This window comes from Oryza glaberrima, chromosome 3, assembly GCF_000147395.1.
Source record: "Oryza glaberrima chromosome 3, OglaRS2, whole genome shotgun sequence".
Taxonomy (NCBI): Eukaryota; Viridiplantae; Streptophyta; class Magnoliopsida; order Poales; family Poaceae; genus Oryza; species Oryza glaberrima.
In genome coordinates this window covers 13,161,371-13,230,537 of record NC_068328.1, presented here as the reverse complement: position 1 = coordinate 13,230,537, position 69,167 = coordinate 13,161,371, and the positions used below count along the sequence as shown (strand labels likewise).

At 42.5% G+C, this 69,167-nt stretch overlaps 7 protein-coding genes across 8 annotated transcripts in view; 4 read left to right on the top strand and 3 right to left on the bottom strand.

Annotated features, from left to right (window-relative positions):
- LOC127765282 (uncharacterized) overlaps positions 1–194 on the top strand; it is a 3,533-nt gene extending 3,339 nt beyond the window's left edge. The window contains exon 5 of the mRNA XM_052290147.1: positions 1–194. This exon is cut by the window's left edge and continues 299 nt beyond it. The gene's annotated coding sequence lies outside the window, so the exon portion shown is untranslated.
- Positions 195–10,169: 9,975 nt separating this feature from the next.
- On the bottom strand, positions 10,170–16,716 carry LOC127765281 (putative MO25-like protein At4g17270). The gene is made up of 11 exons (XM_052290145.1): positions 16,530–16,716; positions 15,714–15,878; positions 15,517–15,635; positions 15,144–15,218; positions 12,096–12,189; positions 11,936–11,995; positions 11,616–11,681; positions 11,443–11,541; positions 11,061–11,105; positions 10,731–10,833; positions 10,170–10,567 (listed from the first exon to the last, which is right to left on the bottom strand). The coding sequence occupies exons 1-11, from the start codon at positions 16,638–16,640 to the stop codon at positions 10,494–10,496; spliced, it is 1,011 nt and encodes a 336-aa protein (XP_052146105.1). The 5' UTR covers positions 16,641–16,716; the 3' UTR covers positions 10,170–10,493.
- Positions 16,717–20,034: 3,318 nt separating this feature from the next.
- LOC127765280 (probable galacturonosyltransferase-like 4) lies at positions 20,035–21,639 on the bottom strand. The gene has a single exon (XM_052290144.1). It carries the CDS (start codon positions 21,273–21,275, stop codon positions 20,232–20,234), a length of 1,044 nt encoding a protein of 347 aa, XP_052146104.1. The 5' UTR covers positions 21,276–21,639; the 3' UTR covers positions 20,035–20,231.
- A 10,287-nt stretch (positions 21,640–31,926) lies between these two features.
- Positions 31,927–39,238, top strand: LOC127767552 (branched-chain-amino-acid aminotransferase-like protein 1). Of its 2 annotated transcripts, XM_052292925.1 has the most exons (19): positions 31,927–32,113; positions 32,304–32,402; positions 32,862–32,933; positions 33,010–33,102; positions 33,220–33,357; positions 33,654–33,712; positions 33,823–33,925; positions 34,891–35,079; positions 35,178–35,278; positions 35,358–35,412; positions 35,671–35,757; positions 35,878–35,929; positions 36,297–36,382; positions 36,502–36,555; positions 36,659–36,742; positions 36,872–36,943; positions 37,651–37,731; positions 38,510–38,545; positions 38,871–39,238. In XM_052292925.1, exons 1-19 carry the CDS (start codon positions 32,012–32,014, stop codon positions 38,997–38,999), a joined length of 1,692 nt encoding a protein of 563 aa, XP_052148885.1. In that variant the 5' UTR covers positions 31,927–32,011; the 3' UTR covers positions 39,000–39,238. The 2 variants fall into 2 exon arrangements, with proteins under 2 accessions (XP_052148885.1, XP_052148886.1); XM_052292926.1 differs by lacking the exon at positions 31,927–32,113 and having other exon boundaries at positions 32,857–32,933.
- Positions 39,239–45,451: 6,213 nt separating this feature from the next.
- Positions 45,452–53,200, top strand: LOC127767403 (uncharacterized). The gene is made up of 14 exons (XM_052292735.1): positions 45,452–45,815; positions 46,478–46,559; positions 46,968–47,071; positions 47,279–47,405; positions 47,806–47,900; positions 48,202–48,325; positions 48,966–49,046; positions 49,836–49,934; positions 50,024–50,179; positions 50,252–50,306; positions 50,389–50,456; positions 50,706–50,750; positions 51,747–51,914; positions 52,355–53,200. The coding sequence occupies exons 1-14, from the start codon at positions 45,778–45,780 to the stop codon at positions 52,838–52,840; spliced, it is 1,728 nt and encodes a 575-aa protein (XP_052148695.1). The 5' UTR covers positions 45,452–45,777; the 3' UTR covers positions 52,841–53,200.
- Positions 53,201–56,887: 3,687 nt separating this feature from the next.
- LOC127769052 (adenylate isopentenyltransferase 3, chloroplastic-like) lies at positions 56,888–57,874 on the top strand. The gene has a single exon (XM_052294753.1). The coding sequence runs from the start codon at positions 56,888–56,890 to the stop codon at positions 57,872–57,874; it is 987 nt and encodes a 328-aa protein (XP_052150713.1).
- Positions 57,875–63,090: 5,216 nt separating this feature from the next.
- LOC127768948 (UDP-glycosyltransferase 73C12-like) lies at positions 63,091–64,670 on the bottom strand. Its single transcript, XM_052294618.1, has one exon. The coding sequence runs from the start codon at positions 64,668–64,670 to the stop codon at positions 63,165–63,167; it is 1,506 nt and encodes a 501-aa protein (XP_052150578.1). The 3' UTR covers positions 63,091–63,164.
- Between the last annotated feature and the right edge of the window lie 4,497 nt (positions 64,671–69,167).

Here is a 69,167-nt window from a genome sequence, read left to right as displayed (position 1 = left end):
AGCTCATAGAGCGATCCTGGCCATCGATAGATACATCTTGGGGAAAGTTCCCGCGGCTGTTAGGTTGGATGTTCACCGGCCTTGTACCCGGTGCCATACTGTTTGAACGTTAGTCAAGTTACTACTTACTGTTACCTTCGTTTTTTAATATACGACACTATTGACTTTTTGATAATCGTTTGACTATTTGTCTTATTCAAAATGTTTTTGCAAATATAAAAATTTTTTAAGTTATGCATAAAAAAAATTTGGCGATAAATCAAATCACAATAAAATAAATGATAATTACATAAATTTTTTAAATAAAATAAATAGACCAATGTATTTAAAAAAGTCAACGACATCATATATTAAAAAAATAGAGGGGTACTTAGTTTTAAAAGAAAGGGAATGGTATAAGTAGGTTTGTCTTGAAAAATACTATCATGCTATTATAAATTTATTATTATATTTTATTCCTATTTCAATAAAAAAAGCAATGGTCAAATATTCCAAAATTTTGGCTAAATCTTATTTTAAAACGTCAAATATAGACCAAATGGATTGTGTAGCGTTTGTCATTGCATGTTCCGTTTTTAAGACCAAGTGCTTTGCTTAAGAGAGCTAACAATGTCAAGATCAGACGCACATGCGCGAGCGAGTGTGTGGATGCATTTTATCTATCCAATTAATAAACCAAAATTGCAGTAGATAGTTCTTGATACTTGATATTTTCCGGAGATTGAGAAAATGTCTACTACTGACAGTTTCAGCGATTTGCTAATTGCTACGGGCTTATTTGCAATGGCCAGCCAATAAAAGGCAAGAAAACATAAAACTTTTAGGTATTTCTAAACGCGAATATTAGGGAATGACCTAATATCAAATAAATAGGAGTGAGACTTCGATACAGGTCAGCTAGCCCACCACCTTGTTAAGCTGACCGGAATACCCTTGGATGTTTCTCCTATTAGGTATTTCTAGTGCTTGAGTGTACACGCATTTTGTAACATCCCGATTTTTCATTCCATTTAAAAAACCTATTTTAATATAAAACTTATTTTTAAATTTTGGTTCTTATTTGGATTTTTTTTCCTAAGCCATTAAAGGTCTCAATATCTCATTCCAAGTCCACATATAAAATCCTAGAAATATTAAAGTCCACAGTCCCTTTTACAGTCAATTTACAAAAATTCAAATTCAAATTCCAATTCCCAAAAAAAAAGTAGGAAAGTTCTATTCCCTTTGGGCCACCCATCTTCTCAGTTCTCATTCCTTCTCTCTCCCTAGCCCATTTCCCCTCTCCAGCCCGGCCCAGCACAGCCCGACTATTCCCTTCTTCCTCCTCTCTCCTGTAGCTTCACGCGCACACCACCCACTCGATGAAATGCCGAGCCGGGCAGGTGCCGCATCAAGCCGCGGCGCACCCAGGGCACAGCGCCGTGTGCCGCGCCGCGTCGTGCCGCTCCCGGACGCGCCCTTCTTCCTTGCCCCAGAAGCCGATGTCGACATCCGGCCCCACGTCGACGCCGTCCGCAACGCCGGTGCTCCTCGTCCACACCGCCGCGCCTTCGCTCCCCACCTCCGCAGTCGCGAGTCCACGCCGCCCGCGTGAGCCGCGCTCACGCCGCCGCGCCGCCACTGTGCCCCGGTTCCTTCTCCTCGAAGCTGTCTGCCTCCCAAACGCCGATGCACTCGGTGCACAACCTCGCGCCCTCACGTTCCAGCCCCCGCAGCTGAGTCCACACCGCGCCCACGCCCCCGCATCGCCACTGTGCCGCCTTCATTCTTCCTTCTCCTCGAAGCCACTGCGACAAAATCCACCTTTAACGCCGCCAAGCTCAGCCCCCTCCACCTTTCGCCCCCTAGCCGCCGCCGCCACCATCGCCTTCCCGCCGCAACCAGTCGGCAGCGCACGGGCGTGCGACGCCGCGCCGCTCGGACCCACGCCACGGCTGCTCGTCGCGACCACCTCCACCGTCGTCAACGCGAGCGCCGCCTCCGCAATCACCCACCGCCTTCCCTTGGCCGAAAGGTCATCGAAGCGACCGTCGACCCCGGAAGCCGCCACCTCACTCCGTCCCCGCCCGGCCGGGTCGCCACCGCGCCGTCGCCGTCGTCGTGCCGTGGCCGCCACCGCCAACCGCCGGCCCGCACCGACTCCATCCGGTGCCCGTCGCTCTGCGCTCCCTCCACCTCGCCGCCTTCCTCCACCGCCGCGACAGCCGCCGTCGCCGCGCCGACCACCGCCGCGCCGTGCGATTCCCCCTCTGTCTCGGCGTCGGTAGGGGAGAAGGAGAAAGGGGGGAATGGAGAGCAAGAGAGGAGAAAACGAGACGAGGAAGGAAAGATAAGAGGAGGTGAGGCACTGTCTTGTGGGACCCATGGACTCCACTTCTCCCTTATTAATCCCGCACAGTAATCCCCACCTTAATCCTTCTCTTTGTCTCAATGACACGTGGGCCCCCTGTACTTGATCCCTTCTTACTCCATGGGTTGATTGCATGGGGGCCCCACCCGGTCCATCCGTCCGCACACTCGGTCCATGTGCGCCGGGCCACTGACCTCCGGGCCCCACGCCGCCGGCCCATGGATGGTGGACCATCTCCACCACTCCTTTGCGCCGCGCCCTCCGTGGACATGGTCTACCGTGGGCCGACCCCTCCCGGTGCCACTGACAGTGGGCCCCACGAGGGGTTTATTCCAAAATATTCCTTTTTCCCATAAAGAAACTCTTTTTTCCTTTGTCCATAAAATCATATAATCTTCCAAAAATCATATCTCCTAAACCGTCACTCCGATTGACTCCGTTCAACTTCCATATTTTTTCCTAAAATGAGATTTATTGGATGGCAGTATTAAATCTTACTGTTTGAGCTATTTTATTAGCCCTTGTGTTGATTTTCTCTTTTTCACATATAGTTGCCAATCCCGCTGTCGATTCGGAAGCTGTTCTCGACGAGGAAGAACCACCATAGGACCAAGGCAAGCCACCTTTGACTATACTGTTTCCTATATGTGCAAAATTATGTTGTTTGTAAATGTGCATGCTTAAGTTACACGTGAAACTGTTTGGCCTCGGTTTGTGAATGCATCTGATGGACCTACCGATTAGTCGCACTTATACTCTGTAGGATATTGAATACCATGTCCTTGACAGCTCCACATATTACGCGCCGATGTCTTACCCTATAGGTCTGAACGTCGAGGTAGTTGGGCTTAGCCCTGCCACTATTGTATTGTCGTGTGGGAAACCTGGATTTCCAATCAACTATTCAAAACCTGATGTTTAGTGTCGGTGTGTTTGCGAAGTAAAACTAGTTTGCGAACCCTGATGTTATGTAGGCTAAGCCTATGTGGCTGGTTATGTATTGTCGTTAAGGACCGATTCCTTTGGGAATTCCATCCAAGCATCTTACATTGCGACCACACGGGTATTATGGGATATCCATGGAGAAGTACTTAGTTAGTCCATGATTATCTTGTATGACAATAGTAGTGGGACACTGGGGATGAGGAGACGAAGTTGTGTGTGTTTGATGAGATCTTTGGCCATGTGTGGCCCGCCTCTATTGTGGCGATATGGTACCAATAGGTGTAGGATCCCTAGTGTACCCTAAGTAGACGAGGGCTGAGACTGCCTGATGCTTGTCGTGCGACTCGACCAACTATGTGGCATGGGATTTTTTATGGACTAGCTTTGGAAAGGCCTTGCAATGAACTTCCGGTGCCGACGGGTGACCGGTGTCAGTTTCGTGTCGTGTGGGTAAAGCGTACGACCTCTGCAGAGTTTAAACTGTTCGATCAGCCGTGCCCACGGTTAAGAGCAAATGTGAGGTGATTCTCTTAGCGTAGTGTTGTTTGTAAATGCTTTGTGAAATTGGTTTGTGGGATGGGAACTGTTCTAGAGCTAGCCTGTATGGCAGACGACAAACCTGAGTGGTTTGGAACAGGTATGTGTGATCTGGGATGTCGATTGGCATCATAGTTTGTGTAGGAGCTGGACTGTTTGGTTGAGAGGTGATTTGAGCTAAGATGGCTCGTGGTGCTTTGAGCTGAGATGGCTCGTGGTGTTTTGAGCTGAGACGGCTCGGGGAGAAGTACAGTGGAGATAAGTGCAAGAGTTGAAGAAAATTTTATGAGAACTAAGGTGTTGGTAGAAGTATACATATTCACTAATTACTTGTGACACGTTGTTGCAAAGCAACTTGTGGAATGGATTGAAGCGTGAGCCTCTTTCCGATAACTAAAACTTGACACACTAGAGTTTTGCAAAAGAAACCTTTAGAGAAATGGCTGGTTTTCGCAAATGAAAACTTCTTCCTCCTTTGGTAGCCGCACATGTCATCTTCCCTATGGCTTGCTGAGTACAAAAGTACTCACCCTTGCTCTATATATAATTATAATAGGCTTTGAAGACGAAGGAGGAGGATATGATCCAACCGCCGAGGAGTATCTTTAGGAGCACGCCAACTATGAAGACTTTTAGGGTTTCGGGCCTAGTTCCCAAACCGTGCCTGTGGAATAAGTTAATCACTTAGGTGTCTAGCCTAGCGCTTAGTCGTTAAGTCACCTTCCGTTGTTCGCTTCCGCTCTGTTTTTGTCACTTTTGTTATTGTCTTTGGTGTCGTATTGATGTCCATTTGGGGTCTATCCACGATGGCAACTTACGTAAGGGCCATCCTAGTAATGTAATATTATTAGATTGCTTTGGATCACCGATGTTCTGTGTGTACCAGCTTGTGTATCTTGGGACTGGTACATGTTACACAGGTACAGTATCGTGGCCTCCGGACCCACGAGGTTTGGGGACGCCACACATTCGAAATGGAGATTTCATGGATAATATATACGATGATAGCTATAACTATTTGGAGGATAATATATATGTAGTTTATGCCTTCACATCACACGCATTAATTTGTTTTCTCTGCAGTCCCCAGGGTATCCCATCCTCAGAGTGAGCATTGTCGGAAATTTCAGTTCCTGATGGTGTCAACCTATATGGCTAAAACTTTTTAGTTCATGTCATATCGGATGTTTGGACGCTAATTTGGAGTATTAAACATATACTAATAAAAAAACTAATTTCATAAATGAGAGCTAATCTGCGAGACGAATTTTTTAAGCCTAATTAATCTATAATTATGAAAAGTTTACCGTAGCATCACATTGTCAAATCATGACGTAATTAGACTCAAAAGATTCGTCTCGCAAATTAGTCCAAGGTTATGGAATAGGTTTTGTATTTAGTGTATGTTTAAAACTCCAAATTAATGTCCAAACATCCGATGTGACAGGGGGTTGGAATAAGTCCCTGTTTCCCTAACAGGCCATCCAAAAGAAAAAATGGAACTGACAAAGCAGCTGAAGGTGCCATTTTTGTAGGTTGTAATAATAAAAAAAACATAAATTAGCTATAACGCATGATTCCAGTCAGTTCAAAGCTTCAAATTCATATTCCATTCAAAGCTCTAACTCATTTTTTTTTCCCTACAAAGCAGCACAGTACAGTTAAAATTTTTGACATATCCTATTGAGCTGATGTCGAGGACTTTGCTTAAACTCCCTTTACGTCTAGCCATTGTCATCCAATTTTTGTATGTAAAAATATAGAATACCGTCTGCCTCCTCTCTCCCCAAAAACAAGATGTATTATCTATCCACCCATTTAAACCGGTACATGTAATTTTTACCTAATAAACAAAATTCAAGCATCCAATATTTGGCCATAGATTGGCATGAATATATAAATGATTATATTTCTATATCCATTCAATCATCGCCTCCACACATTAAAGAAAGCCCGGCACAAGAAATTCAAGAAACTTGTAGACTGAAACGAATGGAATAACAGTACGCATGCATGCCCATTCAAAAGAAATGCAGAGAGGTTGAAACAATATGGAATTAAACCTGCAGTTTACATGACAAAAGTACAAAGACAGCTTTGACCTCACGGTACTGAATGTCTGAATCTCTTCTTCATCTGCACCACATCTTTCATAGTACTGAGATACTTGTGAGGAAAAATAGCATATACTCCCTCCGTTCCAAAATAAGTGCAGTTTTAGCACTATTCATGTTCAATGTTTGACCGTTCGTCTGATTTGAAAAAAGATTATGATTAGTATTTTTATTGTTATTAGATAATAAAACATGAATAGTACTTTATATGCGACTAATTTTTTTAATATTTTTCATAAATTTTTTAAATAAGATAGATGGTCAAAACGCTAAACACGGATATTTATGGTTGCACTTATTTTAGGACGGAGGTAGTATTCAGGATAGTACAAAAGCAAACTGATACAGAACCTAACAGTTGCCATTATTCCTGGGAGTTTTAGAGGTTACAATTTATTTAATAATCGCTGGTTTTCCAAAGTCAGAAGAATCTATTAGCTCTGTCTCTATTTGGCTTGCCTTGGTGACGTTTGGCAGCCTGGCTTTACATTCTTTTGGCATAACTCACGTACATACTCCTAAGTGGAATCCTGGAGAAGAAAGTAAGAATATTGGTGAATAGATGCCGTGGCATAGAACTGCATATTCAAATAGCTGAAGTTAAGATGCCAATCAACAAATGTTACTTCACAGAAAGAAACATGAAATTAGGATTATATCAACCTGTCACTCTATTAGGACCAGCATTCTACAATGGCTGCAGCGACACCGATATGAACTCAAATAGTTATCAAAAGAAGAACTGCAGAGCAAACAAGTTCCTTGGCTGCATACATCCCTTTTTGGATGTAGAGGCCGGGTTTTTATCTATTTTCTAAGAAAATAGCAAACAAGTTCCATGTGTGTTCTTTTTTAGGCTTCCCACTGTAATCCTATCCAAACCAGAACAAGAGTTAGCAGTGTACAATGTAGGAATTTTTTTATGAAAACAGTTCCACTACGGGATTGAGTAACAACTAACAACTACATTGTTAGCTGCATATATGGAGTAACAACCTATGGTCAAATACAAACTTCATTCCTTCAAAACAGCTACCATCTGAGAATTGCTCCAGAATCCAGATATTTCTGAGTGCTGGCCACTGCCACCATATAACCAATGCAAGCACAACAAGAATTTGATGACCAGTTGATCCTAATGAATGCACACTACCTAAACATGCTCAACTCTATATTTTCCTCAAAAGCATCAAACAACAAATAAAAAGTGTTGCAAACTTGCAATACCAAATACATTCTGGAAACCTTCACCTTCAGAGAGAACAAAAGCTGATGCCGACTCACATTGTATACCTCCAGCGGCATGCCTGAACATATGATCAGTAGTATGGTCACATCTCAGATGACACAGTCTAATTAATATACTCCCTCCGTTTTGAAATATTTGACACCGTTAACTTTTTAGCACATGTTTAACCGTTCGTCTTATTCAAAAACTTTTGTGAAATATGTAAAGTTATATGCCTACATAAAAATATATTTAACAATAAATCAAATGATAGGAAAAGAATTAATAATTACTTAAAATTTTTGAATAAGACGAATGGTCAAACATGTGCTAAAAAGTCAACGGCGTCAAACATTTCGAAACGGAGGGAGTATACAATAGCTAGCTAGTAATCTTTTAGATCCAGTCATGCATACATCTGAATCGATTTCCACGGAGCTTCTCAGCATGCTCATCTATCTACAACGGCGGGTCACTGTATATTACCTGATTTCTGGATCTAATGTAGTGTCAACTAGGCAATCCGCGTTCCGTAAAACATTTTGGGCATCGATAGAAGATCACCATTTCATTCTTCTCGACAGGTGCCTTAGAAATTACTAGAATCCAAAGCAGGAAACCAATTAACCAAAGCAGGTGATGCTAAAGGAAAAACCAGCTCATTAATTCTGAACTCAATTTTATCCACAGAACTATTCCCCACATGTAAAATGTAAAATAATGTAGTAGGGGTAATTGCTAAGCAACGGATTTGAACAAATTAATAAAGTGTGTCCAACTCCTCGAAACAGTATGCTAGTAAGTTGTATCAACAACGGTGAGATGATTTGGCGACTTTGACGAGCCGAACGAACGGAGCAAGGTGAAAACGCACGCACCTCGTCTCGTCGACGGGGTCCTCGCAGGCGAGGGCCGCGTGGCGCCGGAGGCCGGATCCGGTGGTGACGGAGCAGGAGCAGTACTGGGGGAGGCTACGAAGCGCGGGGCGCCACGCCACGCCACGCCACCGGAGGGGAAGACGACGACGCGCACAGGAGGGGGAGGCGGAGGCGGGGGAAACAAATGCCGCTCCGCTTCTGCCCTAGGCCAGTAGGCCCCTCTCCCCGTCTCCCGCCGCCGCCGCCGCCGTCTCATCCATGGATTTTGCCGCAAAGATCTGGCACCCTCTCCTCTCTGGGCGCCGCCGGCGAAGGCGGAGGACCCAAACCATGGCCGATGGGCGGATGTCGCTGCGGGTTCCCCTGGATTCGACGAGGGAACGTTGAGGCGGCCGGCGCGGGGTGCAGTGCAGGCCGCCGGGATTCGAGGGCTGAAGCGGTTGCCGTTGGGGTGTCGGCTTGGGCGCGTAGCGGCGGCGGTGGTTGTCGTCTCGTCGTCGGGGACGCGAATGCGGCGCGCGTGGTACACGGGCAACAGGGTAGGCGTAGGCGGGCGCGCGCCAATGCCTCGCGCGTCGCGTCGCGTGGCGTGGGAAGGCAACTTTTTCTCTACACATACACATTGGATGGTCGAGATGTGATGGGGGCCTTCCTCTTCTTCCTCCTCGACTCCATCGTCTTCCTCTTCCTCTTCCATGCGCACACGCGCACAGCTAAGAAGGAAACCGATGCCCATGCGCGCGCTGTCCAGCTTACACTTCCCCCAACCATTCCCGCTCCTCCCATCAACGATGCCTCGCCGCTCGCATCAGCGAATCATACTTGTGCCACAAGCAATGCGCACACTACTCTGCTCAACCGGCCGGTCGGACGGCGAGCTCCACCACCGCCTCGCCTTCGTTAGTCATTTCCAAAATCGTGCTCGACAAGCAAGATATCGGCGTTAAATACCCCTCCCCTCCACCGCCTCTCCAAATTTCGAACCCCCCCACTCCCTCTCGCAAACCAAGCCCGTACGCTCCCCACCGCCGCCGAGCGGAGAGAGAGAGACCAATCGAGGAGTGCTCCCGCGATCGCCATGGTTAGGGTTATCCGATCGCTGGGCGACTTCAAGGCTCTTCTTCGCACGCACGGCGACAGAATCGGCCTCACCGTCAGCATCAGGTGCTTGTGGCGCATCCGCCATGCCAGGAGGATGCGCACTCTCCTCCGGCAGCAGATGAAGATCGACGGGATGCACTGGGAGGTGGAGGGCATAGAGCACCTCAACGCTATGGTTCGTGTCCACCGCGTGATCGCCACCGCCGCCCCTCTCCTGGACCAGATCATCTCCCCCTCACGACACGCCTCCTCGACGCCGGGACGAAGCTGCGCCGCCTGCACCTCGGCAGCGCCGCCATAGAGGAGATCGTGCATCTGCTTGGGGAGTTGCTGGAGGATGTCGCCACGGCGATCACCACGGAGCGGCACCCGCGCCCTACGATGATCGATTATCTTCGCCGAGCCAAGTTGCTGGTAGACCAGGTGTGGGATCTGAGGATTCCGGCCAGGGAATTCTCACGGCTTTGAGTAAGCCAGTCTACTCCTACCCTTCTCCTCGTCCTCGTCCTCCTCCTCCTCCTCCTCAATCTCGGTCTGTCTGGTGCTACTGCGTGATTGCTACCCCTCCTCCCTTCTCCTCCTCGTCCTCCTCCTACTCAATCTCAGTCTCTCTGGTGCCCTCCTCGTCCTCGTCCTCCTCCTCCTCCTCAATCTCAGTCTCTCTGGTGCTACTGCGTGATTGCTACCCCCTCCTTAGACTTCTCCGGTGGCCGCGGCGATTGACTACGGTTGAATATATTGATTTGTGAATTCTGAATTCTGAATGAGCCTACGGTTGAATATATTGATTTGTGAATTCTGAATGAGACTACGATTGAATCTTCAATTCTGAATGAGACTATACGGTTGAATATATTGATTTCTGAATTCTGAATGAGACTACGATTGAATCTTCCCATTATCATGTTTTTGCTACCTTTCGGATTCTTCCTTGGGGGTAACTTGGTAGTTGCATGAATTCAGATTTTGTCAATCACTCCAACCATGCATGTCATCTCAGGGTTTTGGAAGCTGAATTTAATTGTTTTTGTGACGGAATTTGAATTTGAATCATACGTAAATCATACGTATTCTCAGAAACTGTAACCCATTAGTATCAACAGTGCTCTACAATCTAGATTGTGAATATGCAGTACACAACACATAACAGAGAAAAAAACATATCAACATTAGTACTGTCCCTAAAGAACAAAATTCGTTGCACTCATTTTGTATTGTGCATCTATTTGCAACTATTTCATTTCAAACTCCAAAAAGACGCAATTCATATATGCACACCCTGTCATGTATTTTCAGTAAAGGCAGTTTCCCTAAACCAGCTATTCCATTAATTCAAGTGTCTATGCTGATGAGCAGGCCAGCTTCTGAATCCCCTGAATGATTAGATTCCTCTCCTCATCAAGTTCATCTTCGCCTATGAAATGAAGTGAAATCAGTTCTATCAAACACATCCAAAAAACATTTCCTTACATAACTGGTATGACCTTATGGTGCTTTAGCGAAAACAATTTCGGTCCTTTTGAATTTGAACCGAAGTGGAGATAATAGCATATCAAACAATCAAGCGCCGCGGCTACCTTTACTTGTAGGAAGATTTTGGAGTAGCTTCAGCAGTTCTCTGCGATTTTCGATCAAAGCCTCGATGATACTGCGAGGCTTGTTCGGATTGGCAACAAAAACCTGTGGTATCACAAAGAAAAAAGAACCCATCAATTTTTCAATTTTTCAGCATCATCTTAACTGAACTACTACATTCTGATCAATGTAACAGAAATTTTTGAATATTCAAACTAAACAGGCCTTGTTGTGCGTGTTTATGTGTCGTTTTGTTTGAGTGCACATCAATTTATCCTATGTGTACTTCATATTATGTACCTACAGAATATGCACACAATCAAATATAATACCTTAAAAACATGGAAGGCGCATATTCTGATATTTTTGCTTGAATCCTACAAAGGCTGCAGGTTAGTAGTGACATGGAAGACCCCCAAAAAAAATCAATGGAAATTTTGACTATTATGCAGAAAGTTAACTTATAAATAAATGCGAAGATTTGTTCACTTGATGGTTTCAGAAGATCTGCAACAATTTATTTAAAATAAACATATCTTTTTTATGTACTTCTATGTATGGAAGGAGGACAACCGCTGGTGCTCTTCAGATAAGGGGTAGAAACTTGTGTTCAAGAGTAGCAAAATGCTCAAACAAAAGGATGTAACTGGCTTACTACCATAGTCTGTTGTTAAATAGTTTATGAATGAATAGTAAGAAGATTATAAAGAATACCTTCAGTAGAGTAATCATAATATTTAAGAAACGAACTTCCGTAATATAACGCTTCATTATTCGAGCGTTTGGAGCCTCCAACAGAAATTCCGAAAGGAACTGAGACAAGATAGATCACTTTAAATTTCATATAAATTGAATGATGATCAAAGAACGGCTGAACGTAGTCTAACCTTCACTGATTGTCTTCTTGTTACATAATTAGGTGATGTTAAGAGCCTTGTGTAGAGTTCAAAGAACTGTACAAGATTATACAATCAGAAAGACACAGAACAAATGGAATATCTCAACTTCTCAAGTATGTTAGTAATACGATTCAGGTTTTCGCAAAGTTGGAAAACAGATTTTGTAGGTCATTTGGCAAACAACAGTTGGCATGCAATGCAATCGTTTTGATCCACTGGAATATCAATAATATATATATTAAAAAACTCACAAGAAAATTTTGTTGTTTTATTTTTCTGTCATGAAAATAGAGTATATTTCAGACCACCTGCTCGTAGTGGGAACTCAAGAACTCAGCAACAACTGTTTCATGTTTGGTAAGCAGATCCTGCAACCATCTTGTCAAGAACAACCATCAATCTTGATTCTTCGACCTCCAATATAATTCTTTAGTTTCTGTACTTGTAAATCTGAAACTTTGGATTTACCTTGAAGGTGTTCAGAGCATCAGAAGCAATATCGAAGTTTGGCAGCTCCACATACTCAAAAAACAGTTCGAAGCTACTGGAATCCAATATGTATCTGAAAGTGGGCGACAAAGTCAAATTCATGCAAATTAATAAAATGATTATTATGATTATTAATTCTTTCTAATCCAGGTAATTCTTATTAATTATTTCTACTTCAGGTAATTCTGTACTGTTAATCTGTTATACTACATACTCTGTGCGCGTGGTAAGGATGTGCCCATTTTTTTATATATAATAATTAACAACCTATTAATTAAATATCTAGTAAATGATAGAGGGAAATTTTAATTGTAGGATGGACGCTAAGCGCTATAGCGTCCAGGAATGGACGCTCTTCGTAACAATGTCCAGACCTGGACGTTGTATTGAACGACGTCCAGCATCCCGTCAGCCTCGTTCAACATTCGGTTATTATCATTTGAAGAAAATCAAAAAGGGGAAAATAAATCGAAAATAAATCGAGAAGAGAATCCGTCTCGTCTCGACCCTCTCAGCGGCGGCACGGCGCCTCCTGTCCGCTGCCGCTGCCCTCCTCCTCCAATCCAGTGGCGGAACCTGCTCTCATCGCCTCCGCCGTCCGCTTCCACCCCAGATAGCTGTTGCGCGTCGCCGCAGGCGGCGCACCGCTGTCATTTGCCTCCTTGCGCCGGAGGCCGCCGCCACCAGTGACCGCTCGACAGCGATGTCCTCTATGCGGACCCTAGTCAGGTTTTTTGTGTGGTCGATTGTTTCAGCAATAAGATTGTTTCATCCTGATAGATTTACTATTGTTGTTTGTGGTGCCATGGTTCTGTTGAGATCTGAAAAGGCATAAAATCCTTTCCAAGTGCACCTTAATCTCACTTATTGAAGTTAATCCTGACATCCTGTTCATACTACTCTTTGCCAAGATGCAGGTGACATCATGCATTTTTCCTGCCTTCTGATATTCGTTTGTTGATGGACTGATCTCCAATATGCTGGTCACTAATTTCTGCAGAGCACAGAAATAAGCTCTATCATACTGAATTTTGATATCAGGATTATTACATGAAACACATCCCATTTCTAGCTGCAGAGGAACATGAGGGATTCAGACCTAAGGTGTTCTCGAAGGTTCATTAATTCATGCCTTTTGTATTGAGTATATATATTAACCTGACCATCACATTACTAAAATGTTTGATTGGATCTGGTTCCTAGTGTCTTTCAAAGTCCTTATATATGTGCTAGTCCTACAACAGCAGTCCATACAGTCGATACTACTTCCATGCATAAATGGAACTGATGATATATTCAGTTTTATAATTATACTCGACTCTTATGCTATATACTTCCTTTTCATATGTACAACATGGAAGATGAATCTAATAGTAATGTTACTAACTTTTGTGAAATGTCTAGCACAGGAAAGCGTTTATGAAAATACAAACTACCAGAGGTGCATGACTACTAATTATCTCAGTGATTTGTTATATGGATGCCTCATGGTCAGCACGCAAAGTATAAAGATTTCAGAATACGAGAAATGTTTTTAGTCTACTCTATTTCTTCAACTTCTTTTTGCACTCAGTTTTTTGCATTTAAACGTCAAGTTCTCCAAAATTATCAATACAATGAAGTATTTGACTATTGGGTATACTCAGGAAAAGATTGCAGTATAGAGCATGGAGATAGGAGTGCCCACACAGAAGATAGCGGAGGCCAAGCTAGTGACTCAACAAAACAAATAGTAACTCTGTGAGAATCAGCTAGCTGCCTTACTTCATCTTGGTAAAACTAACATTTTCGTTTGATTTACGTTTTCGGGAAGTTCAACACAAGTAGTTGAGTGCCAAGAAAAGTTTCAAGAAGCACAGTGCAACTAGCTTATATATTTAAGTGAGCTTTTTTAGATTGTGGATGTTTCTTCGTATGTATAAGAACTTATCTAGTGTCCGGATATATACTTGGTTTGAATCGTTTTGTTTGCCTGGTTGATGCAAGAACGCATTGTATCTATCCAGATTGTTTGTCCTGTCTTTGTAATTGACACAGTTGGCTGGATTATTGAAATATATGAGTATAATTTATCTAGAACCATATTACGTTGATACGATGTGCAGCGCTATTAAAATGAATCGACATACCTATATATAACTACAAATTGATTGATCCAACAACAAGCTATATATCTGTTTTAGAGGCAGCCGGACCAGATAAAGAAAAAGCTAACGCATGCGTGGGCACTTCAAAGGCAGTGATAGCATATAATTAAGTAATTAAACATGCTCAATCGCCAACAAAGTGATCGAGCTAACGTTGCTTAGGACAACACGAAGGCTCGCTAGCAGAAGATGTCAACAAGCGCTTGCAGTGGCCGGTGTGGTAAGGCACATTGGGTCGCACCAGACTGTGGACGCTGTTAGGAAGTGCGTCCCGAGCTGGACGTGTATTCTAACAGCGTCCACACCTGGACGCTGATGACAATAGCGTCCTTAGTACTTTGGTAAATCCCACAGATAATTACTACTTATTTAATTTGTGAAGGATTAGTTCTTATAAATAAAAAAATCGGAAGGATGTGAGCGTGCAAAGCTGCTTTGAAACGTTAAGTGGTGACAGACTTATAATTCTGGTGAAGAAACATTAGCCTACCAATATAATAATACTATTGAAGAAACAAAGACATGTCTAGTAACATAAATATTATATAACAAATTAACAATGCATAAGGTGCAACAGTGGTTTTTTAGTAACAGGCACAAACATAGGAAATCACTTTCATGATGTTAGAATTCTGTTTTTCATGATTACTGCCATTAAATAATAAGCCATTTTTATGTTTCATTGTCATTTAAAACCAGAGAGTTCGTAGCAAACGAAAAAAAAAATCAACAGTTCAAGCACTTGTTCATTTAATATCATACCTTAGACATTTATATAGGATTAACCACATATCATGTAAAATAAAGGCAGGCACGATAATGTTAGTAAAATTGCAAGACAGAATAATGTCCCAACTGAATGGAAACTTTAAACCCTTACTTTGTAAGTGTTGGGTATTTTATGCATTCTCTCAACATGTTCCCGCAATTCAGTGCAACGTCCAAGTTCTTGTAGCTGTCACAAGAGTTGATCAATTATAATTATCCTTCAAAAGATACACTGTAGGCAGAAAATGACCAAGAAACCACAAGCTAGGCTCCAAAGTGCAGGACACTTTGAATGTACGCTATGGCTAAAGCAATAACCAACAATTACAAAAGTTTATAAAGGAGAAAATGTGACAACTGACTGACTAAAGGCCGTGAGTAGTCAATATCCTGTAAATATCTGAACGATCATGTTATTACTACAGAATTGTACTAGAAGTTCGAAAGATTATCTGTGATATTAAGTCAAGAAATTGATGTGTTACCAGCCAACTAGGAAATCTAAAAGCTCCAGATGGTTCTCAATGTACTTCACACAGCAGTAGCTCTCATCAACCTTCTGCCTGAGCAAAATGCACCAGCAGTGAACCAGATCTTTTCGTACCTGCAATTCAGAGCTAACGATTTCAACAGGCTGGTTAAATGGAGAATGCAAACAGATTTTAAGTGATAAAACACTTACTCCCCAACCAAGCGAAGGCAGATTCTGAACAAAGAGGGAAAGGACATCCTCCTTGCAAATCTCAAGGGTTATTTGCAAGACTTGTTCTTGATTTGTTTCTGCTTCTCCATCACCAGACAGCATTTGCCTCAATGACAAGAGGTTTTTCTCAACCTCTTCTAGAGCCTAATGTTAAAAAAGTGAATCAGGATGCATTCGGAATTTCAAACTATGTACAGCAGTACAAGAAATCTTCACAATAGAGTGAACAAACATGATGAACAATATCATGACATGACTGAGCACAGCAAACCTTACAATCATCCTGATCTAAAATTCACTGGTTTCTGGACCATTGAACAATCTACCGAAATAATACACAATTACACATTCTGCCACAACCACAAGACTTAAAAAAAAAGCACAAAAAAGGAACTCGTACTATTATCACCAGGTTTGCTGAAACCTTTGGTTCGAGAATTACAATGAATAACGCTGCATCTCCCCACTTAAACATATACTGACATGCCCAGAGATAATCTCGCCAACAATAGGCCGCAATTAGCAATCTCACCGCTAAAAGGCTCAGGTGCCCCTCAATTACGAAGAAATGATCCTCACGCCGAGGCAAGAAAAGTCTTTACCATCCGACCAACGGGCAGCAAGATCGCCGGTTTTGGTCTACCTCCAGCTGCATGCGTGATGAAGGGGGCTAATCCGGGATCGGGCACGCACGGATCCCCTGCCTTGATCGTCGGACGCGGCGGCGAGCGGCGGGCCAAGAAGAGAAGAGGAAAAACAGAGGATAAGAGAGGAGAGGAGAAGGGGGATTTTTACCCTGGCGCCGTTCTTGGTGTGGAGGGCCTGGAAGGAGTCCTTGATGGAGCGGACCACCTCCTCCGGCGTCGACGGCCGCAGCCGCGACGCCATGCGGAAGAAGAAGGACATCGCCCTCGCCCTCGCCGCCCGGGGGGGGGGGGGGGCGACGGAACGGAACGGAACGGAACGGAATTACGGTGTTGCTATGCTATCGCGGGTCAGAGAGGCGGCTGCGATGGCCCTTTCTTATTGGCAAGGCAACCCCCGCCCGGGGCCGTTTTGCCTTTAACCCCCTCTTATTTAACTTTTTTGCTTCTTTTTTTCCCTTTTTATTTTTATTTTTGGTTTCTCTTCTCTTCCTTTCGATGATGTTTTTTACCCATTGTTTTGTTTATTCAAATGCTTATCCGAATCGCTTATTAGCAAATAAAATATCATTCGTGAGGAAAACTTTTATATATGTATTCTTAACGACTCAAATGAAAATGATGTCAAATAAACTACAATGAAAAAAAATCAAATTCAAACTTTAAGTTCTAAAGTTTAAATTTTGACTTATAAATATAAGCATAAGTCATGCTCCAGCATAACATAGGTGCATATGCTTAATGATGTCTTGGTTCAATGAGAATTACTACACAACTTCATGTGTACAAATAGTCAAAGAAAATTGTGAACATCAGCATCCAAACCGGATTTACAGAAGAAGAAAAAAAAGCAACAGCAGTAGGAGTGCACATATCATGGTTTCGACAAATATGACCATATATTCAACCTTCGTCTAAACCACAATACATGGTTGAATATATGGTCCTATTCATCGAAACCACAATATATAGTTGAATATATGGTCCTATAATAGCCGAAAGAGGGCCAACGGGCAATAGGTTCATGCCATATTGCCTTTACGGTAAAGCTCTTCTATATTGATGCATCTGATATGCGGTGGCGGAGCTAGAAATTATTGAAGCCTAAGAGTAAGCTATAGCTTAATTGATAGGTTGTTGATTTTCTCATAAATTTACTTGTGATCTAAATGGATCTAAACTTAATTTTGGAGATAAGACTATGGCTTAAGCCATAGTAGCTACTCTAGACTTGTCTTTGCCCCCGTTGACATGCAAAAGAACATGTGATCTCCAACTTTTGTTTTTCTTGTTTTCCTTGCATTTTTTTTATCTTAGCTTCTCCGAGAATTGATAGGTTGAGTAACCTAGTCATGTAGTTATGTTTGTTTGCATGGCTAGTTTCTGCTCACTCCTAGACCACCATAAGTTATTGAGTAAATTTCACAAAATTACAGATATGTTGACCAAATTATCATAAAACTAAATATTTAAATCGGCGTATCATAAAACTATAGATTTAGCAACAAAATTATCGTAAAATTATAGATTTAAAAAGTTTCAGAAAACTATAGATTTGATAACAAAATTATCATAAAACTACAGGTTTAGCGCTAATTTAATTACCAAACTACAATATTTGTAGCTTCAACATAGCAATAGTGCTAAAGATTTAAAATACAAAATCTGTTGTTTTGTGATGATTCTCATTCTATTCTTAAATCTATAGTTTCTTGATAAATTTAACACTAAATTTGTAGTGTGTAATACTATGTCTTAATAAATCTATAGTTTTACAATAGCCTGTTCAAAGTGTGTGTAGTTTTGTTAAATTCACTCCAAATATTTGTGTTGCTTCATTTTTTTTATGGCTTATCAGCTGTAGATTAAACAATCATATCAACGTGACCATATTCTAAAGGCAAATTTTGCTATAGGACATCGTGGCTTCGCGGTTTCAGCCGTAGGATACTGCACGAAGTGACTTTTGGGGAAAGACGCTATGTAAAGATGGGAATTAGCTTGTGGACACCGCGCCCATTAGAATATTCATTTTTAATTGAATAGGAGAAAGAAACCGCATGAAAATCCTAAAATACCCCATTAGAATATTCATTTTTAATTGAATAGGAGAAAGAAACCGCATGAAAATCCTAAAATACCCCTGGTCCCAAATGACATATCTTCCATCTCTCTCTGTTTACCTCTCTCGCACTCGCATAGAAGCGTCTCGACGAGCACGTTGTACTGTCGGGAGGTCTGCCGCGTGCACAAGGGCGGGAGGAGGCAGAGCCTACCTGCATGGGCAACTGTGGCCTCATAAACACTCGAACCAAATACATGATCCACAGTCCCTAATTCGACAAGCCCAAAGCGACATTCCCGAGAAACGACTTACATGAAGCATAGTTATTAGAACCGGACCGGACTGCCGGTCCGACCGATAAAAACCGGAACCAGGGTGCCGGCCAGTCCAGTTCCGATAAAAGATCGGCACGCAATCAAACCAGCGATAAACCAGTTGAACCGGGCGGTTTACTGCAGAACCGGAGAAAAAACGGGGTGGTTCGACCGCTCGAACGGCGTCACACGTGGAGGTGGCAACGCTGCAGAGTACAGGCGTCACGTGAATTAGAGAAACTAGGTAAAAAGGTTACAGAGCTTTGTGAGTCGAACACACAAGCTCCATGCTTCCACCGAGAATCTCTACCACCAGGCTATGTGATTGGTTGTGAAACAACCATAACACACATCTATTTGAACCTCTTTAAACCGACGGTTTGACCGACCCAACCAACAAACCAGTGACCCGACTGCTTTAACGGTTCGATCATCGGTCCGGTCTTAATAACTATGACATGAAGACGACCCATCCGACGACAGAGACAACGAGGATCACCAAGAAGAACTTGTCTGGCGACAACACTATCGCCGCCCTGCCAGGGAGAGAGCTCGACGGGATCCGTGGTCAACCCGCCCGAATCCAGGCCATCGCCATAGATGGCCCCCCACCCAACCACCACCACCGACGCGGCCAACGGGATCGGGACCCCTGTCTAGCTCACTCCCTCGAGGCGGCCGCAGGAGCGATCTCTCGCCAGGAGTCGCGTCGGGAGGAGGAGGGATGCCACACTGCACTACGGGCACCCTTTAGTGCGAGAGATACAAATAGAGAGATGAAAGAGCTGACATGTGGGCTCAGGGGTATTTTAGTACTTTCACACAATTTCTCTCTCCTATCTAGCCAAAATGAATATTCTAATGCGTGCGGTCCACAAGCTAATTTTCAGAGTGCTTTCCCCCAAAACTCACTTTGTGCGGTGTCCTACAGTTAAAACCATAAAGTCGCGATGTCCTGTAGCAAAATTTGCATAGTCTAAATTCACCGGTAACTATATTCAGCTCAATTACTCATTTTGTGTATTCTGTGTTTGCAATTTGCATTAACAAATCTGAGTTACCATAGTATAGTACAATTAGTATAGTACATACATTTGTCAGTGTAAGTCGGTTCCTTCCCCCACCTAGCTCCCAGTATTCACACTAATCCTCACAAAATTAATTACAACATTGTGTCCTATACAAGATAAACCAAAGAGATCATGAAGCAATTCGCACGTTCATATCCTCATCGATTTTTGCTTAATTTCCCAATCGAGACCCCCCAAAACAGCAGCTAGCAGCACAGATCATAGCACCCATTGCTGATTGCACATTAATTTCTTCTCTTTTTCCTTTGAAGAAAAATCAATTTCTTCATCATGTTCTTGCCAACTTCTTTCTTTTTAAAAAAAAAAAAATCTTTTAAGCTTCTGCAAGAACAAAGTAGGAGATTGATCAGTTTAGCTTGTGCATGGCTCGATGCTGCTGCTGCTCACTCCTCGAGCACCGGCGACGATGGCCGGAAGAGGTCGTACGGCGCCCAGAGGTAGTCGACGGCGCACGGGCGCCGCGCGTCGAGCCGGATCCATGGCTTCCCCTTGCCGCTCCAATGGAGGAGGCTGATGGGCCCCGGGTGGAGGCCACGGCACCGCCCCTTGACGTTGTCGCCGCCGAGGCCGTGCTGGTTCCAGCGGTGGTCGACGGCCTGGATGTCACCGGCGAGCACGAGGAGGAACGGCGGCAGCGAGCCGAGGTGGTAGATCCGCGTCTGCTTCTGCACCTCCATCCACCGCTCGACGCGGCGGGTGTAGCCGCCGGCGCGCCACTTGCCGACGTCCATGACCATGACGCCGGTGTTGAAGTAGCACGGGCGGCGGCCGGCGAACGTGCCGTTGAGCGCCGGGTCCGACCAGAACGCGTCGGTGAAGTAGTTGGTGAAGTTGGCGTGGCAGTACTCGGGCGCGCCGACGACGTGGCCGCCGAGGTCGACGGACGCCAGCGCGCGGATGTCGTCGACGACCACCACGTCGGAGTCGAGGTAGATGACGCGGCGCACGTCGGGCGGGAGCGTGTCGGCGAGGTAGATGCGCGCGTAGTTGAGCGGCTGGTCGAGCGCGTGGCGGATGGAGCGGGAGATGCGGCCGCGGACGCGGGACGGGTCGAAGCGGTACACGCGGAGGTCCAGGTACGGGAACGTGGCGCGCACCGCCGCCGCGAGGTCGGCGTCCATCCCGGCCGCGAGGAAGTGGAACGACACGCTCTCCGGGCACGCCGTGTGCTGCAGGATGGACAGCACGCCGGCCATGGTGCCCCGGAGGTAGTTGGCGTCCAACGTCATGGCCACGTCCACCCTCCCCCCGCCGCCGCACTCCTCGCCGTTGCGGAACGCGGGGGCCTCCCGGAAGCTCGGGATGGACGACGACGGCCGCCGGATCACCATCCCGGAGTGCTCCACCCGGATGCGCGCGGCCGCGTGCCCGCCGAACAGGACGAGCAGCGCCGCGACGGCGGCGATGGCGCTCCCGCAGCGCGCCATGGTGGCGGTGCCCGCGGCCGTTGCTACGACGACCGCGCGGCGGGCGGGGGTGGAGAGAGCGAATTGGACAAGGACCGGTGGGTGGCCGAGTGGTGGTGGTGGTGGTGGGGGCACGACGACGTCTTCGTCGCCGGCGAGCCGGCGGCGAGGGGGGACCGCGGCGGGGGGAGGAGAGGTGGCCACCCTGGTCCTTGGGCAACGTGGGGGTCGGTGCTCTAGGCGACGAGGGGGGCCACCATTGGAGATGGTGGGGAAAGGATCAAAGGAAGGCGGAGCGGTGGAAGAGAGAGGAATAGGGTTGGCAGCAGCAATGGCGGGTACGTACGTGCATGCGCGGTGGAGGGACGGGAGGGAAGGTAGGAGAAGACGACGACGACAACAACAAAAAACAGGTGCATGGCTGCCCTGCCCATTCTTGGTTCACCAATTTCCTCCATTTTTTTTTGTTAGCTGCTTGTGTTTTTTTTCTTTTTCATGGAAGCTATACTTGTGTTACAAGTGTGTTATAAGTTATCCCGCAAAAAATACGGAATACAAGAATTTCATATAAATCGGTATAATTGCTATATGGTTCCGCCGGTTTTTAATGTCTAACGCTATTGACTTTTAATGTATATTTGTTTACTTGTTTTATTTAAAAAAATATAGTTATCACTTTTTTTTTTGGTTTGTTCTATTATTATAAGTGCTTTAGGCATGACTTTTTTTTACATACTTGTAATAAAAAATAATTAGTTTACATGAATGATGAAACGCATGTCTAAACGTCATATATTAAACCGGATGAGGTAATTCGGAAAAAATATTTTATTCCATATGAGATTTAAGATAATGTAAATTGATGGCTATGCAATGCCAAATTGCTCTATTCAACAACAAGGCTGTCTGGGAAGAGGACGAAGATTAGTTGCGTTTTACACTTTAGAGAGACTTCTTCAATGATTCGATCTTTTTTTTTTGTAGGTTTGTGCTCTGCGTCTTTAATATGAGGCGGCTTCGCTACGGGAGGGGCTCCACCTGGATGCCTGCAGCCACAGAGCGCCAGCGTTGAGCTTGCTTGCGTGGCAAATTCAGTTGCATTGTCATACATCACAAAAAGGTTTAGTATGAATCATGAACAGTTGATCTAGTCTAATTTAATTCTTATATATACACAGATGTTCCTACCATTTCCAAATTACTTTGGACAGGAAGACAACGAAGAACTAACAAACGAACAGCGACGTATCAACAGTACTACGAAAACAGATAGGGGAGCAGAAAACTGTGCCATCAACTAACCATGGCCGTCGATCAGATATCAGATGTCGAATTTGTTTCTTGCTCCTAACAACAATGAATGAACATAGCTGGAATAACCAGTATCGTCTTGTGTTTAATATAGTTGAAAACAATTTGCTAACTTTGTTACTAACCACTACCAGATTAACATAAGTATTATTGAAACGAGTTAAAACTAAATTCATACTTAAACATTTGGACAAACATGTACGTACCTTCACGATCTTGTAGCATACGTTTCTTCAATTCCTTTCCCTTCATTGTTTGCACACTGGTGTGGCCTCCAAACGTGGAGGAGATTAACATAACGCAAAAGAGAATCTTAAAAAAGATACCGGGGCGCCTTTAAATCGGACGTCTGATTTTTGCAATAAAAATTAGGCGCTATTTCACCAAGTAGATCGGAATTGTTTAACTAAGTAGATAAAAAATGTTTCAATCATTTAAAAAACTGAAACACATCATGGAACATTTTGTTACAACGTATGAAATAAACAGTTTCCAAAAATCGGGTGTTGTTTCACCATATATAAAAACAATGTTTCAGCAAATAGCGAAATGATGTTTCAATTCACTACAACATTTGATCTATACATAGTGAAACATCACGAGTACACTTACTGAAATTTTGTTGGTGGAACAAAAATTAAAACGAATTCCCTGAGCTTTTCCATAATATGTAGGTAATTTATTGTAACAGCGCATGTGGTGGGGACGGTGCGGAGGCTCGGGAGGCACGGGAAGGGGCGTCCGATCCCCAGCATTTTCGAAAAGATATTGGTGTAAGAGCAATTCGAGAATTAAAAAAGATATTGGTGTAAGAGTGATTCTCAATTATCCAATCTCTGCTCATTTTAGTATCTTCTGTTCATATATCTGAAAGAAGAATTTCTGCAAATCCTGTTCGTTCTATGTTTCTGTTTGTCAAAAAAAACCGACCTTTATGGACAACTGATAGGAACAATATTTCAGTTTGGTCCGAATCATAGGGAATGTACGTGTGTGCTTTACTAATTCAAGTTATTATAAGCCTCAATTTAAGAAATGGGCTTAGGACATGTAACTTCTATAGTCCTAGACACCATTGCAACGCACGGACATCTTGCTAATATATAGTGAATTCATGCAATTTGATTGATTTTTGTTCAAGAAGAGTAAATAAATAATTAATAGCTATGAGAAGACATCCTTGAAATAACAATTCCATTTTCTGGTGCCTTTTCTGCCGCTACTTAATTCCTTCCCAGCTAGCTGGTCATGATCATCATCTGCGATCTCGATCGACCATTAGTTACAGCAGTGCATGGAACGCAAGAAGAACACCGCCGCAGAATGCAAAAATCGCTGCCGTTGCGTCTTTACCCCTGCAGTTGAGCAGCAAATTAATTAAGCACGCGATATAAATATAATCAATAAATTTCAACAGAAGAAGAGCTCATAGTATATCATGCAGCGTCTCGATCGATTAATTACGTGGAAGCCTCCTTAAGGTCTGAGATAATCTGATCGATGCCTCTCCGTTAAACGTAAAACCGTCCAAGTTCTCTTGGCCGTTTAATCAGAACTGTTCCGCGATCTTTGTAAGCCTGTCCGATCGAAAAGAATGCATTAATTAAGGTCCATTATTTAATCACAACAATATATGGTTATTACTACCTCTGTCCTATAAAATAACAGTAGTAGTGAGAATGCATATCCAATGTTTAACCGTCCATCTTATTTAAAAAATTTACGAAATTTTTTTTTAAAAAAATAGTCACACAAAAAGTACTAGTCATGTTTTGTCATGTATTAACAATGCAAATATTAATCATAAAATTTTTTAAATAATGAATAGTATAAAACTACACTTATTTTGGGACGGATGGGAGTAGCAAACAGAAATTTCACAAGATCTGTCAACAAATTTCGCTCCAACTGATGAACGAAAATTGACGGATTACCTCACCAACAACAGTAAATGTTGTGCCGGTTGGAAGAACCCGCTCAGTTCGCTCCAATCCAACTACCTGTAGAATCAAGAACTCATCATCATGAAGATAAATTATTTCTCTCTTTTTTGACAAAAAATATTAAATTTTGATCGATCCAAGTGTGAGCAGAAGTACTCCCTCCGTAAAAAAAACAACCTAGGAGGAGATATGATCCATCCTAGTACAACGAATCTGAAAATGTGTCACATCTACTTCTTGTTTGGTTTTTTTTTTTTGGAACGGAGGGAATAGTTAATGTTTAGTAGTTAACCTTTACTGAACCTTCTTGTCCACAGACTTGGCACCTACTGCATAATTGTTTGTTCTCCTCAAAGACGCTGCTCTCACGATTCAGAGTAAAACCAGTTGCCTATGTGCTTCAACAACATGCAAACGCCCGGTAGCATCTTCCTAGTAAAAGAGTTAGATATGGTGTAACAGAATGCCTGAAAATTAATTTACCTTATGACAGTTTTATACATGTAGAACATGATGCTACATATTCTACTCCCTCTGGGCTGATAATATTAGTCGTTTTGGACAAGGGTAAAATCAAACTTTAAAATCTTTGACTGCAAATAATTTCTAAAATATTTATCTTAAAAATATAAAAACCATATGTGTAGATTCGCCTTAAAATGTACTTCAATAAAACCATATATTTGTTGATATTTTCATATATATTATAATAGAAAATAGTTGTCAAAGTTACTTTTGGGAGACCGTGTCCTTGTCCAAAACGACAAGTATTATCAACCCGGAGGGAGTAATTAACTACTCCTCCATCTCAATATAAGTGCAACTTAATACAGAAGTGGCATATCCTAATAACGGTCTAAATTTATAGTACTAAGATATATATCCGTATTATATTGTACTTATATTGAAATGGAAAGAATAGAATGTAAGTTTGAGCAGACAATAAAAAAAGTAAGGCATAAACCACAGCTACAGCATATAGGGTAAATTCAATGTGATTGTTCCGTCTACAACTGATTTTAAGCCGTAACACTTGTAACTGAACAAAAGTAATTGCGGTTAAATTTTTTATATATGTGTTCTTAGTTACTTAAAGCCAATGCTAAAAAGTAAATTACAAAAAAATTAAAAACATCAAAATCAACTCGTATTTAAATTTAAGATTTTGGTTGTTATAAGTTATATAGAGCATGCAGTAAAATATGTAGTAGTAGTGGTGAATTACCAAGTACCAAGGAACCTCGTTTTTGGTAAAAGAAACCACATTGGTGCCATGAACCCACTGTTCAACATCTATGTCCCTCACCCTCTTTGGTCGGTCTATGTTCGGTGCCAATCTTTACCCTTGTCCTCTTTACGACCAAGTATTCATCGCCGTCCGTTGCCTTTGTCCTCCTTAACATCAAGAATTCCTCACCATCCTTCTCGTTGATCTCTGTCTTTGCTTGCTGACTTCGTTACATGTTTTGTCTTATAATGTTGTCGTACCTATGAAAGATATGATATTACCGTGTTAATTAGTAACCAAGAAAATACTTAAAGGACATTGTCTTGTAATTGCTCAGACTGTTGTTTGGAGTGTGTAACATTTTCCCTCTAAGGTTTGTCATTGACGGTTGATGAGATGAATTGGTTGATTTATGTGAACAACCGGTGGTTCACCACTTGAATTGACAAAAGTACTGGGTACTGCCAGCTCAAAAACTGGTATATTGCTTGTCAGTGATGTTACTTTTGAACTAGCTGTTAGCAATATTGGTTTTTTTAGCAGTGTTATAGCTGGTGAAATATTTATTCTAGTACTATTTTACAAATATGATATTAGTAGTTAATTACTTATTGCTCAGCTATCACAGCCTAACAACCGCTTTGGCTAGCGACGATTGGTGTCTCTGATCCAACTTGTCCACGTAGGGTTACTAGTGCCAAGGCTCCTTCTGAGTCCAGGGCCGCAGTTGTCAAAAGGCATACACGTTTCTTTAGGAGATTTTTGGTCAGTTAAGATATTAGCGTGCAATGCATCAAACGAGCAAATCAAAAGCGATTTCCGCAAATTAATTAGTACATCCATTTTTAATATACGATACAATTCATGTTTTAAAGTTTATTTGACTATTCGTCTTTTCTAGAGAAAATATTTATGTAAATAGAAAAATATTCCAGACATGCTTGGATGAGTGGCTATCTCTTTTTTACTTTAATAGCATAGTAATTAAATAAATATTATATATATATATTAATTATAAGTATTCATTTTGGTTAAGTGGTTAACTTTTGAATACACATCTGATTATGCATATTATTTAAAAATTTTATATATAAATTAAATATACAAAATATAAATTAAGTTTAAAATGTCATTAGTGATAAATGAAATCATAATAAAATAAATCATAACTATAGATTAAATATGTGTTTAAAAATCAACCGCATTATCTATGAAAATAAACCAAAGAGAGTAATAAGGTTATACTTACACAGGTCGGAGATGCGGGTGAACCTGCGCGCCATACGCAGCTCGGTCGCGCCCCTGCATCCATTAGTCACCATTAGCCACCATTAGGCAAAGAGAATTAAGGACGAGAAACAACAATAAGTAGTATTAATTAATAATTCGATTAATCGAGTCAGGGCGAGACGGACACGAAGTAGAAGGCCGCGGCGGCGCAGCAACACGCGATGCCGCTCAGCAGGCAGCCAACCCCGCCGCCGCCGCCGCAGTCGCACTCGCCGCCGGCGGTGGCGGTGGCGGTGGCGGCGGCGGCGGCGGCGGCGGCCGTCGTCACTTGTTGCATGCTGTCCTCCATATCGATCTCGATCGCTTTGCTAGCGTAGCTGCAGGTACGTTGCGCGCTTAATCCGGAGGAACAAGACGATATTAATTACCTCTGTCTTCGATGGCGGAGGTTATAATTACTGATCAACCAAATGCTTCTCCTACAAGAAATTATAAGTATATATATGTGACCTGATATGATACGTATGGGAAATACGCAAGGTAATCTGTTATCTTAATTAGCTCTATATATCTACCTATGGCCGGTTTGTGCGGCGTGCTTAATTAGAGGCATCACCAAGGGATGTACGCCAGTTTATAGTTTGTTAGCGTGCGACTGCAGGACTGTCTCAAGACTAACTAAAGCCGATATCTTCATGTGTTTCACGTTATAAGAGCAAGTCTACTACTAACTCCAATTATCTATAACCAATCTAATAGCCAATTCATATAATAATTGCTTATTATACTATTAATATATGGTCCCACGTATCATACACACAGTGTATCTTGAAGTCCGTGCTGCAGCTGCTACATATCTGTAGCCCGATGTTCTTCTCTCTCATCGTTTATCTCATTAAAATATGTTTATAGCTGGCTAATAGTCTGCTATTGTACCTGCTCTAGGATATTTTTCGTTTCAGTAAAGTGCACGTCCCTTGTCTAAATTTACTCGTTTGTGTCAATTAGGTTTCTGAACTCTTAAAAATTTTATTTTCGAATAATTGAACTGGTTAAAGTATGTTATTCGATCTCAAATTGTCACGACACCTCTGGAATCCCATGTAGGAGTAACTTGACATGCCATGTATAAATATTCCGATCGCGGATTTTATTCTTTCTTTTCTTTTCCTTTTTTTTTTTGCCATACGAACAAGAAAGCAAGAAAAGAAGAAAAATGGAGAAAAGAAAGAGTTAACACCCGTGGGACATGCCACGTCAACATCACGTAGGATCCAAAAATGTTATAATAATTTAGGACAAGAATATCATACTTTAATAAATTCCGAGACCCGAAAATACAACTTGAGAGTTTAGAGACCAAATAAGAACATATTTAGAGACTGACGCCGCACTTTACTCTTTTGGGTTTTGATTAGATCCATACATAAACCCATTACCCATGCATATGTTTAATAAATGTGTCCAAATTCACAAATATATGCTAAACTTTCAGCACATGATCTGATGATATAAGTTGCTTCAAAACCATTTTTACTTTTTTTTCACTGCTCGTTCGCTGGATTAAGTGTTAGCATTTTTTTTTCAAAAAAAAACTCATGCATTTATTCAATATAAGAGGTTTACATACAACATACATGAGTGGACACCACATCTTTCAAATAAAGAGAGATTAGGTTGCCTATGGTAGGACAGACATATACACATGCAGTATGATTTACATAAAGACCCCTCAAAGATAAACAAGTAACACACACTACTAAAAAATAATTTTCCTGTACAAGAACCCACTTAGATTATAGGCAGACCATAATTGGTCACGTCTGGAAAAATAGTCCCATTTTCGTATGCGGTCTATTTAAGAGGACCGCACGGAAAATAAATGGACAGCACGGAAAAATTTTCCGTGCGGTCCTCTTAAAACACACGAAAATGAGCATATTTTCACGTGTGGACCTATTAAGAGGGCCGCACGCAAAAATACCCACTCCCTCTTTTCATCTTACCCACTTTAAATTTTCCCTTATTTCTCTCCTCTCCTCTCCTCTCTCTCTCTTTCTCCTCACTCCTCTCTCTCCGCGCAGCCACTCCTCTCCTCCCGACAGTGGCACGCGGCGACAGCGGCAGCGATGGGCGTAGGCAACGGCGTGCGACGGCCTCCTCCACGCGGCGACGGTGGAGGTGCGGGATCCGGCGGGCATTGGCCAACCCCCGCACGGATCTAGCGGCGGCGGCCGTCCCCGCATGGATCCGGCGGCTAGCCGCCTTTCCCCCGCGCGGGATCCAGCTCCCCTCTCCTCCCCTTCCTTCCCTCCCCAGATCCGACGGAGGGGAGGGACGTCGGCGCCGGTGCGATCGGAGGGGAGCGCGGATCCGGTGGCGCGGGCAGCACGGAGGTCGCTGCCGACGATGACGAGGGAGGGAGCAGCATCCTCGGCCGACGACGATGAGGAGTACGGGAGCGACGTCCTTGGCCAACGACGAGGAGGAGGAGGAGGAGGAGGCGGCGGCCGGGAGCGGTGGCAGCTGCCACCGATTCTAGGGTTTTTATTTTTTTTGAATTTTTTTTCAGATTTTTGTTTTTCCATGCGGATGTCATAAACACCCGCACGCGAAGCAAAAAATCACGATTTTTGCAGACACCTGGGTGCGTGCGGGCCACCTACCCGCACATGAAACCGGTTTTGACCGCACGCGAAAATCTTTCTCGTAGTAGTGACAGGGTTCTGAAAATAAGCAAATAATTAAGGACTCAAAGAAAAAAGCAGAGTCCCTCCTTCACTTCTTCTTCTAATCCAATGACCAAGACGACAAAGCTGATGGTGACGACTATGAGGACGAGGTTGACTGCTGAAGATACTTCCCATCAAGCCACAAACCCAACATGGGCCTCTCACAAGTGAAGGTTGAAGCGAACCCGATGAATAACAGAAGATTCAGTCTAACCTTAAAAAAGGTATATCAGAGACAAGAAAGGGCATCAAATTGGTAGCAGCAAACTGGAGGGAGATGATTTAAACGGCCAACAACACCTTGTCATTGTGGAGGAAGAAGACCTCTCACCGTTGGGCAAATATGCTACACTTGTTGACTCAAACACCAATGAAGAACCCCGTACCAGCCTTCTAGATGGCACAAGGCAAAGCAATCTATGAATTTAGAGCTCAAGTCGGTCATGGAAGGAGGTAGCCAGGATGAAAAAGACGGGTGTTAGCATCTCCATCGAGCTATATAGGAAAGGGGAAGAAGTGGACCTGATACTAAGATAAACTCGATATACAATAGGATGAACCTGACTACGGGATAAACCTGACGGCTCCCCTAACTCTCCATCGTCCCTCGTCGGCGACTAGCGGCCACCGAAGACGGAGAGGAAAGGGGATCCAGTGGAGGAAAAGATGAGTCGCTCTTTTCTTCGCTCACTAACAGAGAGAGGATAAGGTCAAGTTGACCCCTGGATGATGTATCTTATTGTTACTTACCCCTCTAAATTGTTAGCTAGAATTCAAATTGTCAAGGCCTGATTGAGCACAAATTCTCCCACTTAATTGACATGTCTCACCGCTTGCTGCCTATGCTTTGTAGGTATAGACGCTTTGATGCGCACACAGTGACGATAACGATTGTAACATGATAATACCCACCAGTTAGCAGGTAAACTAGACAATACAAGAGAGAACATTGCAATATAGGAGTCTACTACATTCATTCAAAAATAAATAAATCTAAGATATGATGAGATATTTTCTAGTACAATAAATTTGAAGAAAGCCTTGTCTAAATTTGTTGAACTAAAATTATCACATTTTACTCCAGGATGTTTATTTTGAGACATATAAGGCCTGTTCACTTTGATGCTATTTTCAACCTTACTAAATTTTGGTAAAGTTACCAAAAAAGTGGCTACATTTAGTTTGTTGCCAAATTTTGGTAACTATATAAAAAATTCTGCTAAAATTTTGGTAAGTTGCCAAATTTTTGGCAATGACAAATTTTGATAAGGTTTTTTTTTTATCAATGTAAACAGGCCCATAGTGTAGTTGATATGAGTCGTGACAAGACATGCACTAGCCAGGAAGGTCGCAGTGGCAGATGAGATGGCTTCCATTCCCGTTAAAAAAAAAACCATGCAGAACTATTTTCTGTTGTGGCACATTGGCAGCGCCCGAATGAAGGGCCACGTCAGCTCCTTTGTCCGGTGCGTAACGGTTAAAAGCGGTGGACCCATCCAACATGGCCGGACCGGACCGGACCACCCGCTGCCACTATCAACCACCACAGTATGCCACTTCCACTGTCCAACCTTGTCTTGTTAAGAGCAAGTTTAGGGCCCTTTGAATCACAGGAATGAAAAAACGGAGGAATAAGAAAAACATAGTATTTTGATATGAATGTAAGTGTAAAACAGAGGATTGCAGAACACAGAGAAAACGTAGAAATGACCGTTTGATTGGACCACAGGAAAAACACAGGAATTTGAGGAGAGATAAAGACTCAAAGGATTTTTTCCATGAGGTTCTACCTCTTGTTAAATTTCCTCCAAAACCTGTATGGGAAAGACATTCCATAGAAATTTCATAGGATTTCATAGGATTCATTCCTTTGATTTAAAAGACTTTGTAGGAAAATTTCCTATAGGAATAAAATCCTCTATAATTTCTATGAATATCCTTTGAACGCAACTACCGGCTCTAATTTATCTATAGTCAATGTAATAGCTAATTCATACAATAATTACTTACTATACTATTAATATATGGTTTCACCTGTCATATACATATTACGTCTTAGAGTCCGTGCTGTAGCTGTCTATATATCGGTAGGCCGCTGCTCTTTTCTCTTATCTTTTATCTCATTAAAAATATATTTATAGCTGGCTAATAGTATGTTACTGTACCTGCTCTAATGCTAATGCTAATCTAAGAGGAATCCCATCAAATCAGCGAGTAAGGGTTTCACCAATCACCATTGACGCCACTCTTTCCCCCCTCCCGAGCACAGAGCAGAGAGAGAGAGAGAGAGAGAGAGCGCTGCGGAGGAGACCGATGCCGCCGCCGCCGCCGGAGCCGGAGCCGGAGCCGGTGGTGATCCACGCGTGGTCGGCGCCGCGCTCCCTCAGCACCAGCCTCATGTACTCCTTCGCCCAGGTCCGCGCCTCCTCCTTCGCCTCGCCTCGGCCTCGCCCACCCCGCTGCGCACGGGGGATCCCCCTGGGCCGGCGGCGAGTCGGCGAACCGGGGGCCACCGCCGCAACCAGCTGCATTACCTGCACGGCCGGCTCGCTTCCCCCGTTTCGCTTTCTGATGATTTTTTTTTAAATTCTTGTGTTTGGGATAGAGGGATGACATGGAGGTGCTCGACGAGCCGCTCTACGCTAATTTCCTGCGCGTCACCGGCGTCGACAGGCCGTATCGCGAGGAGCTTCTGTCTAACATGGTAAACCTTGACAAATGGTTTGATTATTTAATCACACTACTACCGTTGCTACTGGAGAAGGAAATTTTTGTTGCGTGATCTTTGCGGCATTTAGTAATGGATGTTTATTTGAAGTAGCGGTCGTTTGGAACTGAACCAAATCAGCTGTAATCATGCTCTTCTGACATGATTGAAACTTGAAAGGATGGGGAGATGGTTTTGACATCCTGCTTCGTGAATTACCTTTTTTTTTTGGTTGCTTCTAGCACTTCCCTGACTATTGGACCTTTCTGTCCAAATGTTCTCAATGTCTTAATTAGATCATTTCCATTTCAATATCGAAAATAATACTGTGCACCATCCTTGTGTGTGCTTTTTAAAACTAGCTCTGCTAAGTTACCATAAATTTCTATACTAGCAATATGCATGGAGCATGGAGCCTTCTATATAATAGAATCACTAGGAATACTTCCAGTGCAGGATCCTGATGGTAACAAAGTTATCAGTGAAGTCATTTTTGGGCCAGGGAAGAGAAAATATCGTTACTGCAAGGTAGATTTTTTATTTTCTAAGATGTTGCTCACAGATTTATAAATGATCCCTTAATCCCTCAATCTTTTGTTTGTAGCACATTGCAAAGCAGCGCCTCCCTAACCTGTCAAGTGACCTGATGAAAAAGGGAAAACATTTCATATTGATACGCAACCCTCTAAATATCCTGGTATTACTGCCTTTTGTTTTCAGTATCACATAGACACATACATTTTTACTCATTTTTGCTTTGCATACTGTATTGTGTATATATTTCCTCCTGCTAATAGCATTCAACATACCTCAGCCATCATTTGATAAAGTCGTCCCACCATCATTCTTTGAGCTCGGCATAGCGGAACTTGTCTCGATATACAGTGAATTGTGTGAGCTTGGGAGCCCTCCGCCTGTGATAGATGCAGACGATCTACAACGGGATCCTGAGGTATATCTATTCTTGGATATTCAATGATGTTATTACTGTGGACACTATCTACTTAATATAGTGTGTGGCATGCCATTATTTTGTAGTGGGCTGCTTTGAAGGGCATGGCATTGCAGTCCTCAAGCAATTAGTCTAGGTTATACTACACTAATAAAAAAATGAAGTTCATATTATCTTCATTTTTTTGAAATCATGGGGGCCTGAAATGATTTTTCATATTAGATTGAAAAATAATAAAAATTATCTCAATTCCTGTATTGCATTCGCAAATTGCTTTGTTTTTACTTCACATGCAGGCTGTCTTGAGTGGACTATGTGAGGATCTAGGTATTCCTTATCAGCCACAAATGCTCCAGTAAGTATATTCTACATGGTAACCACGCTAAAATTTTCTGTTGTTAAGTATGCACGTTAGAACAAGCATGGTTGGACATCAAGATTCAAAGGCCTGTTCTTCCTTTTTAGATGGGAAGCTGGCCCCAAGGACTTTGATGGTATTTGGGCTCCCTGGTGGTATAGGAGTGTACACAAGTCTACTGGTTTCTCTATGCCACGCCGTTATCCTTTGGTAAGCTTGCATCATACATTTCTTTCAATTTTCAGCATCTATTCTTGTGGTTTTTGCAAAGTTAGTATCCATATCATCTATTTTTCAAGACAAGTATTGCATTGGTATAGATAGAGAACAGAGGACCTCTGAAGCAACATGACGATGTAACAGGGAGTTGAAGGGGTCGCTTGCAGAAAATGTGCTTAGATATTGTAAAACAAACGTGTTATAGCTAAAGCGAGGAAACCAGATGGTTGGGGATAATACCTTAGATGAAAGTTATTTGAAGTTATGTACGCATATCTTCATTTGGATAGCCTGATCATTCTGCTGAATTTCTAGATCATCCCATCTCATTTTTTGCAAGTAGTTTTTTTCACCATTGTATTGAATATGTTATGGTTCTTGCAGGTTAGCTTTTTGAGAACATACAAACAATAGGGATATTTGGTTTGAAGAAATAACTTTTGGAATAAATAATAGAGCAGTGTGATGATGCTGGAAAGGTCCAAGCTGAACTTACAAAAATGGTACAAACCACAAACATGAAAACAAACATACATATATGGCTAATCTGAAAGCAAGAAAAGAAAACACCAATGCTGTTCAAAAGTTCACCAGATAGATTCCTTGGTTTTGTCCTTGAATAGATTATGATACCTACACATGATCATGGACTTTTTGGCATTTGTACACTCCATTTATTCGAGAAGAACTTTTTTGCGTACCATTGAACCCCATGCTGCTTCATATAGGAGTCAACCATCAAATATGAAACACCTTATTTGAAAAGAGCTGATCTGTTAAGTAAATATGCATTCTAACAAAATATCCATTGAGATGTAAAAGAGTTTAACCTTATTGAGTGGCAGCCCTGTCAAACAAGTTTCCGTTCCTAACAAGATGCAATTCATTTCATCGTGATTTGGTGTAACATTTGGTACAGCTTTTAATTATCATTGACTTTCTCTATTCGATTTCAGACTTTTCCATTTGCTTTGTATGATCTACTTGAACAAAGCTTGCCATTTTACAACGTGCTGAAACGCCATGTAAGCAAAACCATAGGATCCCCGCAACCAACATTACCTGATCCTCCTCTTCCAGTACCTGAAAATAAAAAAATTCTTGTTTGGGTTGGAGATGAGCTTTTGCCCCGTGATAGTGCAAAGGTACATCACTTATAACTTTTGGTATGCTCTCAGTATTATAATGGTCACACTTGAGCAGTTGTTCCTTTTTTTTTATTCTAATCATTTATCTTGTAAAGGTTTCAGTATTTGATTCAGTTGTACAAGGAGGGGATGCTGTGTGGGAAGGATTACGTATATACGATGGGAAAGTGTTCAAACTTGATGAACACTTGGATAGGTGCAATAACTATTTCTGTATTTCCATTCTTTTTTCTGCTTGTGTTATATGAGAAGATTGTCCTTATGTTTTTATCTAGGTTGTTTGATTCTGCAAAAGCTATGGCCTTCAGCAATGTGCCTAGTCGTGATTGGGTAATTTGACTTGACTGCTCTCATCTATACTGTTCGTTACATTGCAAGAAATATCAAATTAATCTTTGTTAAGAATCTTTGATGTTCTGTTGTGCCTTTTTTGCATTGATGTTTCAGCTTGTGTAGTAATAGTCTCTGAAATTTTGGTTTCTAATATTAACAGTTGTATGTCCAATGAAAAGATTATTGCTGTGGGCCAATGTTGAAGTTTGAACTACTCCTGAATCAAGCTTCCTTTATGTGCATGTTTCTATGCAGATTAAGGATGCCATCTTTAGGACTCTCAATGCAAATGGAATGTTCAATAATGCTCATATAAGGCTTACACTCACCCGTGGGAAGAAGGTAAAAAGATGAACCTAGATTCATCAGTAGTGTCACTTTTCAAGTATATATATTTGTCGACATCTTTGCATATCCTGCTTGATCACTTCATTCGCTACCTTCAATTTCAAAAAACTGCAGGTGACATCTGGAATGAGTCCAGCTTTCAACCTCTATGGATGCACCTTGATAGGTATTCATCCTCCTAGTCCTATCTTGCTTGCATGAGAATGCCAAGTATTTGTTTTCAGTTTTCCACCTTGTGGCATAAGGACATTATGTAGGACAATGTGAAGGTTTAGCTGCTTAATCACCTGTAGTGCTTGGTACTCATACTGAAAATCTGGCGTTGCTACTGTTGGCTGGCCAGTGCTGGTATAAAACCACATAACCAATGATATAGAGTAGCAACTTTTGAGTGCCTAGCGGTGGTATGCTATTAATAAATTGACCAATTGTATTGTGAAAAATATATGTATGCCACTATATATGATTTGCAATTCTGTGGAAAACTAAGTGGGTGCAATAATGCTAATTTCTAATAAGACCTGTTCTTTCAGTGCTTGCAGAGTGGAAACCACCAGTTTATGATAACTCGCATGGAATAAAGTTGGTAACTGCCACCACGCGGCGTAATTCTCCGAATGTAAGGTCCATTTGGAAACATATACATGATCCATGTTAATTTGAAAGTTCACAAAGCATCCTGTTTAGTTTCCTGTTTGGGAATAAACATTGACTTTGGCTGCTCTTATGACTTTTCAGAGCATAGATTCAAAGATACATCACAACAATCTTATCAACAATATTCTGGCGAAGGTACTTTATCCTTTAGATTTGTATAGCTGTCCTTACATACATTTTTTTAAATGGAGCCCTTTATTAATTGTAATAGCACTAAGTTGCTAATGCTTTTATGCAGATAGAGGGTAACCTTGCACAGGCTGAGGATGCCATCATGCTAGATAAAGATGGTTTTGTATCAGAAACAAATGCAACAAACATTGTAAGTGTACATGGCTGTTATCATTAACATATCTCAAATTTGCCTCAATATTTTTTATTGAAGGAGAGAGTTTACCTCAATTTTATTCATAACTTTTGTTTTCTAAAAATGCCACTGTGTTAATTGCAGTTTATGGTTAAGAAGGGCATTGTGTTGACACCTCATGCTGAGTACTGCCTTCCAGGCATTACGCGTGCAACTGTAAGTCTAATCAGGTTCCAGTTGGAAAACTATCAGCAGAGCCAATCTAAAAAATTGGATACCTCCATTGGAATGACATGGAAGAGAATTTATTAGAACTTTTCTGTCTAATTGCAGCCACTACTTTTTCAAGGAGCGTTATTGCAATACACATTTCATTTATACACTATTTTGACTTGTACAACTATATTTGTACTGGAAATTATTGTGAAAATCAGAGAAATTTTTGTTTTTACTGACAAAGAGGCCCGATAAATATTGAATATGAGGAACCACTTCTGTTATTCCCTCTTTTTATAATATATCTTGAGGTTCTTGAATCACGGGCATTTTATAAATTATCTTCAAGAGAAAATGTAAAATATCTGATAGTGGCTTTGTACCATGAGATCTACCGAGTTACTTTGTTTGGCACTGATAGTGCCTTTTTTTTTTCTTTTCGTTTGCTATGAATGCAAAATTGCAAATACCACAATATGTTTACCTAAGCCTATAGTTATATCATGTAGATATTTTTTACTGGCTTGCTGCATCATGACTTCAAGAAATATGTTGTATCTACTTACGTGCAAGGAAGACGAAATTTGTGGTTTCAGTTAGCATGAAGCACTATGTGATTATCAAGTTGAACAAACTTCTTTTCTGGAAAAATCAGAAGAGTCATATTTGCTGATGCTAATATTTTTCATGTTGGATGAAATTAACAGGTCATGGATCTTGTGGTAAAAGAGAGCCTGGTGTTACATGAACGTCGCATTAGTTTATCAGAATTTCATGCTGCAGACGAGGTTCCAGTCTTATTCATGGACATAAGTTCATATATGATTTTTCCCTCTATGCAATGGTGAATCTTTGTTAGGAACAATGAAACCTGCCTTTTCAAGAAAAAAAGGAAGTGTTTATGGTTTTAAGGAAACCTGCTTTTCTAGGGTAAAAAGGGTAGAGAAAATGCCATGTGCAGAGGTCTGAATTGGCTTGACCATAGAACCCCCGTTACAGCGTGTAGTACTGTAATCCTCTGAGTAAACGAAATGATCGACAATACTCCCTCCGTTTCATATTATAAGTTGTTTGACTTTTTTCCTAGTCAAACTTCTTTAAGTTTGACCAAATTTATAGAAAAAATATAGTAGTATTTTCAACACGAAACAAACATATTATCAAAATATATTCAATGTTAGATTTAATGAAACTAATTTAATATTTTAGATGTTGCTAATTTTTTCTATGAACTTGGTCAAACTTTATTTCTATAAACATATTATCAAAATATATTCAATGTTGCTAAATTTTTCTTTAAAAAATCAAACAACTTATAATATGAAACGGAAGGAGTATTATTTTGCTTACTTGAATGAAGTAATTGTGATTATCAAGTTGAGCCTACATTGTTTTCTGAAAAAAAAATCAAAATAATCATCTTTGCATATGCTAACATCTTTCATGTTTAACTAGATAGTTCTTATCTACCTTTTCATGAATTACTATAATAAGATGGACATGTTGAGATGTTCTATAACATTTACTTGAAATCTGAATTTTGATAATGGGGGTTTTCACCTGCAGGTATGGACTACTGGAACGATGGGTGAAATCACACCGGTGAGTTTACATTTTTGCACTATGCGCTCATGTTTTCCCTTAGCCATTTAACAGCACAGTTATCTGATGGTTTTGTTGAATTTAATAATAAATATCTAGTTTACTTGCATGTATTCTGTTTTCTAAACCAGAGTATTTAGTCACTCTAGTCAAGTGGCCATTTTACACCTAAGTTATTATCATAAAATTGTGTTCCCTATTAATCGGGGTTTTCCATTTTGCTAGTATTTTATTAGATACGTCAAGCATAAATAGACTGCGAACTTGTAACAGTGTTGACGTACTGCACATATGCTCGTTGCTGACATAATCTATTCTACAACAGGTCGTAATGATTGATGGTCGTGAAATTGGTGACGGGAAAATAGGTCCGGTCACAAGACAAATCCAGAATGCATACAAAGTCATAACTGCAGGTTCTGGAGTAACAATACCCAGAAATGCCGATGAATAACAGGTGTATATGCCTTCCTGGTCTACCTGCCGGAACCAGTTTAAAGCAAACTTGATTGTTAGAGAAATAAATGTGAAAAGATGCATCACTAAATTGTCGTGCCAATTGGAAAATGTGTATGAAGCATGTACTCTGTTTTTCTTAGACTCAGTAGGGGTTTTCGCCAAAATTGCAGATTTCATTTGTGGACGATTATGAATTCAATAAACATGTCCAATGCTAGTAGCTCAGTTTGGCACTGTGGTGGCCTTTCTAAAAGGACCTGTGCATTATTTTTTTTTCTTTAAAATTTAGTTCAAAGCATTTATCTTGAGGCCGATAGCCTCGTGAAAATGACTAAATATTCCTTTTCAGAGGATTTCACGGTGCGGTACCACCCCCTCATTCGGAACAAAGGAATATAGTAAAGTTGCATGTGTTCCAAACATGAACTGTCATTTAAAAAAGTCTTTATGCATTTTATTCGACCCCATTACTCAACCTGGTAATTTTTTTCGTGAAGAAAACGGAAACCTAGATGGTTGTTTTATTCAGAGTTTGATCTCCGTCGGTTCATCCCCTAAACTGAGATTTTAACATTAGCATAGTAGTGCCCCCCAAATGGCATTCAAATTTCTGCTTTTGTTTTAGGATCAATACGCCAAACAAATACGTGGCACATGGTACATACATTGGTACTCAGCAAAGGAATGCTTCAACCAGGTAAACTGTAATCACTAATCAGAAATAGCTCTGTCCATGCATCCCATTTACTCCAACATGATAAAAACATTCAGATTTCCAAAGAGCCAAAGCAGGATGCACACAGAACATAACAGTAAAGGAGAGCAAAAGTAGCTGCATTATGCATAGATACTGCCAGTACAAGTTAAGCAGATGATCCATAGAACGAACTCCTGCAACAAAATACTACCTTGCATCAACTACCAATTCTTAACTTTTTCGACGAATTTGCTCCTGTACCTGGAGCGCGACATATTTGGCAAGATCACTAATGATGCTGTTATTGCATCTCTCTGAAGCTAAGTTTTATTTTGGTCGGTCAATCATGTTTGATGAACCACGCTAAAAAAATGTTTGACCGCGGCGCACGGTCCAGTCCAGGTGAAAATATGCTGTGTACAAACGGGCCTTTTTGTTAGCCCACATAAAAAACAGCCCAATTACGGCCTTTGCTGCATATTTAATTTGGCCCACTGAGCCTACAAACAAGCCCATGTAAGAACGGCCAAATAGAGAATAAGTTCACTTTTGATACCTCAACTTGTCTTCGAGCCTGAAATTACCCCAACTCACAATACCATGTCACTCAAGGTCATAGGTAATATTATACCCAATTTTAGCTGACATGGTGGGCTGAGTCAACGTGGAACCCACGTGGACTAATTTTTACTTCTTTCTCTTTCCACCTCTCTTCATATCTCATTTGGGGCAGCATGCAGTGGGCAGCGTGGAGAGCACAGTGGGAGATGCAGAGAGGACGATGGGCACTGGTAGGACCGTAGGAGGCTGTCCCGTGGTGATGGAAGTCAGACAAGAGAGGAGATGGCGGCTACATGCTCCTCGTGCCAATCCGCGGTCCACATCTCTGACTCCGCTTCTGGCCAGTCCCCGCCTCCGCCTTCGACCGGTCCTCGCCTTCGGCTAGTCTCGCCTCTGCTTCGGCTCTGTCTAGTAAGCGACGGGGCATTGAACGAGAAAAAAAAATCGTCCACAAATAATCAAAGTATCATATGCCTTGAAAATGATATAAGGTGCTCGGAAATGGTTGAAGAAAATGAATAGGAGAATCACTATGACTATAGTCTATAGCCCTTGGTAGAGTTACTAAAGAAGTAAATGATTTATTTGATATTATGGTTGACTAGTTACGAAGGGTTTTAGACAGCTAGCCTAATTTCCTTGTGGAGGATGTAAGAGAAGAGGAAGAAGGAGAAGGGATGGCTGTTGACATGTGGAGCCTACATGGATCCCACTCATTATGTCAACAAAAACCAAACACTATCCTACTAAGCGCAAGTACTACGATGCTCCATATGCTGCCCCTAAGAGTGTCACATTGGATTGAGTGATGAGATGGAGGAGAGAAGTGAGGAGAGAGATGATGAACCACCCCTAAATTAATAGGCAACATCCACACAAATTTTAAAAAAGGTGTGAGAGTATTAGAGACATTGGTATTTGTATACTAGAGGTGACATATTGTATGGGTGAATGATATGGATAAATTTGGATGTGGTAGTCCACAACACTTGCCATGTAGACTCATATGATTATGTGGAGGAGAGAAGAGAATAGAGAGAGAGAAGAGGAGCCACCCCTCGTACAAGGAGCAACCTCCACACAAATTTCAAGAAAATGGGAGAGAGAGAGAAGCGGATTGGTAGCAAGTGTATTGGGTGTAGTGTAAGTAGATGCAATCTATTATATGTATTACCTCTAAGGGCGAGTACAATAGCAGGCTATAAGTCCGCTGTAAACACATGTGGAGAAGAGAAGAGTGAGAAGAAAGACGTGATACAGATTTGTAACCAGCTGCAGCGCGGATTCCAATACATTGTGTGTGAATGAGATGTGTGACCATATATTAATGATGCAGTATATGTTTATAGATAACTATTGTATAAATAAACTATTATATTGGTTTATAGATGAATTAGAGCTAATAGTTGGCTATACTATTAAACTTGCTCTAAATTAATGTATAGATGGTTTAGGCAAAATTAAATGTGACCACTACCTCTGCTATAACACTTGCTCTAAGGGCAGTCCCAACCCATAGTGTCCATAATTAGTGTCTATGGTGCCATGTCAATAAAACATCACAATAGAAACTACACTATACAACCCATGGTTTCTTAAAGTGGGCCATTAATAAATACATCATCTCTCTTCTCTACCAATTATATTTATTCTTCATCTATTATGAAGACACTATTCTCTCCCAATGCAAAACTTGATAGTGTCTAGTACATAGGTTCTCGTGTTGAAGCTGTGTCTTGCATGAGACCCAGTTTCTTCCTCTCTTCACTCTCTTAATTAATATAGTGTCACATAAGCTAAAAGTCCTACATGACAATGTAGTTAATACCATAGACACCATCCTAAGTGGAGGGTTGAGACTGCCCTAAGGAATCAAAGTGGAGATGGTACTGTAAGTTTGGGGATGAGTTATCCCTAATATATTTCGGTTCATGTATGAATTTTAGACTTGATGATGTGGAGGGATCTAAAAGTGGACTTATTCCCCGAATAAATACCGCCTGAAGGCCATATGGCCAGCTCACCGGCGGCGGATAGAGAGCTGGAATGGAATCGTGTGAGTTGAGTTGAATCCAGGCCGTTGATCTCCCCCCTCCCGGATGGCGGCGCGGGCGACGGTACGGAGGCACGGCCTCCGGTGGGCTCGCCGTCTCGGGTAGAGGTGGGCATTTGGTCTAACCGAAAATTTCGGTCTCGGTCTTCGGTCTTTCGGTTTTTTCGGTCTTTAAAAAGTGAAGATCGAATTTCAGTGACATTCCGACAAATTCGGTCTTGGTCTTTTCGGTCTCGATCTCGGTCCTAACCGAAATTCAACAATATTTTCATATATGCAAAGAAATAATAGAAATTTTCAACACAAAAATCACAAAAAAAATTCGTAAGCACTTATGAGTAAAGACTCTTATTAGGTTGCATGCCTAGAAGAAGTAGGGATGTGAAAATTAGAGTTTAATCCTATTAAACATAGTGGATTGTAGGTTGCATTTAGACATTTTTTAGTAATTCGGTCTTTTCGTCTATTCGGTTACCCGAAGAGACTAACCGAATTGACCGAACAAAATTCGGTCTTTCACTATCTAGGACCGAATTGATGACCGAATTTCTCGGTCTAGGTCTCGGTCTTTCGGTTCAGTCTTTTTCTGCCCACCCCTAGCCTCGGAGACAGAGACCGAAGCAGTTATGCACCGAGGCCGAGAAAGGAGAGAGAGAGATATGGTCTCCACTCTCCAGACTCCGAGGAGTCAACTTTCCTCGGTCAAACCGAGGGAGCAGCAGCGCCAGCTGGCACAGAAAATGCGCCCGAGCCAATCATGGGCCGCTGCCCGGTGGGCCCACCAGCCCAGCCGAAGCCTGGGAAGCCTCGGGCCATGCGACCGTGCAGGGCCCACCCGGCTCTCTCTCCCGGATGCAACGAGGAGATCTCCGGCCGCACGTACCGAGGAGGTGGCGTACCCACCCACCCCGCCAGGTGGGCCCCACCCGTCGGTCTCGGGGGGTCTCCACCTGCGCGGTATTACTCCAGCCTAGTTGCAGTTGCAGTTGCAGTTGCACTTGCGCCGTTGCGTTGCGCGCTGGGCTGGCTGGCTGGATGCCCCCAATAATGTCCTGCACGTGGCCCACCAGCACTGGCTGGGCCCACCTCCGAGGCTTTTCCAGTAGGGGCGGTTTATTTTTGCACATGAGACCTCTCTGTTTGTGATTTTTTTTTTGTTTGTGATATTCAATTATTATGTTTGGGTTTTGTTGGCTGGCTGAAAGAATGAGAATGTCAAGGATGGACAACAGTGACCGAAATGGTCGTTTGTATGATGAAAAGAATGTCTGGATGTGCCTTCACGAATACTAATACTATTATGACATGTGGTTTTGGGTGACTATGACATGTGATGACGGATGACTAAGAGGAAGTAAGTAGTTTGTAATGTAATAATCCTATATACTTATATAGTTCATCCCCACTAAGTGTAGTTAATGCTATTTCTTTCTTCTCTCATTCAGCCACATTATCCCAATCATTTCTAGCTTTTGGATAATAGATCTATGGTTTAAATCGTCTCTTCTTTATTTTCTCATAACACCATGCAATCTTACTTATTTTTAGGCTCAAAATTCATAAGTATCAATTAATTTTAGTTTTAATAATTACATTGCATCTTATGTGTACACGTTATGTAAATTAATTTCCCGCAGCAACGCTGTGGGATATTCATCTAGTTTATCTTTAGAGGATGTCTGTAATAGTTTAATACTCCTATCGTTTACCATTCAGCTTATAAGCAGCATCTAAAATTTAAATTTAAAACTTATTTGAAGTAGTATATTTTTCAACATTTATTTTAGACTGCTAAGAACACACATATATACAAATTGTTTTTTTTTCCGATAAGCTGTTACGACTTACAACCAGCACAAGCAAAATGATCACGGTGTAATTCGATATTTGGTCAAGGATGATGGGTTTAATATCTCGAGTGTGATACATCGCCATCAGTAGAGTCATTGTGTTGAGGTTTGCGTAATTAAGCGTCCATGTATAAAAAATGAGAGAAATACCATGCGTCAAATTTGGTGTAATGAATTTCATAAAACTATTGGGCAAAACAGATCACTCATTATGGCTATATATGAGCATCTTACACAATAACTGATCCAATATTTATTAGTGAGGTGGCCTTTAACTTTGTTTAATCACTACTTCATTTGAGTACTCTATCCGTCCCAAATTATAGGGTGTCTTTTTTAAGAAAAATTAAACTCGGTAACTTTTGACTAATAATCATACTAACTATATATATATGCTAAGTATTATACATGTTACATCACTAGATTCATATTTTAAAGTACTTTAATGTGATGCTAGTTACATATTTGTAACTAGAACATAACATGAAGTAAATCAATGATCGAAGTATGTCATTGAAAACTGTGTAAAAAAAATATAGACCTTATAATTTGGGATAGAGGGAGTACGAGATATAACACATCGTAGTATCTAGATAGAGACGTCTAGATTAGTAGTACTAGATTGTGTCACATTCCGTATTAGATTTGTTTATTTTGAGATGGACGAAGTAATCGCTTAGCTTGGCTAAAAAGTAAGACAAATAATCTAGTCTAATTTTGCTTTGGCCGTTGCTTCTTCCTATTGTTGCTGCGGTGTACAAACTTAAACTATCTAACAAAGAGTTTGTTGCAAGACACATAAATTTATTTTAAAAATTAATCGAGAGATAGATGCATACAAAAACGACATAATTATATGATATATAATACCTCTGTTTTTTAATAATAGATGACGCTGTTGACTTTATCACATATTCGACCATTCGTTTTATTAAAAAAATTTACGTAATTATATATTTTTTTGGTTGTGAGTTGTTTTATCAGTTAAAGTACTTTAAGCATGATTTATATATTATATATTTACATTTATATAAAATTTTTGAATTAGACGAATAATAAAAACATGTGTTTAAAAGTTAACGCGTATTCTATTAAAATAGGGAAGGAGTATAATCCAAGCAAGACAGCACCAATCGGTGTGAAAACATCAAACACAGTCACAGCACAGGTGACACACTGTGTGACAACGGACAAATGACAAAAATCCGGTGGGGGAGCAATCGTACCAAAATAAAAGAACAGAGGGTCCAAAACGGCAAAAAAAAAAAAAAAACCGGTATTCCCCCTTCCCCCTCCCGTCGCCTTCCCGTCCCCTGCTGCGTTTGCCGTCGCGTCGCCTGCCGTGCGGAGCCGAGCCGTACGTAGGCCGTGAGCCGACGAGGGCGGAAAAGGGGAAGGCAAACTACGCAAGGGAAACCCCAACCGAAGCAACAATTAAAAAGAGGGAAGGTGGCCGTGGTGGCCTCGCTGGGATTGGGGGATCAGAGGAAGCAAGGAGATCGAGAGACGCACCCAATCTCCCAATCGCCTCCTCCTCCTCCTCCTCCTCTTCTTCCTCTCTCCGTCGCCGAAGATTTGCCTTGCCTCCGTCTCTCTCTCTCTCTCTCCCCCGATGGACCAGCTCGTCAATTTCATCATCCGCCCGCCCAGGTGAGAGCCTCTCCGCCGACCTCACCTCCCGATTCGTGGATCTGGTGGGGGGGGGGGGGGGGGATTTCGCTTTGCGTCCAGCCCCGATTTGGTTGCTGCCGGATTTGGGGGCGTAATTCCGGTGGGATTTCGTGGGTTAGTAGTGGGGCGTGCGGGACCAGGGGCTTTTGCAGCTCGATTCTGTGGAGTGGCTCCCCCCGTGTGTGGGGGGTTAGGCTTCTGCTGTGCTGCGAATGTGTGGGGGTTTCTTTAGTTGTGTTCTCTTAGAAATTGTTTAGCTGAGAGTCGGTGGATTTCTCTTTCTAGAGTACTTTTTTTTTAAGCGCGAATAAGGAATGTGTGAGCTGACATACTTGCCAATCAGCTTACGTTACGGGATGCTTGTCAATCGATGTTGTAGTTCATGGGCTTATCAATGTGGCATTTCCTTGCGTATCCTTACCAGCAACGCGTGTGCATCCGTTCCAGCATAACAAAGCGTTCTACTTCACCGAATACGACGGTTTCGGGAGTAGTTCTTGCTACCATGAACTAACAAGCTAATATTGTTTTTTTGTGACCTTTTATTTCACGTGTACAAGACGTTATGTTCCTTTGAGCAACCCCCAAATTATATGTTGCTGACTTAATTAACTTGTCTGTTATATGTCGGTATATTGCAGAGCTGAGTACAGTCCAAATGATGATCTATTGGAGCAGGAATTCATGTTGAAAGGAAGATGGTTTCAGAGGAAGGATTTGGAGGTTATATGTTTGCTTCAATCTGCTGCTAAAAGATTAATAGAAACCTTAGGATTATCTACTTCTTTTTGCGTTTTAGTAATACTTTTGTATTCGTGGTTAACGTAATAAAATCTACATATTGTCACATTTGTGTCTCAAAATTTTAATACCAACATATTTTTCTTGTCCTCTGCTTCAAAAACTAGAAAAGCAATTCTTGCCTCTATGGTGAATAGCACTGATTTGCACAAAAAAAATGGCATCAGTTTTTATTTCCTCTTCATTTGGTGCCCCAACCAACCGGGTTGCATTGGTTTTTGCATCTTAACGAGAAAAGAGCTTCAGCTAAACAGGATAAATTTAGTCTCTTAGATTTCTCCTTGTTTCTTTCATGGTGCTCTGGTTTAATATATGCAATATCTGCTTCAGGTTGTAAATGGCCAGGGCAAGAAATTGCAATGTAGCCACTACATGCCTGTTGTGATTCCTGAAGGAAAAGCTCTTCCTTGTGTTATATACTGTCATGGAAACAGGTAGGGGTATACTATATATTACATGTTAAATACTTGATGAAAAATATAATTACTATTGCTTATTATAGGTCGGTTGTCAGTTTTAGCAAAATACTTTTACACATGTGGCGTCCCTAATGAAGCGAAAATATAATCCTTACATATGCTAATATATTATATTCTTTGTATTTTCTAGGCATTAATTAATTGGCATTATTTTTTTTCCAGTGGATGCAGAGCCGATGCTAGTGAAGCCGCAATTATTCTTCTACCATCAAATATTACAGTCTTTACACTGGACTTTTCAGGGTCTGGACTCTCTGAAGGAGAACATGTTACATTAGGCTGGAATGAAGTGAGTCATTCTTGTACTTATAGAAGATAAATATGATACTTGTTCTTTTTTAAAACCTTCTGTTTGTACTTGTTCTTTTTTAAAACCTTCTGTTTGCTTGTAAACTTTGTGCATTCAAAGCTAGTTGAATACTTCATATTTCTTCATGTTGTCGTTCAGAAGAAATAACCTGGAAAATGATTATAACAGCTATTAAATGGAGGGCTAGAGAGTAGAGACTGAAATATAAACCTTTCTACAGAAATCATATTGACATGCTTCTTCTTCAATTCCGCATCAGCTTGTCTCAGTAACAGCACATTGCCAGCAAGGCACCAAGCATAGATTTTTTTAGGCTAATGCAATTCTTTTACACTATTCGAAGAGCATAATGGTAGATGATATCTGTTTTTCTTTACAGAGAGAAGATCTGAAAGCTGTTGTCAATCATTTGCGGACAGATGGGAACATATCTTGTATTGGTCTGTGGGGCCGCTCAATGGGTGCAGTAACAAGGTATCTTCTTTAAATGAGTAAATTATGTTAGGATGGCATTCATCTTTAGTATTCTTTTAGGACACCTGCTATCCCAATACTTGAGCTGCTAATTGGAAAAGAGTGATGCCGATTATCATCCTTTAGTATGTGAAATATTATCCTTCAGTATGTAGCACCTGCCGCCCCCAAAAAACACCCACAGTCCCACACAAATCTCCTCACATTTACAGTCGTTGTCCTATTGTACATAATACACATCATCATTCTATATAATTTTAGCCTTTTAGTGTTTATGAAATCTGCTATCTTTATTTTTCAGTCTGATGTATGGAGCAGAGGATCCATCAATTGCTGGAATGGTTCTTGACAGTCCATTTTCTAACCTGGTTGACTTGATGATGGAACTAGTGGATACATATAAATATCCGCTACCAAAATTCACGGTAAGCATCATTTGATGAAATGAACTTGTTACTTGTCGGTGATGAAATTGTTGGTCCAGTAACTATTATAGTTGATATGTGCTTTAACTTTACTGTGCTGTTATTAACAGTTTCTCTAAACATTACTCCCTTGTGGCACCTGCTACCGTGACTGCATGATGCTTGCAATCATACTGCATTGTACCGCATAAGCTAGCTTATATAGATGTCATCCTTGGCTGATAATCCATATCTAATCGTTTCTCTGACAAATAAAACTAAACAAACAACTAATCAGGCTTTCATTGAATTAATAAATCCGTTCTTATAATCTCTTAGCTGACAAACTTGGAAACAAACTGAACTTGTGTAGAAAGCAACCTAGTATTGCCATTGGATGATTGACCTTATTGGGGACACCCATGGCAACTATCAAGTTAGCAACTACAATTTGTTCCAATGGTGCATAAACTGTTTCCAGCCATCTGTGCATTTCTCAGAAGATTGTGACATCTGTTTTTTGGTGTTTCCAGTTATATTTAATTTGTTAACTGTACTAATTTTATTTGATGATAGATATGCTTAGTCTTTATGACAGTGTCATAAGGGTAGGCCCCATATTTGTATCTTATTTATTGTGGAACTTTTGTTTGTTTCTTAGGTGAAACTAGCAATACAACATATGCGAAAGGTTGTCAAGAGAAAAGCCAGCTTTGACATCATGGAACTTGATACCATTCAGGTTTGCTACCGTCCATATACTAAATATTGTGTTGCTCCAATGTTTTGGCTGGTGTAGTGATTTGCCCCTCCTTGTCTAGATTACACGCATTGTATCCATGGGGGAAGATTTCATTTATCATAATCTTTGACCTCTTTATTTGATTTTGATTCAGTTTGCTTTTGGTATTACCCTTTTTTTAATCTCTATTTTGTGTTTGCATTCTTATTTTTGGTTATTTTGCATGTCTTATTGAATTTTAGGAGCTTTTGCTATAGCATCTCTGTTCTTTTTCAATTTTGATGCCCAGCCCTAGATTGCTAGGTTGGCTTTCATATACAATTCTTTCTTCATTCCCCCCTTGTGCCCTTGAGTAAACAAGAGCAGAAGGCTGAATAAGAAACAAAGGAAGGCAAACCTTTTCATAGGATGTGCATGCATTTTCTTCTCCCAACTGTGAATGACACTGCAATTTTATTTGAATAGCCAAATACTTGTGTGTTGCAATCTATTCCAAACAAATATGTGACAAGTTCTAAACTTAAATGGAGATATATATTTCTCTAGAAAAGAACATGTACAGTTTGCACCAAAACATCACCATACAAATAGAGTTTTATATCTATCCACAGAAGATACTGATATTCAAGTGGTGGTAGTGGGATGGCATACTGCCTCCACCACTACCATATGTTGATTTATATAGTTGAGATAATCAGATAATGCTGTAAAACACCTCCGCTCCATTTATTTGTGACAGTTGTGACCATACATCAGTACACGATTAATATCCGAAATTTAATTTTTCAGGTAGCAAAGCGGTGCTTTGTTCCTGCTTTGTTTGGACATGCGACTGAAGATGATTTTATACTGCCCCATCATTCAGACAAAATCTATGAATCCTATGTTGTAAGTTTCCACCTTACCCTTCAATGTGGACAAGTGATTCCTTTGTCTGATAAGGTAGTAATATATGGTTGATTTAAATGCATCTGCAGGGAGACAAAAACATTATTAAATTCGATGGGGATCACAATTCACCCCGTCCACAATTTTACTTTGATTCCATAACAATATTTTTCCATAATGTGCTAAACCCTCCTGATGTTCCTGATGACCATTATTTCCTGACACCTCATGGAAGCCTTGGTCAGGTACTACAAATTGACATTTCTTAGAGTGATTGCAATATGTTCAACATATCTTACCTTAGGTCCTGCTGACAGGGTCATTGGGATACAGAACATGACATAGAGTATAGGTTCGCTCAATCACCAACAGGTATGATTTTGCAAACCTCGATCTGCAGTTATGTTTGGTGCATCAATAACAGTATGAACTTGTGCTATTTGTTATGGGACAGCCCGCACAGCTACCACAGAAGATGCCATTGCGCAGTTACGTTCTAGAAGGCTCATGAGTAGAATGGAGGTGGGTATTTTCATTTTGTTATCATTCTGAACAATGCTAAAATTCTATTGTATCTTTGTGCCAGTGGTCTTGGAAGTAACCGATAGTCATTTCTGTCTGTACTGCACATGGAAAGTCAATCACTAGAATTATTATATTGGTGATCAAAATATTACTAAATAAGTTTTCATATCTGAGGCAGCAGTGATGTCTCTTTTTTGGAGGTGGAGCAGCAAGAGTAACTCATGGTTTCTTTTGATTGTTCTCCAGGTCCCAACTGGTGCCACTGCAGAAGACAGGGCTGACAGAAATGAGGTATATTCTTTTTTGCTATTTTTCAATACTTTAGAATCATATTCAAGTCATCCGTTTCTTTAAAATCTTCTACCTGATCATCCACTACCAGAATTTCACATGGTCACTGTTCTTTCTAGAAAAAAGAAACAAATGAGATGCTTTTCACCTAGAAGTGCAATGCTAGCTCATAATGATTTCCCAAGAATCATCTGGTTTAACATGTAGAATGACTCGACACCTGCATTTTCGGGATAGTTAAATTAATATATTTTACGGGAAAAAAATGTGAGATAGGTGGTTGTTTCAGAGCAAGAGGAGGTGGCAGTGGTAAGGTCCAGACTCCATAGGGGCTACTGCTACTGCTACCAGTGTCAAGTGAGAATGGCAGATGGTGGGTTTGGAAGAGAATAATGGGGCTTAGGTGATGTTTACTGAAAAGAATGATGCATAGAAGTAATAGAAGGGGTTAGGGCCCTAGTTATTTGTGCATTCTACTGATTAGGACTCTGTTTGGTAGCAGAGTATTACACAAATATGTTCATATGCCAAGTTCCTAATATATCAGTGGGAGTTGTTCCTAATAAATCACGCAACTTAACCATAATAAAATAATATATTCTTTGTTGACTGGCACTGAAATCGATATAATTCAAATGAAATAATTTTGCACTATGAAAACTGAATCTCATACTAGTAATAGATATGTCGATAACTCGATCTGAAATAGAAACTACCATATAAGATTATTCACTTTTTCCAACTGAAGCTGTAATCAATACTGAGTTGTAGTGCCAATTGGATCTGAGTAGAATGGATATACCAAATACATCTTGTTCAAATAAGAGCACAATCATCCTTGACGGTGTTGGGATTGTGGCTGTAGTATCATCATTATGACACATCAGTTTTCTTTCAGTATATATGTGGATGATACAAATCTTTTGAGCTTTCAGAATATAATGCTCAGAGTATCACCACTGGCATTGAGATTGCTATTCGATTCTGTTTGTACAGGTAATGGACAGTGATAATGGTCCTTCCTCTTCTAGTGTATCTACTGCAACTCCTCCTAATGGCCGCAATGGAAGGCTCCTGACTCCAACCTCTGATGATGGCGAGTATGTGGAGTACTCATTTGATAGTCTATCAGATATGCCCTACACTGAGGAAGATGAGGATAGAGTAAGTTATACCTTAACATCCTTCAGATTTTTCACCATGTCATCATGTTGCACTACCTTTTGTTGTTTCCAAGACACCCTCGTAGACGGTTCAACATGCATAAAAACATTGTGTATCACAGAAAAAAAAAAGATCTAGTACTGGAGAATGGTTGTGTTGGCCTGTTGGGAGATGTGGAGCTGATTAGGCCCAATATATTTAACTATTGATAGCTTTGCTATAAGAAGATTGGATTCAGCATGTGGATGGGAATATTACAACCATCTAACTTTTTTTTGTTGGCCAAAGCTTAACATGTTAATATGGACTTCTCTCTAAATCTTTAATTGATATGTCTCTAAATCTTAACCTGTTAACACGTGTTTTAAGAAGGATCACAATTACCGGTTGATGTTTCCGTTATCAGCTGTTGATCTCTTTTTTGCTATACTGAAATGCAGATGCTAATGCAAGCAATTATGGAGTCCTTGAAGGATCTTGAACTGTCAAATACAAAAGCTGCGCAATCTGCCGCATCTGATGCTGCATGCAAAGAAAATAAAGAAGAAAATGGTTGCAATGGTGCAACCGTGACAGTATTGGAGCCAGATGCATCTTCCACCTCGGCGCGTCCCACTCCCACAGATGCTCCTGGCAAGGATGTAACAACCTGCAGTACTAAAGCAAAGTCACCTGAAGTGCAAAGTGCAAGCAACCACACCACAAACAACGCCGCTTCTGCGAACACCTCTAGTTCCTTAGAGTCCAATGCATCAACCCATGTTACGAACGGAAAATCCACCTCGTCGGAATCTCAGAAACCAACACAGAACGCCAATGGGGAGGATGGTACAAGAGCAACCCTGGTGGTACAGAAGAGCCGGACAGGCAGCCTAATGGATGGACTGACGCACAAATGGGGTTCCTTGTTCAAGAACAATGACTAAGACAAGCAAAAGATATACGATGACGCCCGTTGACGATTTATGTTATTGTGTGTTAATATAGCCATAGAGCTGCCGCCTCTGGCCGCACATGTCCAGCTTGATTGGTTTAATTTACGTGTAAAATGAGAAAGGAAAAAGGGATATACTGTACAAGTGGTGTATATATACAGCTAGGATGGTAGTGATCCCATTGATTGTGTACCATGTGTCTCTCACTCAGCACTGCGTTGCATTTGGTGAATTGGCAGGCTTTTGTTACTTGCAAATATGGTGTGAAGTGGGTGTGCGTGTGCCAACCCGTTGTTTCTTGCAGCTGTAAATTTTTGACGGAATGATCATTTTTTGCTCCAGCTGTGACAATTTGGGCCATTACGTTTACACCTATATAAAAGACTGGAGCCAAAACTGGATAGTATTGAATTGTAGATTTGTAGCTAAAATGAGCATTTTCAGATGGTAGTTACCCAGTTTTTACTTATTTTTATAGTGTTGACAGGGGCCATGATGTCAGGACCCGACATCTTGGTGGGTCGTCATCCCGTTAAGTACCAGGGATTTTTTTTTTCTTCTGACTGCTGATGTGTACTCGCTCTATCCCATGAAAATCAAGCTAGTATCAGATGTGACATATTCTAGGACTATAAATTTGTCGTATTAGAATATGTCATATCTTATTTTTTAGACGGAGGGAGTAAATATATAACAGTGACATAGCAGGTTGATCACACCCCTATTGGGGCAAAAAGAAAGTTTTGAACCGGGAGATATTAGCTTACCATTTACTCACCCTTTACTCATTGCATCAGGACAGGCAAGAATTAATTTCACACGGTTACTTTTCTCAACGTTTTTAACTTAGCTTCAATCATTACTTTTTTAATATTATACATGAAAATTATAACAATAAAAAAATATTATGAAATCATGTTTCCAGTGACAAATATAGCGATATGAGTTCTCGAATACAAATTGGTACAGTTCTGAACATACTAATGATTAAATTTTAGAAATGTACTAGTATTATTTTTTTTAAAAAAAATGCTAATAGTGTGAATTATATATGGTCACAACTTGCTTGAATTATATATGGTCACAACTTGCGCTTCTTCCTCTCCTCCTTCCCCATCCTCACTCTACCGCTGCCGAACCAAGCCATCGGCAAGCCGCGGATGGCAGTGGCGGGGCAACATCATAGGGCGTGAGATAAGGGGTTGTGGTGAAGGTGGAGTTTGGTGTGATGGTCGGCAAAGAGCAGCGCGGTGCATTGAGGCGGCGATCGACGAGGAGTGGCGCGACGCATAGAGGTGGCCATCGGCAAGGTGGCACGGCCAGATCCGGTGTTCCCTTGACTGGATCTGGCGCCTCCTAGCCTTGTTCGCAACATGGAGGTTTCTCGGTGGTGGTAGTGGCTGCCGGACGAGGGATTCCTAGCGCCGTAGTGGGGTTGGCTATGATAATGAACTTGGTGGCAGCGACGAGTGCCGGTGGTATTGGTCGGAGACAGGAACTAGTCCTTCGTCCCCCTCCCTTTATCACCGATAGCGTGGGCTGGTAACGGACAGCGGGGGGTTTGCCCTCCCCTATGATGATGGGCTAGTTCATGCACATGGTGACCGCAGTGGATGATTGGTTCGGCGACGACAGATAAAGTTGGCGGTGGTGGACGTTCTCAGTGGCGACGTCCTAGGGGTGGCGGCAACAAGCGAGCTCCAGCACCCAGATCTGACTGCGGCCAAGCTAGGATGGCAGAATGGTGGTCATTGATGACAGGGATGGTTGACGGTGTGATGGTCGTCGGCTCGCCTAGCACAACGGAGGCTCTTAGCAGCGAAGCCTTGGTGGAGATGGCTGCCAAGCGAGCAAGCGTCGATGCCAAGATCTGACAGTGGGTAGGTGTGGACAGTGGTGGAATATCTTTCTCGAGCTCATGGCAGTAAAGGTAGGTGCTCGTCGTGCTGCATGGCTCTAAGATGCTCTAGGAACGGCGGAGGGTTCGACGGTTTGTGGAAGACAGTGGTGATGCGGCATAGCGGCTTTTTGGCGCACTAGGGGCGTTCGGAATGCACCGGTGGCGTAAGGGGATTTGGACGACGACGGTGAACAGCACGCATGATAATTGACGGCAGATGTTGGTTGTGACATGCAGGGGAGGAGATGGTGTTGCGACGGACAGTGGGGCTTAGTTTCGGTTCTCCCTTTCCTCTTGTGTTGTCAAAAAGAGTATGCCGTATTTGAAGTTTGAAACTAAGTCTTCTAGTAGTTTTTTTTTGTGTGTGTTTTATGTTTTCCTCTATGGAGGTGTAGAGTCTAAGAACTTGTATATGTTTTGGCCGTGTATATCCTTCCTAGATATATAAGTTGGATTAATGAAAATCCATTATTAAAAAAACAATATGGATTGTAGGATGTTGAGGCCTAGTTTGAAAGGGCTTAATGAATGACGATGGATTATCTTATTTTGGTATATAATTTGAGGGTACAAACACAAATAAATATCAATTACAAAATCAAAAAGCTGTTTAAAAATATTTTAAACAATATGTATATAGATTTTCTTTTTTTTAAAAAAAAACAATCACACACTTTATGAGCTCTGTAATTATGCCCGCAATAATTTCTAATCTATAATCTACAAGTAAAAAAAAGAGCAGAGGTAATACTTGACTCCATGCATTCTGTATATTTACTTTACTCTCTAAGATAGAGTTCCACTAAATTATGGATTTCAGGATAGGGATATCAGTACTACATATTTTCAGGCATAAATAAAGAATAAACCATGCTCACATTATACAAACTTGCGTGATAGATGTAAATAGATACAACTTACCAATCGTTCGTCCCGATGCATCAACTTTCCTAGTCCATTCAAACCCAGGCTAAAACATTCCATGCAAACAGAAATAATCTATGCAGTACACATGTAAGTTTAGGTATTGAACCACATGCTTGTGTTATGCACTACTATAGCAAATTAACTGAACTAGAGCAAATAGGAATACAAAATCCCTCAGATGCAACTGAGTTTTGGCATTGAATCAGTACAGAAGCTACTGCTTGATTTTAATTCTTTAGTGCTTGAACCATCATAAAATAGCCGCAAAGATTAAAAAAAAAACAACACAATATATAGAGACCATCATAGTAATTTGATCCTTCCACTTTCACTTTTGTACGAAGCTGCTGCATTTCTGCTGTCTAATCAACATTCTATAAACAACATCATAATGTTCTCTCATTACACAACTGTAACCTAGAGTATCAGCCACCTTGGGCTAGGATATAGACCTAAATTTCATCAATGAGTGCCACATCGAATCATTTTCACTTATGTGCATTGTTTTGGCCCGAGTTTGCACGAGATAAGCAAGTCGTTCTATCTACTTCACGTAACATGTGAGTTTGTGCACCGCGAGTGCAATTTACTCAAAATAAATTGCATCATCATCTTTTTGTGATACTCCGTGGTTTCGAAACTATTAAGATTCAGATAGTTGTATTGCATAGTTTCAAATATAAACAAATCACATTTTTTGTGTGTGTGTGTGTGTGGGGGGGGGGGGGGGGGTTAAATTATGGTGTTCCATAGTTTCACTTGACAATTTCACTTTAAATTCAAATTTAAAATTTGGAGCCTTTAAGTTTGTGAACAAAAGTACGAGATTGGTCCTCCACAAATTGAATCATGTGCATGAAGTTGTCACAGGCTCACAGCGACTGCACAACAGCAGCTGGAGTAACACAAAAAAGGCCATTTTTATCACTATGCCATTCATATGTATTAAATTATCTCTACTCTTTCTGTTCGAGTGATTTGAACATTTTCACATCCAGGTATAATCCATGCTAACACCAGGACGTGTTCTCATTCCAGCTATAAATAGCAAAAAAAATTCAAATATGTATAAACCCGTCACCGTTCTCATCCAAAATTATCTACTTTCCCGATAATTTCATTTTCATTAACTCCATTCCCGATCAGTGAGATTTTGCTACGCATTGTTATTGATATAAAAAGATGGCTATACCTTGGATGCGAGTGTGGCCATGGAGCACTGCAATGGCATCGCCGCCGTTGGGCGCTGGTTGTCCACCAAGCCCAAGGTTATCTTCGTGCTCGGCGCCACCGCCACCGGCAAGTCCAAGCTCGCCATCCGCCTCGCCGCGCGCTTCGACGGCGAGGTCATCAACTCCGACAAGATCCAGGCGCACGACGGCTTCCCGGTCATCACCAACAAGGTCACCGACGAGGAGCGTGCCGGCGTCGCGCACCACCTCCTCGGCGGTGTCAGCCCCGACGCCGACTTCACCGCGGAGGACTTCCGCCGCGAGGCGGCCGCCGCCGTCGCCCGCGTCCACGCGGCCGGCCGCCTCCCCGTCGTCGCCGGCGGGTCGAACACCTACGTCGAGGCGCTCGTGGCCGGCGGCGGCGGCGCGTTCCTCGCGGCGTACGACTGCCTCTTCCTGTGGACCGACGTCGCGCCGGACCTGCTGCGGTGGTACACGGCAGCGCGCGTGGACGACATGGTGCGGCGCGGGCTGGTGGGCGAGGCCCGCGCCGGGTTCGACGCCGGGGCGGACTACACCCGCGGCGTGCGCCGCGCCATCGGGCTACCCGAGATGCACGGCTACCTGCTGGCGGAGCGCGAGGGCGGCGCCGGCGCCGAGGACGACGACGACCTCCTCGCCGGCATGCTCGAGGCCGCCGTGCGCGAGATCAAGGACAACACGTTCCGCCTCACCGTGTCGCAGGTGGCCAAGATCCGGCGCCTCAGCGCGCTGCCCGGGTGGGACGTCCGGCGCGTGGACGCGACGGCGGTGGTGGCGCGCATGGCGGAGGGCGCGCCCCACGGCGAGACGTGGAGGGAGGTGGTGTGGGAGCCGTGCGAGGAGATGGTCAGCCGCTTCCTCGAGACGCCCGCCGCCGCCGCCGCCGTCGTTGCCAACGGAAAAGTCGACGTGAACGTCGGCGACGCGGCCGCCGGCGTGCCTCAGGCTGCCGCCGCCGCCGCCGTTGCGGCGGGTGTGGTCTAACTCTAAGTAGGATACGCGGCGACGGTGCATGTTTGCATGGTGGGTGGCGGCTCATGTTGCGGTTTTGGGTTGGCTTTGGCGTGGCTGGGCCAGGTGGCTTGCAATATTTCATTATTTATTTATTTTTATTTTGAGCTGCAGTGATATGGGATTTTGAGTGAGAAAGGAGAGGGAGGGAGACACAAGTATCTTTGAGATTGTTTAAGCTTAGTGTTACAAGAGATTATTTTGTTATGTTTTCAGAATATATAAAATGCTAGCGCCTCTAGTATAATCGGTAGTATTTGACACCGCACAAAATAGTAGAGAATGCTACGCAGCGTCAAATATTACCAGTTGAGGGAATACAAATTCTAAAGTGTTTACTTGTCTTTTGATTTGAAGTTTAAAACCAATCGAAATTTTTAACTGTCTTTTGAAATTCGAAGTGTTTTCTCCCTTATTAGGGCCTGTTCGGAACAAAAGGATAAAAAACACAGAAATATGATAGATCGTAAATTGGAAAACTCAGGGACTGTAAAACTTGAGCTGTTTGGAACAGAGGAATGCTAGGGGATAGATACACAAGCACACAACTAATGTGAAGGAAAATTTCCTTTAGGACGAACCTTATTTTTCTTTGTTTCCTTTTAAAGTATATGATTTCAAAAAACAATATTTGGAGGGAGAGATGTCCCTCCAAACAATTTTTAAGAAAAAATTATGAGCGTGTTGGAGATTAAACACGGAGTTCAAACAAACAAGATTTGGAGGGAGAGACGTCTCTCCAAACATTTTTTAAGAAAAAATTATGAGCATGTTGGGGATTAAACACGGAACCTCAGGGTTGAAATCATACATCTCTTGTCACTGCACTATCAATTACATCTCAAAGTACAGAGTTTCTCAATGCTCTTTTCTTTGATCCAAACAACATCATAGGAAGATTTTCCAAAGGAAACTAAACCTCCACAATTCCTTTAAAATTCCTTTGATCCAACATGCCTTGGTTACTGCATATTTGTTTTAGTATAACCTTATATTGCTTGAAACTAAACTTCCCTTCTTTTCATACTACCTGACAGATTGTTAGTTCTAAGAGTATGCTTATCTAACATACGGATTATAAGCCATAGACAATTTTAAAATTTCGATCTTAATTTTCGAATTAATTTAGTTTTATTTCTTATTTTCAGCCTTAGTTTTTGAAATGCTAAGACTAGAAGTATAAATTTCTTACTAGTTGCTTTGGTCACGCGTTGTTGGCTTATAAACCACAGCACACAAGAGGAAATTATTTATTTGTATTTACAAATCTGTACCTTCAAGTATTCTTAGTTTACCGCACGGTGGCAAAGAAATGGAGAAACCAAACAAAACTGAACCAAAATCCATATCTTTTTTATTACTTTGTTAAAACATGGTTGGGATTACCGCGCACCCATTGATAAACCCGATATGGAAATAACAACCTGCTTAATGATTAATGAAGGGAATCAGATAATCTGATGTAGAGAATTTCTACATCAGAGGAACGTCCTCACCGGATCGTCGTCAATTCTGCATCCAACGGGCAACATCGTTTCTAACCTCTCCTTGTTCGGCTTTTAGCTCAGACCAAGTCCAGGAAAACGCTTTATACCGAATGTCCGAAGAAACGGAAATATCGAACGTCTCATCTACCCTACGAACGAACCATGTCACTGCATCATGCCTAGCTATTTCTTTATATTCTTTCCTCCTCTCTTTAAATATTTTTTCTTCTAAATTACTTATCCGATCTACGAACCGGTCACACCGTTGTATTCGTTGCAATTAAATTTTTACAACAAGATATCATATGATTATATTATGTCAAAAGAAAAACATGTGTTTCAAACTGTTAAAATAAAATGTTTCATACGTGATAGTGATATATTTCAATGTGCGTCTTCAGTGTTTTTCATAAAATTCTTAAAACTACCTGCTACTACTCTCTCTCCACCTCATCTATGCACACATGCATGTATTTTAGCAAGCTTCAAAATAATTTTTCTCTTAAATTATTTATCCAATCCATGATCCGATCACATCATTATATTTGTTTTAATTAAATCTTTACAACAAGATATCGCATGATTATATTTTATTAAAAGAAAAACACATGTTTCAATCCGTTAATACTTGTTGTTTCATACGTGACAGCGACATGTTCAATGTGTATCTTCACTATGTTTCATAAAATATTTAAATGTTTCAGTTGCTAATTTTTTTTTCACCATATCTCTACTGTAAAAATTTAACTTGTTTTTGCCATGGGTTTCTGGTACGTCGTTCCTTTCCGTTTCGCATTTGGACGCTTGCGTTTCAAACGTTGTTTCCGACTCTGTTCCATGGGAGTAGCCTTCCCTCCCGTTAAATTTTTTTTCTCTCTATTACGGTAGTTAAGTTAAAAGATGCTCTTCCATTGATTTCCTTTTTTTTTCTCTTAGTTAAGTTAAAACATACTACCTAATGCATTTACGGTCATACATGCGACATAATGATCTCGTTTGGTTTTATAACTCTATATACCTACTTAAAAACACCTAAGGCTTCCGATCGTCCGTTTCGTCCATCGTCGTCGTGTGAGTCCGAGTCCGTCTTTTTTAAAAAAAATCCCCGAGCAGATCAGCCTCCTAACCCCTTTGCCCCCAATTCCCAAAAATCACAAAATCACTCAATTGCAATCCCAAATCAAAACCAAGAATCCCCACAAAATCAACATCCCAAATCAAAAATAAAATCCAAATCCTAACCCTAGCTGTCTCCCCGAGCCACCCTCCTCGTGGTCGTCGCCGTCGTCCGTCGTCCGCCGCCGTCGCCGCCGTCGTCGGCATCGCCGCCTTCCACCGCCACTGCCACCGCTCCCGAGCCCGCCACCGCTCCCGGCCGCGTCGCCACACCTGGGAGGGGGAGCAGCAGCCGCCGAGCCCACATGCGGTCGCCGTCGACGCTACCACTGCCGTAAGATCCACCGCGGGAGGGAGGCGAGAGGGGTCGGCGGAGCCGTCGCCGCTGGATCTGTCCTCGGCTGCCACCACCGTGGCTGGATCCACCCACGGTCGTCGCGGACGCCACCGTCACCGGATCTGTCACACGAGGGAGGGGAGGGGGAGCGGCACCGCCGGGGAGGGAGGAGAGGCGCCGCCGGGGAGAGGAGGTGGAGCGGCGCCACTAAGAGAGAGGGAGAGGGAGGGAAGGGAAATGTTTTTAGTGTTAGGGTTTGAATCATTGAACTTTTATATAGGTCGTGATCAATTAAGACCGTCCATCAGATCGGACGGCTCAGCTTCTCCAGCGTTCCCAGCCTGCCCACACTATTGGGCCGCTTGTAATCTCCTCAGAGAATAAGTTTACTTTATGTCCCTAAAGTCGTCCCCGAATATGTTCTCATGCCGCCCACACTGTAGCCCGCCTCATGGGCCGCGTGCACGCACAGAATAAGTTCACTTGAGGTCCCTTAAGTTGAATTGTTTTTATTTCATTATGAATAGATTTTCTTAAAGAGCTCATATCATGTAAAACTAAACCCTAATCATCTAATATTTTTATATTTTGTATAATTTTAGTTTATCCGTTGCAACGCACGGGCATTTTTTCTAGTATAACTTAATGTTTCACTTGTTGGTCAACTGTAACATTTGACCGTCCAATTATTTTGGGGCATCGGATGTTCGATGGATAGCTTCCTCCCCAAGTCCACGAGGAAAAATAGCGTAGCGAGAAAGACGAAGGTGCCACTCATTCCCTATGGCTACCAGCTGCTCGATCGTCGCACTCCTTGAACTTGTCCGGGAGCACGCGCGCTAGGCGTCGGCAGCGATGTCATATGCGTAGGAGGAGCAGAGCACGTTCTTGGCCTCGTTGTAGCCATCAGCTACGTAGACGATGTCTCGTTGCTTCCCAACCGAAGAAGCCCCGGGAGTCCGGGATCACTGTGTTGTGTCGCCACCACACGCCTCCACCTCCTCTCCCGTGAAATCCATGTGCCGCCACTCGCCCATGGTGAGGTTCGTCGCGGCCAGCACGTACGCACTCCATCACCGCCACCGGTCTCATCGCCCCCACGCACGGGTGTGGCCAAGACAAGGAACACAACGTCCTCAGCTTCCCTGGTCGTCGTCGGAACGTCTCCGGCTCACATGCGCGCCAGGCACCTTCGCCGCTTCTGGCTCCCACCCTCCCCATGCAGGGTTTAAAATTTCTGACTAAACTTTCTGAAATTTGGGGTCTATCAGATCCCCTGATATGAAATTATTCGCATGGTTTTTTGGTTTGTTTTCATTTAGCCAAATTTTGTTAAAATTTCCAATTATTTTTTCAGACTGAAATCACCAAAATTTAGGTCCTCTCGGTATCCCTAATACAAATAGCGAAAACAGATTTTGAACCCTGCCCGCCCAACTAGAAGCGGCGGAAGCTTCATCTTCTCGCATCGCCGTTTTTCCTTGTTAACTTGGTCTGGGCCGTGGGCCGAACGATGGAGGACTGGCTGAAAATGATGATGATGCCCGTTGGATGCAAGATTGACGGCGATCCGGCGTGGACGTCCTTTTGAGTAGAAATCCTAATCTGGTTCCTTAATGAAGTGTCCTGTGTCAACCATCTTCATCAGTCACAGTTCTTCATCATTAACCTTCTTTGGACTTATTCTTATCCATGACAATAAGATAACATTAGAGGATTTCACATAAATCGAGCCTTTCTTTTGATAAAAAATTAGATTTCCATTGCAATAGTATAATGACGAAGAATCACCTATTACTAATTTTTCGATATCAAAACCACGCGGAACATTTCTTCTCTCCAATCAAATGTACGGACGGCTAAATGCAAACGGACAATCTCATGACCTCATTTATAATACAAATAAAAGGTAGAGTTCGTGGATTTGTCCGCTTGCATTCTAGGGCCGTGTCTAGTTGTTTTGGCAAAACTTTTTGACATATATGAACACACATTCGAAGTATTAAATGTACATTAATAATAAAACAAATTACAAATTACAACAGATTCCGCATGTAAATTGCGAGACGAATCTATTAAGCCTAATTAATCCATCATTAATAAATGTTTACTGTAGTACCACATTATCAAATCATGGCGTAATTAGACTTAAAAGATTCGTCTCGCAATTTACATACAAACCGTGCAATTGGTCTTTTCGTCTATATTTAATGCTCTATATATGTCTAAATATTTGACGTAATGAAAAAGTTGAAAGTTTGGAGGGAACTAATCACAGCCTAATACGGCATCTGGCATCTGCTGATCTGCCTTTGTGATCGTCTCATTGACGCGGCGGCGGCGGCGGCGCTGTGGTGCCATTTGCCGCTTCCGATACCGCCACGTGGCGAGGCCTGAAGCGCTCGACCAAATCCAGCAGGTTGGCGTGCGACGAGCCCCCCTCCCGCGCGGCCGCCCTCGCCTTCGCCGCGAGCGCGCGCGCGCGCCGCCTCCTCGCCTCGCCCTCCTCCCCGCCGTCCATGGCGCTCCTCACCGCCGCCTCCACCGTCCCCCTCCCCACCACGATCTCCTTCCTCACCCTCTGGTACACCAGCGGCTCCTCCACCCCGACCCCGACCCCGATCCCGAGCACCTCCACCGCCATCTTCGCGTTCAGGAACTGGTCGGTGAAGTGCGGCCACGCCACCACCGGCAGCCCCGCCGTCGCCGCCTCCAGCGTCGAGTTCCACCCGCAGTGCGTCACGAACGCGCCCGCCGCCCGGTGTGACAGGATCAGCGCCTGCGGCGCCCACCCCCAGATGAGCAGCCCACGCCCCGCCGGCGCCACCCGCGCCTCCAGCTCCCGGAGGAACGCGAGCGCCGCCTCGCCATGGCGGTCCGGGGATCTCACCACCCAGATGAACGGGTGCCCCGACGCCTCCAGCCCGAGGCCGAGCTCCACGGCCTGCTTCTCCTCCGGGTGCACGATGCTCCCGAAGCTGACGTAGACGACGGAGCCGGGCTCCTTGCCGTCGAGCCACCGGAGGCACTCGTCGGCGCCGATGGCGGCGGTGTTCCCCCTCGCCGCCAGCGTCGCGGTGCTCCGGTGGTAGAGCGCGACCGGCCCGACGGTCCAGAGCTTCATCCCCCTGGCCTCCGCGTAGCCGGCGACGTACTCCGGCTCCATCTCGAGGACGGTGTTGATGACGACGCCGTCGGACTCCGCGCGGGCGCGCTCCAGGTCGTCGGCGAACTTCTCCCACCCGGGGATGTCGCGGAAGAAGCCCGGGGCCTGCGCCCGCGAGACCTCGACCCGCCTCGCCAGGCCGGGCACCACCACCGGCGCGTTGTCGTCGGCGACGCCGTCGTAGGCGCCGAACCGCTCGACGTTGTGCTGGCAGAGGAGGCAGAAGGCGCACATGCTGAAGAAGGTGAGCCGCGGGACGGCGAGGCCGGCGGCGAGCTCCGACGCCCACGGGTGGCAGAAGTCCGCCACGACGCACGTCGGGCGAGGCGCGCCCGACCGGAGGAGGTGGCGCTCGACGGGCTCGCGGAGGCGCGCCACGGCGGCGAAGTAGCGCGCCATGAACTCGGAGGGGACGTTGTCCATGTTGTCCACGCCCTCCGGCAGGCCGGCGCCGGCGTGGTCGAGCGGGAACTCGGCGAGGCGGACGGGCAGGCCGGACCGCCGGGCCGAGTCGACGGTGGGGCGCACCCTCGCCGCCGTGGCCGGCGTGGCGACGACGGTGCAGAACGCGCCGTGGGTGGCGAGCAGCAGCGCGGTGTCCACCGCCGGTATGAGGTGGCCCTGCGCCATGAGCGGGACGAACACGAAGTGCGCCGCCGCCATCGATGCAGATAGTAGCTCGCGTTCTCGCCGCCGGCGATGTATTGTGGTCGGGCTAGCTATAGCTAGCTACTGATCCATATGCGTGTGCGTGCGCTTTAAAGAGAGGGACGTTATGATGCATGAGGCCATGAGGGTTTCAGTAGTGACGTGGGTTCGTTTGTTTCCATATGCCTGTCCGTGACCGGCGTTTGGGAAGACGACGACGCAGTGGATCGGCCGGCGCCATTACCACTGATCCCGATGGCCGGCAGCATCTGCCGTCAGCGTCTCATCGAATTGTTCGAGAAGACGGCCGTGGATATACCCCATATCGGACAGGACGGCTGCTTTCTTTGCTTTATTTGTAATTTGCTAGTGTCACACACTGACACTGGCTGTGTGAGTGTGACAAATGGTAATGGCAAATTAAGCTTCGGCGTTCGGACACAGACACAGAAAGTGGCGGACCAGAAAAATTACACTGGAGGTGCCCATTCTAGCGATCACTCTATCGTAAATTTTTTCTTTTAAAGAAAACACCCAATTCTGATAGAAGAATTTTGGTCGGATTTTTCAAAATTCTATTCGAATGTGGTCCATAATTCGTGAAAAAACTATAAAATTCAGAACAATCATCCCATGTCCTAATCTATCTAGCCGTTCTTCCTTTTTTTCCCCCACCGTTTCTCTTCATCTGGTCCTTTCCTCTTCCCCTGATTTGACTTCTCGACGATTACAAGATCTCCAGATAAACCGTGATCATTATTATATTCTATTTTCTGATAGGATTCTATTTTTATGTCCTTTGATTGCACACTACATCCTAGTATTTTTCCAAAAAAAGGTATGCCGGTGCCAACCCGGTACAACCCCTAGGTCCGCCACTGCCCACAGTACTTGGTAATGTTTTGGATACATATAACGTCGGTGGCTTTTAAATATAATATTTGACTGTTCGTTTTATTTAAATATATATATATATATACTTATACTTATACTTATTATTATTATTATTATTATTATTATTATTATTATTATTATTATTTATTACTTGTTTTATTGCTATAAACAACATGCTTTAAGAATGACTATTTCTTATATTTATATAAATTTTTGAAAAAGTCACACACACACATATATAAGTGTATTAAATATCCTAGGAACACTCCCATGTTGGCATGTAGTACTCCTTCAAACACTTCTAAAACACCACATGACAATCTAATGAATTATATAAAATTAGAGGAAAAAAATATAACCAATAATATTCCTTTAAATTGGTGGACTCAATATTGTAAACAGTTAGATCTATCATTAAAGAAACAAACAAAATCCCATTAACCTCCTCCCCATCTTCCATACATATCTAATTCTTCACTCCCCCCCCCCCGACCCCCCAAAGTCTTGCACAACGCTCGTACGCATGTTTTTTTTTACGAACGTACAAAAGAATTGCAGGTCAATATATTATATGCAGAGTATTATTGTTACACAACGCTACGGCAAAGACTATTGCAGATAGAGTAACTAAACACTAAAAAGAGAAAAACTAGTCCATCTCTAATTCTCTAACCCACTGTATTGTACAATGCACGTACACATGTCTCTTTTTTCGCAAACACGTAAAAAAATTGCATGTTAATATATTAGAAGAAGCATAGTAGTATTAGGGTTACACAATGAAATAGCCAAAAAAAACTACACGTCTGCTCCGAAAAAAGAGAGGCAGGGAGGGTGGTCTCCTAACAGGACCCTGGAAGCAGTGGCTGGTCGTTTCATGAAACGAGATTTGGAGGGAGACACCCCTCCAAATTCTCTACCCCTAGTCTTATGCAATGCACGTACGCAATTTTTTCATAATGCGTAAAAGATTGCATATCAATATATTAAAAGAAGCGTATTATTAGAATTACACAACGCAACGACCATAAAAACTAAGAAACGATAGCTCCGAAAAAAGAGAGACACGGGAGGCAGGGAGGGTGGTCTCCTAAAAGCATATCCAACAGCCTTCTTATTCCACTATCCAAGTTAAATTTTAGTAATTTTGGATTAAAAACGCACTCCAACAGTCTAGCTAACTGGCTGGCCAAACTTCTCCTCGCACTAGCCAACTTTGGCCAGCCAAAATCGCCTCTCCAATCGTGGGCCCCATGCATGGGCCCACGCGTTTTCCCCACCCCATCCCATCCGTACACTCTCCCCTCATCGCGCAACTTCTCTTCCCATCCCCCAAATTCGCCGCCCCTCCAGCCTCTGCTGCCGGCGCCCTCCCTCTGCCTGTGCCGCCCCTCCGGCCTCCGCCGTGCCGGTGCCCAACCTCCGCCAGCGCCGTCCCTCCGCTCCACTGCCGAGGCCACCATCATCTACAACCGAGGCGTCGTCGTCGGGGGCGCCATTGTCGTCGTTGAGGTCATCGGGCGCCGCTTCCCACCTCGTCCGCCTCCCGACGTCTCTCGCCTTCCCGCGCCGCCTCCCGCCGCTTCCCGCCTCCCCGCGCCGCCTCCCATCGCCTCCCGCCTCCCCGTGTCGCCGTACCACCGCGCCATGCGTTGGCCGCCTCGACGGGAAGGAAGGAAGGGGGAAAAGAAAGAAAGAGAAAGAAGGGGAGGGAGAGAGGAAGAAGATGGGAGACAGGCTGACATGTGGGTCCGATTTTATTTTGGAGAGGATTAATAGAAAGTCTGTTGGAGTGAGTATCTAGTTTGACTAGCTAAATCAGATGGAGAGTTGGCTATATGGGTGTTTGGAAAATTCGATTTGGAGTGGCTGTTGGAGATGCCTCTAACAGGACCACAAAAGCAGCGGCCGGCCATTTCATAAACGAGAATTGGAGGGAGACGCATGATAAAGATTGAACACGAGACCTTAGAGTTAAAACCACACTCTTTACCACTGTACTATCAAATATATTTCGATAGCCTCGCGAGCGAAAGTCGTCTATCAAGCGCATCCACTGCACCATATATCAAATGCGCATAAATTGGAATTGAACATGGTATATATATATCTGGTAAGCGAATGCGCATACTCATTTAAGGTTCCCATTTCTTTTATCTCCATCAGTTGAGAAAATCAAGATTCGCAACAACAATCTTTGGGTATTGAAAATGCCGTTTGTTTGCCGGCTCCCTCCATCTACCTGTACATACGTACCTCCACGTCTTCACCTTTACTTGCCACGTCTTGTCAGTTAGCAACCGGTAGCAAACAATATAAGTTCTTTTTCCCTTGCAAATTAGACCAAGTGGGAGTAATAATCAAAACGTTTTAAGTCATATACCGAAGCCACGAGACAAGATTATAAGTCATTAAAATTTTATACATACTCTATTAATTCATGCTAATAATATTTTTATGGTCGTGGGTTACATTTAATTTAGGAAACAAGAGAACGTGTCGAGCAACAATTAATATTGAAAGTGCACTACCAGCTTTAAACTTCTTCTCATATATAATCACCTAAAACACTAAAATTCATTTTCAAGTCTTTTAAATTTTCAGGTCTATAAACTTGTTAAAGTGTGTCATTTCATTTTTAAATTGTCATGACCCATTCATGATCCTACGTGGCGTTGACATGATACGTCACACGGTCATCCGGTCCCAAATTTTCTCTCCCCATTTTCTTTTTTTTCCTTTTCCTTCTCTATGTTTTCCTTTCTTTTCCTTCCTTTTTCTTTGTCACTCGAATATAAAGGAAGAAGAAAAGCGAAGGGGGAGAAAAAAGAAACTAAAAGAAAAGGAGTGAATTCTAGAAAACATCATGTTTCATTGTTAAACTTATAGAAAACCACGGGTGTTATGACTTTAGGCATATAACACCAGGTATTATGCTTCTAAAGTTTCACAAAACTCCACCTTGAAATCTTGATTAATTTCAGTATATTTGAAACTATATTTTCAAAGTAGTGAAGAAGTAAACTATCAACCTTAAACAAGAACTTAACAATTAAAATTTTTCATATGTGCTATAAGCTTCAGAATTTTAAGTAAATTCGTGCTCAACATCCACAAGAGTAGAGTTTTATAAAACATTTAGGCCATAAAACGTGTGGTTATATGCCATACATCATAATGTGTGTGATTCTTTGCAACTTTGATCATAAAATGTAATGTTTTTTTTAAAAAAAATTACTCAAAGAAAAAAATAAATGAGTAAGCACCTGTACGTAAGCGCCACGTAGGATCTTGAAGAAGTTGTGACGATTCATGACCGAAATAACACACTTTAACAAATTCAGACACCTAAAAATATATTTTAAGAGGTTGGAAAGGTAGATGACACATCAAACAATTTTAGGGACCGACTGTACAATTTACCATTAATTTAATATTATTTTCTTTGTGATATGGAAACCTATTCTAACCGAAGTATCGACGTTGTCCTAATGTTAACTGATACGACTAATTAATTGTCCTAACAAAGCTACTACTAAGTAGTACTAACCATTATTAATAAGGATAATAACAGGAGGGTGGGCGCTTCTCCACTCCAATGGTGCAGTTCTTCACTCC

What these genes read in the sequence shown, in the direction of transcription:
- LOC127765281 (XM_052290145.1), bottom strand. Translation starts at nt 16,640, where the DNA reads ATGTCCTTCTTCTTCCGCATGGCGTCGCGGCTGCGGCCGTCGACGCCG. An exon ending in CAAGAAGACAATCAGTGAAG is followed by an intron (nt 11,542 to 11,615) that starts GTTAGACTACGT and finishes ATCTTGTCTCAG; the next exon opens with TTCCTTTCGGAATTTCTGTT. An exon ending in GCGCCTTCCATGTTTTTAAG is followed by an intron (nt 10,834 to 11,060) that starts GTATTATATTTG and finishes GTGATACCACAG; the next exon opens with GTTTTTGTTGCCAATCCGAA.
- LOC127765280 (XM_052290144.1), bottom strand. Translation starts at nt 21,275, where the DNA reads ATGGCGCGCTGCGGGAGCGCCATCGCCGCCGTCGCGGCGCTGCTCGTC.
- LOC127767552 (XM_052292925.1), top strand. Translation starts at nt 32,012, where the DNA reads ATGCCGCCGCCGCCGCCGGAGCCGGAGCCGGAGCCGGTGGTGATCCAC. An exon ending in TCATGTACTCCTTCGCCCAG is followed by an intron (nt 32,114 to 32,303) that starts GTCCGCGCCTCC and finishes TGTTTGGGATAG; the next exon opens with AGGGATGACATGGAGGTGCT. An exon ending in ATGTGCCTAGTCGTGATTGG is followed by an intron (nt 35,413 to 35,670) that starts GTAATTTGACTT and finishes GTTTCTATGCAG; the next exon opens with ATTAAGGATGCCATCTTTAG.
- LOC127767403 (XM_052292735.1), top strand. Translation starts at nt 45,778, where the DNA reads ATGGACCAGCTCGTCAATTTCATCATCCGCCCGCCCAG. An exon ending in GGCTCATGAGTAGAATGGAG is followed by an intron (nt 50,457 to 50,705) that starts GTGGGTATTTTC and finishes ATTGTTCTCCAG; the next exon opens with GTCCCAACTGGTGCCACTGC. An exon ending in ACAGGGCTGACAGAAATGAG is followed by an intron (nt 50,751 to 51,746) that starts GTATATTCTTTT and finishes CTGTTTGTACAG; the next exon opens with GTAATGGACAGTGATAATGG.
- LOC127769052 (XM_052294753.1), top strand. Translation starts at nt 56,888, where the DNA reads ATGGAGCACTGCAATGGCATCGCCGCCGTTGGGCGCTGGTTGTCCACC.
- LOC127768948 (XM_052294618.1), bottom strand. Translation starts at nt 64,670, where the DNA reads ATGGCGGCGGCGCACTTCGTGTTCGTCCCGCTCATGGCGCAGGGCCAC.